General features: G+C 43.1%; 2 protein-coding genes across 4 annotated transcripts in view; both read right to left on the bottom strand.

Moving 5' to 3' along the window:
* Positions 1-2,589: 2,589 nt before the first annotated feature.
* Positions 2,590-46,614, bottom strand: ift52 (intraflagellar transport 52 homolog (Chlamydomonas)). 3 transcript variants are annotated; one of them, XM_060910755.1, is made up of 14 exons: positions 46,576-46,614; positions 41,587-41,742; positions 41,348-41,435; positions 31,479-31,608; positions 31,311-31,386; positions 31,151-31,222; positions 23,681-23,807; positions 23,483-23,569; positions 23,330-23,398; positions 11,657-11,811; positions 11,478-11,565; positions 11,244-11,352; positions 3,445-3,590; positions 2,590-3,342 (listed from the first exon to the last, which is right to left on the bottom strand). In XM_060910755.1, exons 2-14 carry the CDS (start codon positions 41,703-41,705, stop codon positions 3,298-3,300), a joined length of 1,311 nt encoding a protein of 436 aa, XP_060766738.1. In that variant the 5' UTR covers positions 41,706-41,742; positions 46,576-46,614; the 3' UTR covers positions 2,590-3,297. The 3 variants fall into 3 exon arrangements, with proteins under 3 accessions (XP_060766738.1, XP_060766735.1, XP_060766736.1); XM_060910752.1 differs by having other exon boundaries at positions 46,296-46,609; XM_060910753.1 differs by having other exon boundaries at positions 23,483-23,566; positions 46,296-46,609.
* Positions 46,615-57,414: 10,800 nt separating this feature from the next.
* The window catches only part of srsf6b (serine and arginine rich splicing factor 6b), an 8,020-nt gene continuing 4,486 nt past the window's right edge, over positions 57,415-60,948 (bottom strand). The window contains exons 2-6 of the mRNA XM_060910504.1: positions 60,310-60,467; positions 58,820-58,941; positions 58,509-58,711; positions 58,346-58,423; positions 57,415-57,993 (exon numbers count right to left, since the gene is read on the bottom strand). Of these exons, the coding sequence (XP_060766487.1) occupies positions 57,591-57,993; positions 58,346-58,423; positions 58,509-58,711; positions 58,820-58,941; positions 60,310-60,467 (964 nt within the window). The 3' untranslated portion in view covers positions 57,415-57,590. The remainder of the gene's footprint in view (positions 57,994-58,345; positions 58,424-58,508; positions 58,712-58,819; positions 58,942-60,309; positions 60,468-60,948) is intronic.

Raw genomic sequence — 60,948 nt, 5'->3', positions numbered from 1 at the left:
ACAACCTCGCACCCTTTATGGGAAGTCTCGCTCATCAAACCGAACATGGACAGCCCCAAGTTGTGCTTGGATTCCAGTAAGATGGAGCTCATATGGAGTCCAAATTATCAAGCTACACCTCCAACTCTGGCAGAGATTTCCTCGCTGATCTGGTCAGGAACGCCGCCAGATGGTCTGAGGTTTTGCAGGGAGTTCACCTTTCAGGATTCAAACCTGCGCCATGCTGTGTTGGAACTGACTGATGAACAACAGAAGAATTTGTCGCGAAACTTGGGTGTGTAATTCAGGTGTACACGGACACTTGCTCTTGGTAAGACTTTAAAATCCTATCCTGAAATTATATTAAAAGTTCTATCGGTTGTGCTTGAGTTCCTAACAGTTTTTGTGTGTATTTTGCAGGATCCTGACTCCATGTTGACTCAAGTGAAGAAGTATTGTAAAGATGTGTATGTTTTTAGTAAATGAAATAAAGTGATTTATTTATATTAATGACTGCGTGCTCATTCCAAGGAACTGTAGAAAACATTTTATTCAAAATAACATAAATGCTTCAATATAGCAGGGTCAAAAAATAAACATACAGGCTGCTCAAAGCGCCGCGAACCAGATGGTGATTTCACAGTAGGTCTAGGAAAATAGTGTCGTTGAAATGTGTTGTGGTGTTTTAATTTAATTTACCACGCTGTCAGAAATAAGGGTACAATAGGAGTCCATTTCTGTCTCCTGAGGTACAACTGACAACACTAATGTACCCCTTAGGGCTCGTTATTGAGCCTTGAGGTAATTATGTGGCCAAAAATGTACATGTCCCCTAGCGCTATTTAAAGGGTACAAATAAGTATTTTAGAGGGTATGGATCCAATGACGAGCCATTGTAACCCTAAAGGTACAATAATGTACTTTTTCTAAGAGTGTGCAGGGTATTTCTCTAGTGACGCTTTCTGTAAGATGTTTAGTTTATCAAAGAAGAGTGAAAGCAATTATTTTAAGTTTTCCACCAGAGGATAGTCTTCAGGAAAGATTGCCAAGTTGGATGCGTGTGAGCTTTTGTTTACGTGATATTTTCTTATAAATGTACAACCCCGATTCCAAAAAAAGTTGGGACAAAGTACAAATTGTAAATAAAAAACGGAATGCAATAATTTACAAATCTCAAAAACTGATATTGCATTCACAATAGAACATAGACAACATATCAAATGTCGAAAGTGAGACATTTTGAAATTTCATGACAGCAACACATCTCAAAAAAGTTGGGACAGGGGCAATAAGAGGCTGGAAAAGTTAAAGGTACAAAAAAGGAACAGCTGGAGGACCAAATTGTAACTCATTAGGTCAATTGGCAATAGGTCATTAACATGACTGGGTATAAAAAGAGCATCTTGGAGTGGCAGCGGCGCTCAGAAGTAAAGATGGGAAGAGGATCACCAATCCCCCTAATTCTGCGCCGACAAATAGTGGAGCAATATCGGAAAGGAGTTCAACAGTGTAAAATTGCAAAGAGTTTGAACATATCATCTACAGTGCATAATATCATCAAAAGATTCAGAGAATCTGGAAGAATCTCTGTGCGTAAGGGTCAAGGCCGGAAAACCATACCGGGTGCCCGTGATCTTCGGGCCCTTAGACGGCACTGCATCACATACAGGCATGCTTCTGTATTGGAAATCACAAAATGGGCTCAGGAATATTTCCAGAGAACATTATCTGTGAACACAATTCACCGTGCCATCCGCCGTTGCCAGCTAAAACTCTATAGTTCAAAGAAGAAGCCGTATCTAAACATGATCCAGAAGCGCAGACGTCTTCTCTGGGCCAAAGCTAATTTAAAATGGACTGTGGCAAAGTGGAAAACTGTTCTGTGGTCAGACGAATCAAAATTTGAAGTTCTTTATGGAAATCAGGGACGCTGTGTCATTCGGACTAAAGAGGAGAAGGACGACCCAAGTTGTTATCAGCGCTCAGTTCAGAAGCCTGCATCTCTGATGGTATGGGGTTGCATTAGTGCATGTGGCATGGGCAGCTTACACATCTGGAAAGACACCATCGATGCTGAAAGGTATATCCAGGTTCTAGAGCAACATATGCTCCCATCCAGACGACGTCTCTTTCAGGGAAGACCTTGCATTTTCCAACATGACAATGCCAAACCACATACTGCATCAATTACAGCATCATGGCTGCGTAGAAGAAGGGTCCGGGTACTGAACTGGCCAGCCTGCAGTCCAGATCTTTCACCCATAGAAAACATTTGGCGCATCATAAAACGCAAGATACGACAAAAAAGACCTAAGACAGTTGAGCAACTAGAATCCTACATTAGACAAGAATGGGTTAACATTCCTATCCCTAAACTTGAGCAACTTGTCTCCTCAGTCCCCAGACGTTTACAGACTGTTGTAAAGAGAAAAGGGGATGTCTCACAGTGGGAAACATGGCCTTGTCCCAACTTTTTTGAGATGTGTTGTTGTCATGAAATTTAAAATCACCTAATTTTTCTCTTTAAATGATACATTTTCTCAGTTTAAACATTTGATATGTCATCTATGTTCTATTCTGAATAAAATATGGAATTTTGAAACTTCCACATCATTGCATTCCGTTTTTATTTACAATTTGTACTTTGTCCCAACTTTTTTGGAATCGGGGTTGTATTAGTGTCGAGAAAGAAGGAGCGGAGCAGAGACGAGAGGCTGCTGATGAAGTGATAAATTTGCTTCGTTAACTATAAATGGACAAAGCACGTGACATGAAGTGTTATAAAATAAAAAGAAAACTGTAATAGTCAAACTGCTGTGGTGTAAGAGGAATAAAACACTTCCGGACGTGCTGTGAAAGGAAAATGATGGTGTGGTGCGATGAAGCAGACAGTGAGCGAGTTACAAGCGATAACTGCCTTCAAGGTGACTTACTTTTCAATAAATTAACAAAAATGAACTTTTCACGAGTGATGCACTTGTGCCTGGCCTTATTGTCATCGGAGCACTTGTTAGCTGTGATATATCAGTATTATTGCCACATCGCTGGTTACGATGCGTGGTGGACTATCTACACTTTTTAAAGTTCTCTTTCTCTTGTCAACATCTCATTACTGAAAGCAATTCCAGTAGTCATGGTTTAAAAAAAAACAATCCTTTTTGCTTTGTAAAATGCTAATTGGAAATCCTTTTCAAAAAGTAGTATTTAGTCCCTGTGAATGTTAATTAGTTCTGAAATTATTTTTAACGTAGTAATTGTTCCCCGATCAGCCTGTTTCACATTGTGTGTGGAAATCTGATGATGCCCGAACTTCCTGCTTCAGGACGGAGAAAACCTCGTCTGTGCTGTATCAACATCATGCTCCTGGAGAAAGAAAACGCAGACACTGATACGTCAGATTAATTTATTTTAAAAAAAAAAAACCGTTATCAGTAAACCAAAACATTTTGCGAGTATTGAACGCACCTGATTGAGCTTTTTAAACTCCACAACCTGAAAGAAGATGTGTTCGAGGATGTGCTTGGCGTCTTGTTTTTCTTTATCCAGCTTTCCCGTGACCCCCAAGATGTCTCCGCATTTCCGCACGTAAAACTCAAGATCGTCGTCGGTGCCTGGACGAATCACACAAAGACATTTAAAGGACTTTTCATTCTCATCTCTATACCGGGAATCAGGAATAAACAGGGATGAGAGTGGGTGGTCACCAAAAAAGCAGAAAACAAGATGGCGCCCGAAGCCGGGGGCCTGGGAGGGATTACCCCCCAGGAAAAATTTTGAAAAATAAGGCCTTACAAACCACTTTTCCTGCAATCTGAGCTGTAGTAGATAAAAAATCTGTTGTCTTTTTTATATATTTACATGAAAATATGTTTCAAATCAATAGGAGTATTGTCTCATCTCATCTCATTATCTCTAGCTGCTTTATCCTTCTACAGGGTCGCAGGCAAGCTGGACCCTATCCCAGCTGACTACGGGCGAAAGGCGGGGTACACCCTGGACAAGTCGCCAGGTCATCACAGGGCTGACACATAGACACAGACAACCATTCACACTCACATTCACACCTACGCTCAATTTAGAGTCACCAGTTAACCTAACCTGCATGTCTTTGGACTGTGGGGGAAACCGGAGCACCCGGAGGAAACCCACGCGGACACGGGGAGAACATGCAAACTCCACACAGAAAGGCCCTCGCCGGCCACGGGGCTCGAACCCAGACCTTCTTGCTGTGAGGCGACAGCGCTAACCACTACACCACCGTGCCGCCCCAGGAGTATTGTTTGAATTCAAAATAAAATCACATTCTACATTCAAGGGTATGGTTATAATTTATGATCAACAAAAATGACAAACTAAATTCACATTAAATGTAAGCTTTATTAATTATCAAAATGTTCATATATTAAATAAAATTTCTTAGGGAGGAAAGGTCAGTCGCCCTATGTCCTCATTAGTTGCATATGATTTCAAAAAGTCTTTTGAAATATTTAAGTTTTCAAAACTGTCAGCATTAATTCAGATTTACTGACCATCATATACATGTTCAGTGTATTAAATCAAACGGATGCTAAGTTTATGGGATAATGTCTGTGTACGCTTTATACAATTATTTATAGTTCACAGTCACTTCTCATTTTCATTTAATCATTTCGACTTCTTCTTCAGCTTTTTGGCCAAAGACGAAAGCTTGTCAGTCCTCTCTCTGTTTTTATACCAGCATCGATTTCACGCACCTTCGCTTCGTCTCGCTTGTCAATTGTATTCGGCATTTTGAGTAAAAAAGCCGATACGAAAGAGAAACGTATTTTTGAAGCGCAGCGACGATGAACATGTGCAAGTTTCGATAAAATAGAACGATGCGGGTACTTTTGTAAGAACTGTTATGATTGGCTTTTGTTCTCTTTCACACTTTTGTAAGAACTGTTATGATTGGCTATCACGCTCTCGCCAGTGATGTTCTGGCCAATTACATTGTAGATAACACGTATTCTACCGCGAGACTTAGGTGGGGTTTACATTAGACCGTATCAGCGGATCATCAGATTAACGTTTTTAAAATGATTCGCGTGCACACAGCAACGCCAATACACGATTTGCGTGCACACAGCAACGCCAATACACGGATACGCTAATCACATGACTAATTAGACGGCACGTCACATGATCCCAGTGCATATCGGGCATGCGCAAGTCACTCACCACTTGCAAGTGGAAGGATGGCAAGCGAACACCTTCTCCAGCAGATAAACACACCTGGCTGTGATGTTCATGTTCTCACTGAGTTTAAGCGCCTGAAGGAGGTAAATAAGTTGAAATGTGTAAATAAACCTCAGTGCGGCTCAGCGCTTCCTCCTGCGCTCCAAATCACTCCGCCCTGAACAGCGAGTGCCCTCCGGAGGGTGCGCACTCCGGCCCTGCGCAGCTCACAGAGCACGCGAGTGAAGCGCACGAGCAATGATTCGGGACTGAGCCGCTGTGTGTGTGATCCCAACGCCAGCGAATCAGGAAGGTGGATGTCACAGTGACATTGTCCAATGACGACGTCAGCTAGAGCTCAGCACTGCGTTTCCTTGTTCCTCAATGTTTAAACAGCACCGGATCAGATACGAACTGGGTTGAATACGTGGGCCCTGGCGGATTCAAGTTGTTCCGCCTGTGGAGTCGTTTCCCGGCGTTTTAATGTGAACGGACAGTGCATCCGCGACGAAAACGAGATGGATACGGTCTAATGTAAACACCACCTGAGTATCACAAAGGAACATACCCCAACCCCCCTCAATGAAAAAAAAATCTCAACGGATTTGGCATAATATCGATTTTTGCTCAGAAAAAGCGGAAATCCGCCGAAAAGCGGAAAACTCTCATCCCTGCATAAAGGACGCATACGGGCGGTTGCTGCTTGAGAAACATGAGCTGTTCTCTCTCTCAAAAAAAAAAAGAAGTGAAGAATAAAACACTTGGGAGCGTTATGTTACGGTAAAATAATCAACGATGGGCTGGGGGAGAGGGAGAGTTGATTATTTTCTCATGACAGCATGCTCTGAAGTGTTTTATTCCTCTTACACGACAGCAGTTTACCAATTATTACAATTTTTGCATTTATTAATAATGCACATTTATCCATTTCTAGTTTCACTGTTGTAGAACATCCATGAAACAAGTTTATAAGACCAAAAAAAAAAGGTTCTCATGTTACCGAGAAACCAAAAATCGTAAACTTCTCTGTCCTGAGGAATTGCGAATGTCGCAAAACTTCAACTTAAAGGTCATACGCAAGGGTCGGAGGTGGAACGTAGAATATCAGCTTTTATTTTCTAGATGAACGACCCAAACAGCGAATTCAATCTTCCTGGTGTCTAATTTGCACCCTAAAATTGAATAAAACGGTTAAAATATACTGGTTGGCGCAAGTTCCGAAGGTTTGTTTGCATCTCACTTAAGTGCACTTTCACCGCCAGGGGCCCGTCGCCGTGATGTCATTTAAGCCAAACAGACCGAGAGCAGGAACTCTCCAAACTGAATATCGAGAGGTGAAACTGTATATGTATGAACCTGAATGTGGCTCACTGGTTTGACCGTGCGGCCTCGGAATCCGACAGCGACTCGGCCGACTCTGATCATGGTGACCTCAACAAGACTCGCGCCCGAACGATTTATCCTGGTAGTTATGATAAATTCCTACTTTTGTCGTAATACTAAATAAGAGCCCTTTAGAAGAATAATTAAACCGCCCTCCCTAGTGGATATAGGGAACGATTACTGGACAGTGCGCCGGTCGGCCACATTAGCCTGCCATCCGCGGCATTATACTATTTATAGCCGACTCTAAGCGAGGAAATATCCCTTTGTCTCATTTCCACAATGATTGTACAGGATCCCTCAGGATTCTTGACTTGTCAATTGCAAGCAAAGGTAAAAATGTTTCCCTCCAATCTTCTCCTTTTTGCTTGAGCGCTGCTGCTCCGTTTCTCCTTTGACTGCTTGAGTTTGTGCTCGAATTTTGTCAGAACAGCGTCAGGTTTGAGCCTTCTCTGTCCGACATTGACACGTAAACTCTCCAACACATGGGGATTCTTTAAAAAGTGATCGGAGCACAGAGTGGCGTATTTACCCGGCTGCCAACCCTCTCGCTTCACGCGCACAAGCCACTCTCTCCGCCTCTTCTCGTCTCTCGGAAAAAGGTGAAAACTTCTTCCTGAACCGGTCCCGTTGTTACAGTTCACTGCACAACAATAGGGGTGTTCACACGGCATCGATGCTGCACCGATGTATTTTGTTGCGATATATCTTACACCGGTGTAAATTTTGTGGAGCGTTCACACGTCACAACCCTGCTTACTAGAGAGAAGCGTGTTAGCACCGGTGCAGCCCCACTTGCGTTCACACGGCAGTTTTTGTGACCGTGCTATGATAGTAATAATGCAGAAATGAAATATGCGCATGCGTGAAAATGTACTTCCTTTTCCCGGTTGTCATGGCATCACCAAGCACCGGGAAAACAACGTGGATGAAGACACCAGTGTTGCCAGATACTGCTGACGTTTTCCAGCCCAAAATATGTTCAAATCCGCCAAAATGCACTTAAAACCGCCCAATCTGGCAACACTGGAAGACACGCAGTTCTGTTGCTGTTGTTGATATTCGCCATTTTGGAAGCGCAAAATACCAGGATGCAAATTATGCAATGCCCGTATGTAATCAACTCTCGTCACGTGTAGCGAGTCTACCCCGTAGCGTTCAGACGTCCCATTTTATATCGGTGCTGCCCCGCAAACTAGCATTTACTCCGGAGTAAATTTCTTAAACCACCTCTCGAGCAGGGTTAGATTTGCACCGGTTTAAGCAGCTTTCAGGGGCTACACCCACCGGTATAACTTTGTACCGTGTGAACGCTCTACCGGGGCGGCCCCGGTGCTACACCGGAGTAAAAGTTGCCGTGTGAACACCCCTAATAAGGCATGGTTTTTCTTTGGAAATTCCCAAACGCGGGCGGCACGGTGGTGTAGTGGTTAGCGCTGTCGCCTCACAGCAAGAAGGTCCTGGGTTCGAGCCCCGGGGCCGGCGAGGGCCTTTCTGTGTGGAGTTTGCATGTTCTCCCCGTGTCCGCGTGGGTTTCCTCCGGGTGCTCCGGTTTCCCCCACAGTCCAAAGACATGCAGGTTAGGTTAACTGGTGACTCTAAATTGAGCGTAGGTGTGAATGTGAGTGTGAATGGTTGTCTGTGTCTATGTGTCAGCCCTGTGATGACCTGGCGACTTGTCCAGGGTGTACCCCGCCTTTCACCCATAGTCAGCTGGGATAGGCTCCAGCTTGCCTGCGACCCTGTAGAAGGATAAAGCGGCTAGAGATAATGAGATGAGATGAGATGGGAATTCTCAAACGCACATCTGCACTCAAGCCAAATGGCAATGCAAATAAATGGAAGTGGACTCAACTCAAGCGGTTTGTTTGTCTTGAATGACGCCACGCGCCGAGTGGTCATGAAAATCTCATCTCATCTCATTATCTCTAGCCGCTTTATCCTTCTACAGGGTTGCAGGCAAGCTGGAGCCTATCCCAGCTGACTACGGGCGAAAGGCGGGGTACACCCTGGACAAGTCGCCAGGTCATCACAGGGCTGACACATAGACACAGACAACCATTCACACTCACATTCACACCTACGGTCAATTTAGAGTCACCAGTTAACCTAACCTGCATGTCTTTGGACTGTGGGGGAAACCGGAGCACCCGGAGGAAACCCACGCGGACACGGGGAGAACATGCAAACTCCGCACAGAAAGGCCCTCGCCGGCCACGGGGCTCGAACCCGGACCTTCTTGCTGTGAGGCGACAGCGCTAACCACTACACCACCGTGCCGCCCGGGGCTAATGATTTTTGGCTTTTTTTTTTTTTTACCCCAAAACCATTAATTTTATCAGCAAAAAAGTTGCAATGTATTTGGAAATAAATTCCCCTTCTTGGTGGACTCCCAGGTGAAAATGATTAATATGGTACAAGAGACTTGTTTTTAATCAATTCACATTTGATGATTTCAAAAAAAATCAATGCACCTTTTAATATAAACGAGCTCTACAGTATTATATTTCTGCATTTTTGCTATTCATGTCTTTGAATACTCTAATCCTTTAAAATGAAGTGCAAACCAGAAAAAAGTTCTATCATATAATTCTCTTAAGCTTTCTTCTGATGTTATCATGGTAGCAGGAGGTCTTGCATATTAAGCAGGCAACATTCAACATCACTCATCACTTCCCTTTCAACTGTTGTGTGTACGAACTCGGTTTTATCTGGACAGGATGTTGTGTAATGTAATACAGATACCATACGGTCAATTTGAAGATCAAGATGGTGATTTTGAATTAAAGAACAGGCGTGTACAATGGGCATTACATATTGTACATTTTTTTTAAATCAAAAACTATAAGTTCATCTCGGCCTAAAAAATTTGGGCAGACATGATTCTCCCCAACATGCTACATTAGATAAGCTAACCCCATTTATAAAAGATACACACTTATATATGACATGTAATTGATATATATATTTTGGGGCGCGCGCTCTCTCTCTGCCGTGCCGATCCTGTAGGCTGCACTGACTCAATACAACTGAAAACTCCGGTCCTCGAGAAAAGAGATAAAAGCCCGCCCACACTGAAAGCTGATTGGCTTATTTTGCTGAGTAACCCAATCAAGATGCTCTTTGTCTGGCATGCGCGACATGAACAGGCACACAGGCAGCGTTGCCAGATTGGGTGGTTTTAAGTGCATTTTGGCGGGTTTTGAACATATTTTGGGATGGAAAACGTCAGCAGTATTTGGCAACACTGCACACAGTCTCCCTCGCGCGCGCACATTCTAAGATGCGTGATGCAGACCTTAATGTTGCGCGCGCACGCTCTTGCTCGCTTCTATCAATATGCAGGAGACTCCCGGAACTTCCGGGACACTTGGGATGTCTGCGTTATAAGGTGACCACAGATCGTTAATCATAAACCCCCCCCCCCCCCAAAAATAAATTCTCAACAGATTTACATCAATCTCAAAAATGATCATTTTGGTCTGAAAAAGTCGGAAATCCGCCAATCGGCGGAAAATTCTCATCCCTGTAACTTATTTTAATTATTATTTATTAACAATACTTCTCGGGACCAGAAAAAAATTACAGAGGGTTTTTTAACATATAAAGTTTCAAATGTGTATAAATTGAAAACCGTTGCCTATGAGCTTTAAAGCTTCACCTCTGACTGTGACAAAGGCCGAATCCCATTTCACCCCTTGGACCAACCCCTTGGCCCTTCCCCTCCATTTTGCGCGTTCACGTGAAGGGGTAGGGGTATCCCAATCCCAGTTAACGCGGAGGGGTAGGGGAAGGGGGAGGGCTTCTGTACCCCTCCAAACGGAGATTTTCCTGGAGCTGACTCCGAACGAAGGGGTTTGAGTGATTTCCCACAATGCCATGCGGATTTCAGCGAGATTTCATGCGGATTTCAGAAAGATGGCGGTTCCCGCGGCGAAAGATTGTCATAAATGTATTTTCTCCATTATTTACGTGTTTTAAGTTGTTATCCAGAGGAAACACGCCGCTTGATTCGCTTTCGAGCTGAGAATGAGCAGCGATTTCTGAAATCCAAGCTGCTGCTAAAAAGCTTTGGGAGTGAGTATTGTTTTCGGTTGCTTTACTGCGTACGTTTTGTTCTGTTATTCTCGCTTTTATTGTTTACATGAGTGTTCTGACACCTCATTCTGTCGGATGTGGTGCACGAAGTGCCAAAGATATCCCATTCAGTGGTGTTAGTTAACAAATCACACCCTGCCAGCAGAGATTTCTGCCTCTGGCTCTGACTGTAGCGGCTGGTCGCAGCCAATGACGCGTCGCGTTTTGCTAACGTAAACGCTGACGGAGGTACGCGATGACATATGCGATCGTTGAAGGGCTATCCCAATACGTAAGGGTTGAATTTCAAGCCCTATCCCTTGTAGCTCAGTTTCAAGGGGAAGGGCCAAGGGGAAGGGGGAGGGGAAGGGGTAGAAATTAGAATTGGGATTGGGCCAAAGTTTATTACTGTGATGTTCCAGTTTTGGAAAATTAAATAACAGCTTCATAAGACTTACTCATTTTTGCGTCCTTGTAACACTTTTAAAGTGTACTTCTGAATTTGTTTACAATCGTAAACCCAGAACAAAGTCCAAGTTTAAAAAAATATATATTTACTCACTTTGTAATGCTCGTGTTCATACCAAATATCACACCTGGGGACTTACATTTGTTCGACAGCTGAGCAAGTCGCACTTTCTCAGAAGAAAACGTCTCGTCGAGGTCAAAAAGGTTGAGCATCGGTGGGGGCAGGTCCCTAAAGGCCGGCTGGAAAACCTGCATTGAGGTGGGGGTGGAAAAAAAAAAAAAGAACTCACACTGAGGTTTCTGTACTATGAGCTACAAACAGAAGACATTTGTACACGTGTAAAACATGACCGTTATCTCGGAAAACTGCTTACGGCAGGCTGCAGAGGCGGCAGCGGTGTTTCGAACTGAGGCGTGATCAGCTGCAGCGGCTCGTGTTTGACATTCAGCTGCTTGTAGGCTCTGAGAAGGGAAAAATTCAGAATTCATGTCAACGCCACGGTTAACACTCCGTCTTTACTGAATGCTAAACGGAGCCAGATGAGTGCGCGACCTGATAACGCTCGGGAGGGAGTCTGTGGACAGCTTAAACAGAGACATGTCGAAAAGGGAAGTGAAGTCGCGTGGATTCTCGTCGCCTTCCTGTAGACACACTCGGAGTCTCTCAGACAGGTATCCCGTGTCTGGTAACATGGTGTAGTCTGTGATCTACATTCAGAAAAGAGCTTTGATGCACCACTTTCCGGTACTGATCTGTGAATAAGACTTTATTCTTGTTTCGCTATTCAAAACTTGTGATCCAATCACAAGTACACGAAGTACAGGTGTGTCCTGGAGACGCGCTTTCGAGACGTGGCCAAACAACGTTTATAGTGCGAGTGCACAAAAATACTGTGACGAAAATAAATAATGACTTCAATGGAAAAGCAATCCAAAGTAATAGAATATTAATGCATTTTAAAGTGCATATTCTAGACCATCTCATCTCATCTCATTATCTGTAGCCGCTTTATCCTGTTCTACAGGGTCGCAGGCAAGCTGGAGCCTATCCCAGCTGACTACGGGCGAAAGGCGGGGTACACCCTGGACAAGTCGCCAGGTCATCACAGGGCTGACACATAGACACAGACAACCATTCACACCTACGGTCAATTTAGAGTCACCAGTTAACCTAACCTGCATGTCTTTGGACTGTGGGGGAAACCGGAGCACCCGGAGGAAACCCACACGGACACGGGGAGAACATGCAAACTCCGCACAGAAAGGCCCTCGCCGGCCACGGGGCTCGAACCCGGACCTTCTTGCTGTGAGGCGACAGCGCTAACCACTACACCACCGTGCCGCCTATTCTAGACCAATTTAGGTTTTTTTTATATGAAAGTCTGTCCCTTTACACACTCATCCAGAAGGGTAATTTTGCACAAGGCCATCTGTCTACAGCAGAAAAAAATAAAATAACAAAATGCGTCTGGAAAAATCCCAACGGAGTCTGGAGCCAGATTCGTGACGTCACCTGCGGAAGCGCCAGTAGGCTGCGAGAGCTTTGCACGGTTTCAGTGCACAGCCTGTGTAGACCAAGCGCTCCCATTTCTCTCTCATTGTCCGGTCTTTTGGGAAACGATGAGTACTAATCCCATCATGACTGGTGTTGCTACACCCTCCGACGATACAGCTGTTAACCATTTTAATAATTACGCGATAACGGTGAAGAAATTTGCAGAAAACCACCAGGTCGTTTTCTCATAAACACACCAGCGCTGACGTAGGATTCAGAAGGAGGCGTCCCGCACATACGTGACGTCACGAAAATCAGTGTTTCCCAGGAAATCCAAATGCCGAGTTTTTTCAGAGGCGGACCAATTCGCCTCAAATGGCTCGATTTCAACTGAATTTTTCTGGTATTGCGCAAGGTAAAAAAAATTTCAGAGAATGCATAATGTGACAGATATTTGACCAAAGTTTAATATAAAATAGGAGAATTACATTGATCTTGCTCCTGAATTTACCCGTGATATGCACTTTAAGGTTAATGCTCCAGTACTATTTCAATGTTCAGTGCCTCACAGTTAACAAGAGTGCTAGACTCTGCATTCGGACTGCACAAATTACAGAGAGCTAAATTTATGTCTTTAATCAGAAAAAAAAACAGAGTCCATATCATGATCAGGAAGTTCTGCTTTCCAAAAACTGCTTTTTCTCTTACAAATTTTATCTAATCGTAACAAAATTTAGACCCCGTCCACACGTAGCCGGGTATCTGCTAAATCGAAGATATTTTTCTACGTTTTGGCCTGTCATCCACATGAAAACACATCAAAAACGAATATTTAAAAAAACTCCGGGCAAAGTGAAGATTTTTGAAAACTCCGTGTATGCCTTTTCGTGTAGACAGAGATAACCGGAGTTTTGCGTTTTAGAACGTCACAATCTGCGCCAAAAAAATGACAACAAATCTGCCCTGACGTCAAACGTGCGACCTTTGTTTACTGCAGAAGCCAGATTAAGCATGGACTTAAGCTAGCCGCACACCACGGCGATCCACGTGGTACCGAACCGACCCATTTCAGAGCCGACTCCCGACAGGGCACGCACATATCCCCCGACTGTTGACGAGTGCAGTCGCGATTGAAGCGACACGTGACAATAGCTTTGTGATTGGCTATTGGATATAGTTACTGTTAAATCCAACACTTGAAGATGCTACAGGCTGAATTACAAATGACACAACACGGAATATGTAGCGCACTATCTAGGCTGCATGAGCTATTATTCCCAACCTTAAATAGTGCACTTATATAGGGGAGTTAAAGCGATTTGGAATTCAGCCACACAACTTGAGCAGAGTGGCTTTCCAGCCCACTGTCTATGGATAAAGCTTCAGTCTATGGAATTACAGTATATACCTGCATTAGGTGCTACCAACACGTATTTCTCGCGCTAGAAATTGTGTTTAATGATGTCACGTGTTATATGCGAAAGATATGATTGGCTATTGCTAGCGACTCTCGCCGATCAGTCTGGCTCCCGATTAGTTTTTCGAATCGGCTGTGAGATGAGTCGGTACCATCGAAAACTAGTCTTTACGCCTGACTCGCGACTTCAGTTGGCTCGGTACGCTGAAAATCGGCGTAGTGTGCGGCTAGCTAAAGAGTAATGGATCGGAGTAGTGCCTTGAAAGCGTTAATTATTGTGCAGGTGCTATTTACTTGTTTAATTTTAGAAGCCCAACTACTGCTCCAAGAGCACAGGCGATGTGATTAGGGGGTAGGATTTGGGGAAATAATGCCATCTACAGGTTTGGAATGCTTATGAATGTGATTGAAAACGCAGATGTTCGGTTATGTGTGGAAGGGATTTTTTTCGAAGACGAGGTGGTGTGGATAAAACATTTTTATAAACGGAGGGGGGGAAAATGTTTGGTTTTAAAAATACCCGGCTACGTGTGTACATGGCCTTAGATCCCAGAATCGTGAGATCAATCAGGACAAAACCTCCGTTTCATCTATACCCTTCAAACGAATTTGTTTATTTAGAAACATGACCTAAAATGTACAAACAAGTTCATTATTTTTTACTTTTTACAACTGAAAACAGGAACTGAAGCAATATCTTAGCAACAGCTTCATGTTTTGACTTCATGAGAACAAGCACTTATTTGGTCTTCATCAATCATGACATCAATCTGCTTGGCCCCCTTAATCGCTGCTTGTAGGTACTGTATAGATGACTTGCAACCATCCATCCATCTTCTACCGCTTATCCGGATCCGGGTCGCGGGGGTAGCAGCCTAAGCAGAGCAGCCCAGACTTCCTTCTCCTCGGCCACCTCCACCATCTCTTCCGGCGGAATACCGAAGCGTTCCCAGGCCAGCCGAGAGATGTAATCTCTCCAGCGTATCCTGGGTCTGCCCCGGGGTCTCCTCCCGGTGTGCCATGCCCAGAAAACCTCCCTTGAAAAGTGTCCAGGGGGCATCCTAACAAGGTGCCCAAACCACCTCAACTGACTCCTTTCAATGTGGAGGAGCAGCGGTTCTACTCCGAGTCTCTCCCGAATGACCACGCTTCTCACCCTGTCTCTAAAAGAGAGCCCAGCCACCCTGCGGAGAAAACTCATTTCTACCGCTTGTATCCGCGATCTCATTCTTTCGGTCACTACCCATAGCTCGTGACCATAGGTGAGAGTGGGAACGTAGATGGACCAGTAAATTGAGAGCTTTGCCTTTTGGCTCAGCTCTCTCTTTACCACAACAGACCGGTTTAGCGTCCGTGACTTGCAACCACGTGATCAAAACCTGCTACGTCATGAGCGTCCGCCGTGATGGTGGATATACAAAGCAACTGGGATGGCAGCTGCTGAAAGCGTCTGTAAACAATGCTGAATTTTCTCAGTATTACCACGATTTGAACGGTCGAGCGAAGATTCGATACAAAGAGAAGATAGGTGTGTGGTTTTGACCCATATTATTAAAAAAAAAGTCAGACTTTTCTGAAGATAAGACGACCATCGAGTACGAATACAGGCCATTTCGTCCACTGCCTTTTTCATACGCACTATCAGTTATTTTATATTTCAGGTATTTGTTCGAAAAAAGGAGGAATTCTCAATGGAATTTGACTGGAGCAAAACACATTTTTGTAAAGCAAATGAGCGCCATAGTGCGTGCGCTTCGACAATAAAGAGCGTACTGGGGGGGGTTTAACCATGTCCGCCCGTGCCACTGGCTGACCCTGGGACGAGTTCACTCCCTTGTCATTGCAGGCTGCTCGCTTGCATGTCTATGTTTCTGACTGGATCTTATTAAATCTTCAAGCGCAGAGCAGCACTCTCGCAGGGGCTTTGCTCATGAATCTCAGGCCAAGGCGCGGTCCTACCGACCTTTCAAAGGGGCAGGCTTAGAGGGAGGTGCCTGTAAAATTTGGCTTCGCTGTGACCTCCCCTGGCTGAGTTATTCATTTTTAAAGCCGGCTGGATCGTGTTAAATCTTTACACGCGGAGCAGCGCTCTCGCGGGGCTTTCGTTCGTGAACACCAGAATACCTGAAATATAAAATAATTGATAGTGCATCTGAAAAAGGCTTTGGACGAAATGTTTTAACTATTGGACGGAATGGTCATTGGACGAAGTGTCCTGATCCGCTCGTCTCTTCTCCATAGTACCCCTCAGAGTTTCCTCGCCTTCTTTCCGAATCACGGACGGAATTCTAAAAAATCGGAATGTGCCACGGTCACGAGTCCCGTTGTGACCACAACCATATTCAGCACAAAGATATGGCAGAGCTAAAAGAACGCTTAAAGCAGTGGAAAAACAAAGAGAGTTGCGCACGCGTGACTGTGTTTTGTATGGAATGTCGCTTAACCCCGCATTTGTATCTCCACCAACATGGCCGACATCCGGGTTTCTATTTTGCTTTGACGTCACTTGGAAGTCAAGGATATGGCCACTTGTTTTTGTTTATTTACACATTTATTTACACAGTCTTTAGCTCTTCCCCGCACCATTATTTTTGTTTAATCTTGTATGACAGGATTCATGCACAGGATAAACATGGATTAATTCGCTAAGTGGTAAGTAAAGCTGTATTTGGATGGGATTAATGTCTTCGGATGTCAGCAGTTACATAAAGGCACGGTGAACAAGGAATCGTTTTTCCTACGAACCCAGATGTTTTGCATCCACCCTGTTTTATTTGCATTAGTGATACATATACAGTACTGTGCAAAAGTCTTAGGCACCCTGGGTTGGGTTTTTTTCATAGAAACTTTGTTATAGATTTCTATTTTATGACTTCTACATTATCGAGTCAGTACGAAAACATTTTAGAGTTCAAACGTTCGGGGGGGGGTTTTCCAGCACAAAAATAAAGGTTACAGAAAAAAAGAAAAAGTTTGTATCTGAACAGTATATTCCATAACTACGGCAGAGCAATAGGGCCAGGGTTTTATATTTTATTTGGAAACTTCTGAGAAAAAAACTCAGAATTTTTGAGATTAAAGTCGAAATTTTCGAGAAAAAAAGTCGAAATTTTCAAGAAAAAAGTCGAAATTTTCGAGAAAAAATAAAGTCAGAAATCTGTATAAGGCGGGCTTCCATACGGAAGTGACACTCACTCGCGGCCGGTAGACATGAATGGCTGAGACCAGAGCCATGGAATTCGGAGTTGTGACAACCGGGGTACAGGAAGTCGGTTGGTGATGTGATTCACGTAGATTCAAATACTTCTCGGCAGCGGCTTTCTGTTTGCTAGAGACTAACACAGAACCACTACATAACAAGCAAAACCCAATCCTGAAATAACATTTGATTAAGTCGTCCATTTCAGCAGCACTAAACACAGTAGTAGCAGACTGTGGCAGCGGGGGCGTGGTCAAGCGCCGGTCTGTGACAGGAGGGCGGAGTCAGGGAAGGCAAGTGGCAGAATCACTACAGCTGATGTCAATTAACCTGTGTTTGTGAGTGTCTTCCCAGTGACCGCGCCCTACTTAAAGAGGGAAAGCAGAGAGCAGAGGAGCTCATCCCCGAACCAGACGCCGGTTGTGTGTGTGTGTCTGTGTTAGTCACTGGATGTTTCACTGAAAAGTGTGGCAATAAAAGCCGTGTTTGCGAACCTGATCTCTGTCCTGCCGTCCTCTGTGCTCCACCGCTTTTATTGCCACACTTTTCAGTGAAACATCCAGTGACTAACAGACACACACACACAACCGGCGTCTGGTTCGGGGATGAGCTCCTCTGCTCTCCCTCTTTAAGTAGGGCGCGGTCACTGGGAAGACACACACAAACACAGGTTAACTGACATCAGCTGTAGTGATTCTGCCACTTGCCTTCCCTGACTCCGCCCTCCTGTCACAGACCGGCGCTTGACCACGCCCCCGCTGCCACACAGACTAAGTCTCCGTCAGCTCTGAATGACCTGGTGCTTCCTGGTAGCCTAAATTTGTGACTTTTTTCTCGAAAATTTCGAGTTTATTTTCTCAAAACTTTTGACTTTTTTCTCAAAAATTTTGACTTTTTTTCTCGAAATTTTTGACTTTTTTCTTGAAATTTTTGACTTTTTTCTCAAAAGTTTTGAGATTGTTTCTCGAAATTTTTGACTTTTTTCTTGAAATTTTTGACTTTTTTTCTCAAAAGTTTTGAGATTGTTTCTCGAAATTTTTGACTTTTTTCTCGAAATTTCTGACTTTAATCTCAAAAATTCTGAGTTTCTTTCTCAGAAATTAAAAAAAACCATATGTATTTCTTAGTGGCACTATCGCTCTTCCGTACATAACAGAGCACTTTTCAGATTAAAAAAGAAATCATAATGAAGGCTGCTGGAAAATTTTTGGTGCAAAATGAAGAAGCGAGTGTGACAGTCAAAGTGTCCAGAAGAACTGTGGCTGGTTCTGGAAGATGCTCAGTAAAACCTACAGCTCATTTCCGCATAAAACTGCACTCACTGGACCTCAGACTAATATATATATATATATATATATATATATATATATATATATATATATATATATATATATATATATAATTTTTTTTTTTTTTTTTTTTAAGCAAAGGGTCGTCTCACACCAAATATTGACTTTGCTTACGGCATTTTTTCACTCCGGGTACACATTTCTGTTCCAAAATGGTCATTTTTTGAAAGTTTAGTTTTCAGATTTTTAGTCAGTGCATTTTGTTTCCATATATCTTAACATTACAGTGTGAAAATTTCATGAGGTATCCTCATCTGATTCAGAAGATATGGCCTGTTGATCAAGACCACCGTTTCAGTGAATTGGTGGGGGCTACGGAGACGACACCAGTGCATATTTTTTTCCACAGAATAAAAAAAGAAAGATTTAAAGGTATAGCTAGATATATTTTATTGGAAATATTATGAAATACAATTTGTATGGCAGTGAGCACAGAATCAAATATCTTTTCTAACGAAGAAATGCCTAACGAAGAATTGGGGGCTACGGAGACTACATGGGCTACGGAGACTACATTTCTCAATTAAACCACTACTCAGTGCAATTACTTCAAGTCTGTAATGACTAAAGGCATTTTTCTACCTTTACTTCTCATGGTAATTATAAAAACATTCTGGGAAATTCTTTAACCCTGATTAAACCCCGAGTTTAGAGAGGGCTGCATTACTTTTTCCATTATCCCAGTGAACATTTTCAACGAACGCTGAAAGGTGTCGGTGCCTTACAGTCAACAAAATTTTTCTGTGCGTTATTCCGACATATATAGAGGTTGAAACTATCAAAATGGATACCATTAAAAGAATCGGTGATTGAATTTTTGGGTTCCTTTTTGAGAACACTGACCAAAAAACGTCATTTGGCATAACGACGGACACATTATCAAAGAACTGCAAAATTTTTGCCAGGTGATAAATGACTCCTTTATATGCATATATTAAATTAAGCAGAGATACTGCATTATCATTTCATATCAATCTTATAGCACAAAATGCACTAGAAATGTGGGACTTTGTATGATGTTATATACAGTTAGGTCCATATATGTTTGGACACTGACACAAATTTTGTTTTTTTTACCTGTTTACTGAAACATATTCAAGTTATAGTTATATAATGGACATGGACATAAAGTCCAGACTTTCAGCTTTCATTTGAGGGTATCCACATTAAAATTGGATGAAGGGTTTAGGAGTTTCAGCTTCTTAACATGTGCCACCCTGTTTTTAAAGGGACCAAAAGTAATTGGACAATTGACTCAAAGGCTATTTCATGGGCAGGTGTGGGAAATTCCTTCGTTATGTCATTCTCAATTAAGCAGATAAAAGGCCTGGAGTTGATTTGAGGTGTGGTGCTTGCATTTGGAAGATTTTGCTGTGAAGAAAACATGCGGTCAAAGGAGCTCTCCATGCAGGTGAAACAAGCCATCCTTAAGCTGTGAAAACAGAAAAAACCCATCCGAGAAATTGCTACAATATTAGAAGTGGCAAAATCTACAGTTTGGTACATCCTGAGAAAGAAAGAAAGCGCTGGTGAACTCATCAATCCAAAAAGACCTGGACACCCACAGAAGACAACAGTGGTGGATGATCGCAGAATAATTTCCATGGTGAAGAGAAACCCCTTCACAACAGCCAACCAAGTGAACAACACTCTCCAGGAGGTAGGCGTATCAATATCCAAATCTACCATAAAGAGAAGACTGCATGAAAGTAAATACAGAGGGTTCACTGCACGGTGCAAGACACTCATAAGCCTCAAGAATAAAAAGGCTAGATTGGACTTTGCTAAAAAACATCTAAAAAAGCCAGCACAGTTCTGGAAGAACATTCTTTGGACAGATGAAACCAAGATCAACCTCTACCAGAATGATGGAAAGAAAAAAGTATGGCAAAGGCGTGGTACAGCTCATGATCCAAAGCATACCACATCATCTGTAAAACACGGCGGAGGCAGTGTGATGGCTTGGGCATGCATGGCTGCCAGCGGCACTGGGTCACTAGTGTTTATTGATGATGTGACACAGGACAGAAGCAGCCGGATGAGTTCTGAGGTATTCAGAGACATACTGTGTGCTCAAATCCAGCCAAATGCAGCCAAACTGATTGGTCGGCGTTTCATAATACAGATGGGCAGTGACCCAATACATAAAGCCAAAGCAACCCAGGAGTTTATTCAAGCAAAGAAGTGGAATATTCTTGAATGGCCAAGTCAGGCACCTGATCTCAACCCAATTGAGCATGCATTTCACTTGTTAAAGACTAAACTTCAGACAGAAAGGCCCACAAACAAACAGCAACCGAAAACCGCTGCAGTAAAGGCCTGGCAGAGCATTAAAAAGGAGGAAACGCAGCGTCTGGTGATGTCCATGAGTTCAAGACTTCAGGCAGTCATTGCCAACAAAGGGTTTTCAACCAAGTATTAGAAATGAACATTTTATTTACAATTATTTAATTTGTCCAATTACTTTTGAGCCCCTGAAATGAAGGGATTGTGTTTAAAAATGCTTTAGTTCCTCACATTTTTATGCAATCATTTTGTTCAACCCACTGAATTAAAGCTGAAAGTCTGAACTTCAACTGCATCTGAATCGTTTTGTTCAAAATTCACTGTGGTAATGTACAGAACCAAAATTAGAAAAATGTTGTCTCTGTCCAAATATTTATGGACCTAACTGTAGTTCAATGTACAGTGGAACAGTAGAACATGCCAAAACAGCCCTAAAATGGACCAAAAAGGCATAAAAAATGAAAGAATCAACATGGAAACAAAATTTAAAAAGTGTTCTCTGTGGTGATCCGATGACACTAATGTTTAATATAAGTTTAATACAAGAAACTTGACGTATTTTGTTAAATACACCTGCAGAACATCTTATTTCTCCAAATGTGTACCCTGAGTGAAAAAATGCCGTTAATTTATTATGGCTGACTGATTACTGTTTATACTACTTTTAATGTTGAAACATTTCGGCTACGTTCACACTGCAGGCTGAAGTGACTCAAATCCGATCTTTTCGCCCATATGTGACCTGTATCCGATCTTTTATTGACAATATGAACGACACAGATCCGATTTTTTCAAATCCGACCCAGGCCGTTTGGATATGTGGTCCTAATTCCGATTCCTATCCGCTCTTTTCATATGCGACTTCAGTCTGAACCGCCAGGTCGCATTCATCCGACTTACACGTCATCAACAAGCCACAAACGTCACTATTCTGCGCTGAAGTAGGTGGCGGGTCTCTCAAAAAAAGTTACAACAACATGGCGCATAATCACGGGCGCAGATAGAGGGTGGGACTCGTCCCACCCAGATTTAAATTCACCTCGCTCGGTCCCCCCACTTACAGGGAGGAAAAAACGTCTATGCTGTCTTTCTTTGCATAAGGCAAACCTCACGGAAAAATCAAAAGACTAATTACCATTCGGTTTATTGAGGTGCACAGCAGTGTATACATAGTTGCAACAACTCACATAAAACAAAGACTGATATTCGGTTGGTTGAGCTGCGCAGACTGCACAGGTTGCGAGCTCGAGCTTGGTTGCTATGGTAACCCAAAACAAGTTTGACAGGCATATCGGGGTTGGTTTGCTGGCAGCTTTGTCCCCCCCAGTTTTTTGTCCCCCCCAGTTCAAAAAACGTATCTGCGCCCCTGCGCATGACATCAATGCGAGGGACGCTTCGGGCTGTGAAGGTTCTGAATCTTCTCAATGGAAGGACGCAGAGGTTAGGGAGCTGATTTCCATTTGGGGGGATGCAGCTATTCAAGCTAGATTGGATGAGTCCTACCGCAACCGGGCGGTTTTACTTCCGTAAACACTGGCCATGCTCACTGCGTGTGACGTCGTCGTATCCTGCAATGCGCATGCGGAACACTTTTAGGTCGCTTTTCGTTCATACTGAGGATCACATACAAGTCGCATATATTTGTTAATGTGAACGACCTCACAAAAAAATCGGATTTCACAAAAAAATCGGAATTGAGCATTAAGCCTTGCAGTGTGAACGTAGCGTTCATTTCATTATTTTTAAGCCATTTCTTTACATATGCCTCAGACTTTTTGCACAGTACTGTATACATATATTAGAGAAAATATTGGCTCGGGTATAATTAATTAACTTATTTATTTGCTTGTTTGTTTGTAATAGCAATTATAATCTCTCTAAGCAGATGAACTGACATCTAAATTTTCAATGACTGCATTTTAAAATGTGAAAAAAAAAATTGAACATAAAAGGAATTATTAGGCGGCACGGTGGTGTAGTGGTTAGCGCTGTCGCCTCACAGCAAGCAGGTCCGGGTTCGAGCGCCGTGGCCGGCGAGGGCCTTTCTGTGCGGAGTTTGCATGTTCTCCCCGTGTCCGCGTGGGTTTCCTCCGGGTGCTCCGGTTTCCCCCACAGTCCAAAGACATGCAGGTTAGGTTAACTGGTGACTCTAAATTGAGCGTAGGTGTGAATGTGAGTGTGAATGGTTGTCTGTGTCTATGTGTCAGCCCTGTGATGACCTGGCGACTTGTCCAGGGTGTACCCCGCCTTTCGCCCGTAGTCAGCTGGGATAGGCTCCAGCTTGCCTGCGACCCTGTAGAACAGGATAAAGCGGCTAGAGATAATGAGATGAGATGAGGAATTATTAAAAATGCAAATGTAAGCAAGCAGGATTAATGGTGCTGTTATGAAATCTGCTCACAAGTGGTCAATAGAAATGCATCTGATGAAATAAAACGAGGAATAAACAGACGATCTGTGTGAATCCGGATCTCTCTCACCTCAGGATCTTCGGCATCTATTTGATTCAGGTGAATGTTGTCGGACGTCAGCCACTGGAACACGACATCCTGTACCATGGAGAAAATGGACATAAAACAGTGTAATATAAGGAATAATCACACAACAAACCATAAAGACGGCTGAAATCTCACCATTATTTTACTGTTCTCTTCCTTGTCCAGGTATTGATCGCTGAACATGTGGCATGAACCCAGCACCGCCAGCTTGCCTGCGTTCTTCTTTGACACAAACACACGGATACATGAACTGTTTTACGGATCAATTCACCAAATGCAATTATTGAAGCTCATGTTGCACAAGAAGAGAGGAGACGCTATGTTTTCAGTTACCTGGACCTTAGAGAAGGCCAGAACGGGTCTGTTGAGAGGGAAACACACGGAACCGGTGGACAGGACCGCCACTGCAGGCTTCATAACGCTCAGCGTAGCTCCATACGGGTACACGAACGTGAGCGCCCTGAGTGTAGCACAAACGACCATTAGTAAGTATTTGCAATGGAAAACAATGGATATACAGTGGTGCTTGAAAGTTTGTGAACCCTTTAGAATTTTCTAGATTTCTGCATAAATATGACCTAAAACGTCATCAGATTTTCACACAAGTCCTAAAAGTAGATAAAGAGAACCCAGTTAAACAAATGAGACAAAAATATTACACTTGGTCATTTATTTATTGAGGAAAATGATCCAATATTACATATCTGTGAGTGGCAAAAGTATGTGAACCTTTGCTTTCAGTATCTGGTGTGACCCCCTTGTGCAGCAATAACTGCAACTAAATGTTTGCGGTAACTGTTGATCAGTCCTGCACACCGGCTTGGAGGAATTTTAGCCCGTTCCTCCGTACAGAACAGCTTCAACTCTGGGATGTTGGTGGGTTTCCTCACATGAACTGCTCGCTTCAGGTCCTTCCACAACATTTCGATTGGATTAAGGTCAGGACTTTGACTTGGCCATTCCAAAACATTAAGTTTATTCTTCTTTAACCATTCTTTGGTAGAACGACTTGTGTGCTTAGGGTCGTTGTCTTGCTGCATGACCCACCTTCTCTTGAGATTCAGTTCATGGACAGATGTCCTGACATTTTCCTTTAGAATTCGCTGGTATAATTCAGAATTCATTGTTCCATCAATGATGGCAAGCCGTCCTGGCCCAGATGCAGCAAAACAGGCCCAAACCATGATACTACCACCACCATGTTTCACAGATGGGATAAGGTTCTTCCGCTGGAATGCAGTATTTTCCTTTCTCCAAACATAACGCTTCTCATTTAAACCAAAAAGTTCTATTTTGGTCTCATCCGTCCACAAAACATTTTTCCAATAGCCTTCTGGCTTGTACATGTGATCTTTAGCAAACTGCAGATGAGCAGCAATGTTCTTTTTGGAGAGCAGTGGCTTTCTCCTTGCAACCCTGCCATGCACACCATTGTTGCTCAGTGTTCTCCTGACAGTGGACTCATGAACATTAACATTAGCCAATGTGAGAGAGGCCTTCAGTTGCTTAGAAGTTACCCTGGGGTCCTTTGTGACCTCGCTGACTATTACACGCCTTGCTCTTGGAGTGATCTTTGTTGGTCGACCACTCCTGGGGAGGGTAACAATGGTCTTGAATTTCCTCCATTTTGTACACAATCTGTCTGACTGTGGATTGGTGGAGTCCAAACTCTTTAGAGATGGTTTTGTAACCTTTTCCAGCCTGATGAGCATCAACAACGCTTTTTCTGAGGTCCTCAGAAATCTCCTTTGTTCGTGCCATGATACACTTCCACAAACATGTGTTGTGAAGATCAGACTTTGATAGATCCCTGTTCTTTAAATAAAACAGGGTGCCCACTCACACCTGATTGTCATCCCATTGATTGAAAACACCTGACTCTAATTTCACCTTCAAATTAACTGCTAATCCTAGAGGTTCACATACTTTTGCCACTCACAGATATGTAATATTGGATCATTTTCCTCAATAAATAAATGACCAAGTATAACATTTTTGTCTCATTTGTTTAACTGGGTTCTCTTTATCTACTTTTAGGACTTGTGTGAAAATCTGATGATGTTTTAGGTCATATTTATGCAGAAATATAGAAAATTCTAAAGGGTTCACAAACTTTCAAGCACCACTGTACATAAATACCATGCATGCCAGTTTACTACTAAATTTTACACAACAATTAACAAAATCCTGAACACCTTAACTGAATAAGAATATGATCTTCAAAAATCCACTTTCAAATGTAGAACAACTGCATATAATTTATGATATGGCATTTATTTTATTGTATTTTAACTTCAACCATGTTAGTTCTTAAATGTGATGTAAATAAAGTAAAAAAAAAGTAAATAATTGATTGATTAAAGGTACGGTAAGTATTTTTTCCTTCAAAATTTAGTTCTGGAGGTGGATTCAACAACTGAATTACTTTTTTAAACCCCTGAGCCCACCACCATTCCCACCCATGTTCCCAAAACTCCACCCCCAGGGTTGATGAGGGTCTGTACAATAAATTGTCTCAAAAAAAAAAAGTGACAAGAGGCCCCTCCAGACACAAACATGCATCCCAGACCAGAAGTCAGTTTTCTAATGCCGCTTTTCCACTACCAACGCGGCTGAGTTGGGCTGAGCCGTGCCGTGCTGAGTTGGGCTGAGTCGAGCTGAGCGGGGCTGTTGGAGTTGCATTTCGACTACAACCGCGCTGAACCGTGCTGGCTGGAAGTGGGTGGACACATTGGGTGGAGTTAGCGAAAGTGGGTGGACGTCACGTGATGTCGTTAAGCGGCGCAAACAGTGACATCAGTGAGCTTTTAAGCGGTAGTCTCACGACCCGAATAGTAAACAATAAACATGGAGGACATGGTGTCGTTAGTGTTGCTGGTCTTGGTGCTGTGGCTTGTTGTCACCGACAACGCCAACAGATACTGGCAAGAGCGTATAGATGAGGCGAGGCGCATAACGCTTCAGAAATTCTCGTAATTCGTAATTATTCTTCTTCCGGGTTTACGGTGTTTACAGATCCCAGCGTGCTCGCGGGGCGTGTGTGGGCATGTGAGGACACTCCTCCTCACCAATCAGTGCACAGGGGAGTGTCTGCTCACGCCCCCAGCCTCACTCGGCTCGCTTTGGCTCGCTTCAGCCCCACTCCAAAACCGTGCGAGTTTTGGGTGCTGAGTAGGGCTGAAGCGAGCTGAGACGTGCTGCTCTAAGTTAGTCGAAACTCGAGCCGTGTCGGGCTGAAGTGAGCTGAAAAAGGGTAGTGGGAAAGGGCCATAAGTGTTTTTTCTCAGCCGTTTAATCCCATTGTGCCGAAGCCGATGCGTAAATCATTATTTTTAATCATATTCTATATACAGTTGTGCTCATAAGTTTACATACCCTGGCAGAATTTTTGCTTTCTTGGCCTTTTTTCAGAGAATATGAATGATAACACAAAAACTTTTTTCCCCACTCATGGTTAGTGGTTGGGTGAAGCCATTTATTGATAAACAACTGTGTTTTCTATTTTTAAATCATAATGACAACAAAAAACATCCAAATGACCCTGATCAAAAGTTTACATAACCCAGTACTTAATACCGTGTATTCCCCCCTCTAACATCAATGACAGCCTGAAGTCTTTTGTGGTAGTTGTGGATGAGGCTCTTTATTTTCTCAGATGGTAAAGCTGCCCATTCTTCTTGGCAAAAAGCCTCCAGTTCCTGTAAATTCCTGGGCTGTCTTGCATGAACTGCGCGCTTGAGATCTCCCCAGAGTGGCTCGATGATATTGAGGTCAGGAGACTGAGATGGCCACTCCAGAACCTTCACTTTGTTCTGCTGTAGCCAATGACAGGTCGACTTGGCCTTGTGTTTTGGATCGTTGTCATGTTGGAACGTCCAAGTACGTCCCATGCGCAGCTTCCGGGCTGATGAGTGCAAATTTGCCTGCAGTATTTCCTGATAACGTGCTGCATTCATCTTTCCTTCAACTGTGACCAAGTTTCCTGTGCCTTTGTAGCTCACACATCCCCAAAACATCAACGATCCACCTCCGTGCTTTACAGTAGGAATGGTGTTCCTTTCATCATAGGCCTTGTTGACACCTCTCCAAATGTAACGTTTATGGTTGTGGCCAAAAAGTTCAATTTTGGTCTCATCACTCCAAATTACCTTGTTCCAGAAGTTTTGAGGCTTGTCTCTGTGCTGTTTGGCATAAATTTTTGTTGGTCTACCTGACCGTGGTTTGGTTTTAACAGAGCCCCTGATTTTCCATTTGTTACTCACAGTTTGAACACTGCTGACTGGCATCATCAATTCCTTGGATATCTTTTTGTATCCCTTTCCTGTTTTATACAGTTCAACTACCTTTTCCCGTAGATCCGTTGACAATTTTTTGCTTTCCCCATGACTCAGAATCCAGAAACGTCAGTGGCTGGATGAAAGATGCAAGAGTCTGTCTGGATCCCAGAAACTCACTCAGCTTTTATGCACACACACTGATTACAAGCAAACAGATCACAGGTGAGGACGTTACCTTTAGTAGCCATTCAAACCCATTTGTGTCAACTTCTGTGCATGTTATCAGGCCAAAATCACCAGGGTATGTAAACTTTTGATCAGGGTCATTTGGGTAGTTTCTGTTGTCATTATGATTTAAAAAAAGAAAACACAGTCGTTTGACAATAAATGGTTTCACCCAACCACTAAGCATGAGTGGGAAAGATGTTTTTGTGTTATCATTCATATTCTCTGAAAAATGGTCAAAGAATCATAGATTCTGCCAGGGTACGTAAACTTATGAGCACAATTGTATTTTCCAGGTTATTTGTACAAGTATCATTTAAAAAAACAAAACGCATATTGCACCTTTAAAATGTGGTGTTATTAAATCATTTCTGACCCGCATTAACAGGGGCTTTTTGTGCTTCAGTATTAAATGGGGTTTCATAGGTTCTGCGTATAATAAAGCCAGTTAAATTGAAGGCATGTTTGAGATGTTACGTGATTTAAAGGTCCCATGGCATGGTGGTTTGTTGATGCTTTAAACGGGCTCGTGGAGGTTTCCGGATGTTATATCCGCAGCCTTTCTCGAAATGAACCCTCGGCACGTAAATATAGCCTCCTGGGAGAAAGCCCCATTTCAGCGCTTTTCCCAGTGCGTCGTTTTGCTAATGAGAAGCAGGAGGCGGGGAAGGGTAGAGGGTGGGGGCGGGCCATGGGGGGAGGGGGAGGGGCTTGACCAAGCTGCGCACACACATACTCGCTGCTATCAGCGCCTGTAGCCACGCTGCTAAGACAAAACCCCGTTCTCCCTCGGACTCCTTTCGTAAACTCAACGTGACACAGAGAACAGAGAGTGAGAGTGTTCGGAGTGGTAGTTTACGAACGTATAATACCCTAGGCTTGAACACGCACTCCATAACCAAAGAGGATAGAAGCAGCAACTACAACAACATAGCGCTTATCCAACAGAAGACATGCATTGCGGAGCAATAGTCAAACATAAGCTCATAAGTTACAGTCAATTTCCAGACTAAACTCAGTTTAACAGAGCATGCTGCATGCTTTTTAGTTTTGTAGCGCAGATTACCTGGCTAACTGCAGGAAGCGGTTAGCTGCACAGCTAATGTAGCCATTGCTAGGCTAACGCACCGATTTTAAAACACGGCAAAACGACCAGTTATACACTTACTTGTTCGGTGTTTGTTGCTGATGCGGCAGGGATGCTTGGTACGGACCCAGGCTTCAGTGACAGTTGATGTGCAAAACCTGCCCTGTACTGTCCCAAGTTGTGGAAACATTCATCAGGAAAATGCTTCCAACAAACATACACCGTCTTAGGTAGACTCGACGGCGTATTATTGGAGTAAATAAAATTAAGCCACTACGTCTTCAGGGGCTCTCCCGTCGGCAGTAAAAACAGACTCTTTTCTGTGTTGTCACATCCATGTACAGCGCAATTTCCATGTTTTGCTCGCTTAGGTGATGCCATGTTGTTGTGTCCTCTATTGCTGCTTTTCCACTACCAACGCGGCTGAGTTGGGCTGAGTCGAGCTGAGCGGGGCTGTTGGAGTTGTATTTCGACTACAACCGCGCTGAACCGTGCTGGCTGGAAGTGGGTGGACACATTGGGTGGAGTTAGCGAAAGTGGGTGGACGTCACGTGATGTCGTTAGGCGGCGCAAACAGTGACATCAGTGACCTTTTAAGCGGTAGTCTCACAACCCGGAGAGTAAACAATAAACATGGAGGACATGGAGTCGTTAGTGTTGCTGGTCTTGGTGCTGTGGCTTGTTGTCACCGACAACGGCAACAGATACTGGCAAGAGCGTATAGATGAGGCGAGGCGCATAAGGCTTCATAATTCTCGTAATTATTCTTCTTCCGGGTTTACGGTGTTTACAGATCCCAGCGTGCTCGCGGGGCGTGTATGGGCATGTGAGGACACTCCTCCTCACCAATCAGTGCACAGGGGAGTGTCTGCTCACGCCCCCAGCCCCACTCGGCTCGGTTTGGCTCGCTTCAGCCCTACTCCAAAACCGTGCGAGTTTTGGGTGCTAAGCAGGGCTGAAGCGAGCTGAGTCGTGCTGTTCTTAGATAGTCGAAACGTGAGCCGTGTCGGGCTGAAGCGAGCTGAAAAAGGGTAGTGGAAAAGGGCCATATGGTCTCCTCACTACAACTGGGCGGGGCAATCCATACAGTGGGTGGGAATCCAGAGGGGGGGCGTGGGGATCATCTCCCTTGCTGACGTAGTAAAGGGAAGAGCTTATCAACGCGCCGTTTTGACGCGCCATTCTCAAATGTTGGGCATAGTTTGGTTTACACATTATGAAATTTCTAGCCACTGGGGTGACTTAAGAAGGTCAGAGGAACTCATTTTAACGTTAAAAAACCTCAGAAAGTGAAAATTTCATGCCATGGGACCTTTAAAAAAAAAAGCGCTAATGTTTATAGAAGTATAAAATGGCATGAAAATTTAATCTTCCAAGAATAAATATTGTACTTCAGTATATTATGCAAAGGTTTGCGTAAAATCCTGTTATTTTACAGAATTATTCAGAACTGAACTGTAATGTATTGATTGAATAAACAGTATTTCATGATCTGTGACTACTGAAGATGAGCAAACTGATACTAGATGCACTGACCAGCCGATTATAGAATAGAATAAGGTAATTCCAGCTGTAATTCCAAATCGTCCGTTTTGTTTACCATGGATCTGGCGTTGGAGAGAGAGAGGCTTAGCAGTGGAGGTTTGAGTAGCTGTTTTCTGAGCTTAGTCAACAGGCCGGCTCTGCAGCCTCGCTTTTGCTTCCGCTCCCGGCGCCGCCTCCCTCGCTTTGCTTCCGATAACAATCCACGGAGACCCCGCTGGTCTCGCTATCTCGTCCGGAATGTTTTTTTTTTTTCTCGTCCGGAATGTTGTGCATGCGATGGAAATCGCTACAAACCGTCATTTTCTGCTGGAAACCAATGTCCAGTAAGTCCATACGGTTGTAGTGGATATTGAAGTCCGGTACAGACGAACAACACGCAAAAATACACACAAAAAACATAAAAAACGTGCACAGGTAGGGAGAGCTTGTAGCCGCAGCCGTTGTAGTAGAATTGTATATAGTAGGATTTTCCAGAAGAAAAGGTAGAAGTAAAAGTAGAAGCAGAAGTAGAAGGCGGAATATGGCGTTTGACCGACAAGATGGCGTCTGTCACAATCTGGATCGGCTGTGACGTCACATGCAAGTGCTCCATACACACTGTGGCACAGCGTGAGTGAGTGAGTGAGTGAGTGAGTGAGTGAGTGAGTGAGTGAGTGAGTGAGGACTTACTGCGTATCGTTACCCGGGTTTTCATCATCAATGATTCCTGTTACCACTTTCCCGGCTGCACGGCTGATCTCCCTGTGAGACACGATGAATTCATTAGCATGTATTTGGCCTCCTAACTCTGTAATCAGCGAGTTGTTTTAACTCATGAAAAATAAATGACCTGTTAAGAACCCCATTGGACACGAGCGCTTCTTTAGGATGGAAGTATTTATAGTAAACATTTCTCACGACGGCATCTGGAAAAGTGAAACAACAGGAATCATCTGGACATCTCGACGGACGTCGGTTAACTACGCTGTTAATTTGCATATGTAGTCCTGACGCTCACCGCTGTTCACCATGATACCAAACTCCTCCAGGAGGAAGTTGATATTAGTGTCGTATTTCACTTCTCCTCCTTCTCCGAGCATTGCAAGAACATTCCCACCACCATCCAGATACTGCTTCAGGACTTGCAACTGAAAATCACACATTAAAGGAGCAGTCTGTAACATTTACAGCCCTCTACTGTTGATGAAACAAACGATTTAAAACATGGGAAAACGAGCTAAGTGAACTGCACGAGTTGCCTTTCAGGGAAACGAGGCAGAGCAGTGTTTCTAGCTGAAGTGAAGCTATTTTCAATTTCTGGGCCGGAAAAATGGAAACAGCATGATGAAACAAAGAAACTAGCAAAATCTACTGCATAAAAATTTTGGACATGGCAGTTTTTCAAGGCAGCTTTAAAATAATATGACTGTTACAGGTTAAGACATATTTTAAGAAATTACAAACCGCACCTTTAAAACAACGTACAGACTGCAAAGTCATCTGAAATTTTCAGGGGTTTTTTTTATTATGCATTGCATTTTCTTATGTCTTGCAAGAACAATATGGGGTGGACAAAATGTGATCCACATGTCCTGAGGGCTTTTTTTTTTCTCCATTTTGGAACCGTTTTCCTCCTTCTTGAGGTAAACAGGACGGCCCTACAGAAATAGCCGAACGCGAGGAGCTTTAACTAAGGGTGTATTCAGACCAGGATAGTTCGATAGTTCACTTGCTTTGGTCCGAACCAAATGTTTTTTTTATTTTTTCATTTTGGTGCGGTTCGCTTTCACACTGTACATTTTAGTAAGCGGACCAAAATCTGTCAACAAAGCCACGCGCCCTGAGGTCGTTCAGCTATTGGTCAGAGACGACACGCGCACAAAGCGTTAAGTTCAAAAGTAGTCATGGAGGCTTTCCGTGCTGTTATTCTTTTTAATGTCATCAAAGCTATACTGTATGTTTTTTCCAGTTTTTACTGTTTTCACAATTGTGCGATTACTATGCTGTTGCACAAGTAATTTATCAACGACGACGACAAAGGGCAAGGCGGCTACGGAGGATAGTGCTGATGAGCGCACATCATGTTGTGACAGTTCTGGCTCTTCATGCAATAGATGAATTTCTTTTTTGCGTCGCTAGTACCGCCACTTTTTGAAAGAATGTCCCTGATTTTAATGTAGGTCTGACGGAGTTTCTTCACTTTTAGCCGACATTGTTCTGGGGAGCGCGTGAACCCCTTCTCCTTCATTTTCTCACTGAATACAGCAAACACGTCGGCATTTTTGTGTGTTCTCTCCAAAAGCTCAGATATGTGGACATCTGCCCATATATCCACAAGGGTACGTGTTTCTTCCTCGGCCCACGTTTGCCCCCTACTCATTTTTTGTACTCGCCTACCACTGGTGACTGAACGACCCTTGACAACCGAAACAGTGTTTGCACTTTGCGGTGGAGTGTCAAGACTCTGTTTCCCATAATGCTCGACAAACGACGGAAGCTCCCGAGGTACAAAAAAGCAAAACTGTCGGATTAGGTCCGGTCTGTTTTCACACCTCCAAAAGATCCGCACCAGGGTTCCTTTGGTCCGGACCGAGTCCGACCTTGCAGCTCGGTCTCGGTCCGCTTGTTTGGTCCGGACCAGAGTTCGGTGGTTTGTATTCAGACCAACCCAAAAGGTCCGGACCAAGGGAAATTTGGTTCGTTTGGTCATTTGGTCCGGACCAAACAACGTAGGTGTGAATCCGCCCTTATTAGCATAATTATGGAACTGGGTCACACCAAGATGGCGGCGCGCAGAAAACACTGTGACTCTGCATCGACCTCGGAGAGTTCTGAGTCGCAGGGATGTAATTTGTGGTTGAGATTCACGAATAGATCCGTGAAACAAAAGACGAGCACATCATTTCTTTCTCTGTAAGATCAAAACATTCGGTGTATAACTCCATACTCGCTACCGTGGAGTCGAGCGCATGCATTCTAAGGCTAAGATAGCTATGCGCTAGCTAGAATGATTTAGTTTTCTGTCCAGAAAAATGTCATCTAAGCTTGCTCTATCTTGCAGTTGCACTCACTAGGAAGGCTTTCCTTTTCTTTTCCGCTGGCGGGAGAGCCGAGTCCACCATGTTTTCCCACGCGGACTTGTTTTGGTTAAAAGTAGGTCAAACACGCCCCACGGTGGTCACGTGATTTTGTTGCTCACTTGCTTCAGCAATCTCCAGAATTGTAAAGGCCAATTTATGCTGACAACCCAGTCCTCGCAGACAGCGTCGCAGACAGTGTCTGCGTAGCCCCCCCACCTTCGCAGACGCTCTGCGCGCACCTCCCAAAAATTGTGACCACTGCAGAAGCCTCGCAGACAGCGTCGCAGACAAGAGGGCTCTGATTGGTCCACTCTACATCTGCTGTACACGCACTTCCGCTTCCCTACTTTCCCGGTTTGGTTTGTTTTCACGACCGGCATTTTTAAAAACACGAGCGAAGATGGAGCAGCATGAAGAGCGGTTGATTGAGGAAGTACGGACATCTATACGACTCCAGTTCTAGTCATTATAAGTAACCGGAGAATAAACACTCCACTAACCACACCCACCAACTACTCCTAGCGACTTCGCGCCCCCTTGCGTTGTGCCGGTGAATAACATCGCGCACGCCTATTACTCCCCGCTCAACGATAAATTACAACTGTCTGCGAAAAGCTGTCTGCGAAAGCCTTGTCGCAAGAGCATGCAGAGGCCTTAACATGCGGGATGCTTTTTATCTCAGCGAAATATTTACATACACGGTGTGTGTGCATGTGTGTGTGTGCAGCAGCGAAACATCTCGAAACTCCAACAGCAATAGAAATAGAACATTTTACCCAGAATTCAACTCTGCAGTCAGAATCTTTAAAGTGCATATCACGGGTAAATTCAGGCGCAAGATCAATGTAATTCTCCTATTTTATATTAAACTTTGGTCAAATATCTGTCACATTTTGCATTTTGTGCAATTTTTTTTACCTTGCGCAATCCCAGAAAAATTCAGTTGAAATCGAGCCATTTGAGGCGAATTGGTCCGCCTCTGAAAAAACTTGGCATTTGGATTTCCCGGCAAACACTGATTGTCGTGACGTCACGTATGTGCGGGACGCCTCCTTCTGAATCCTACGTCAGCGCTGGTTTGTTTATGAGAAAACGACCTGGTGGTTTTCTGCAAATTTCTTCAACGTTATTGCGTACTGTAATTATTAAAATGGTTAACAGATGTATTGTAGGAGGGTGTAGCAACACCAGTCATGATGGGATTAGTACTCATCGTTTTCCAAAAGACCGGACAATAAGAGAGTAATGGGAGCGCTTCGTGCGAGGCACCCGGAAAAAGCCGAGGACCAAAGCAGAGCCGAGAAAAAGACCAAGAAAATCGGCGATTCGCAAGTTGACCGTTGCCAGGGTAAGAAATAAGAGACTATACTCTAAATTAGGTGTTCCTGTGTTTGTGTGGTACACGGATAATGTTATTTATTGACGCACACAAAAGTAAACAACACAAAAGCGCTGGGTGATAATACATTTACTTCACATGTATCAACGGATATACGGCGTGTCAGGGCTTGAGATCTGTCAAACACATTAAATGTAAATACAACCCTGCTTAGCCGAGTCCGTGTGTGTAGCTGATGAAATCTTTCTCCTACAGTAGCCAGTACTCTTCTAAATGAAGAAATATATAAATACATAATAGTAATTAGAAAAAATATGATTTATGTAACAATAGACAGATGAGGGGCGGCACGGTGGTGTAGTGGTTAGCGCTGTCGCCTCACAGCAAGAAGGTCCGGGTTTGAGCCCCGTGGCCGGCGAGGGCCTTTCTGTGTGGAGTTTGCATGTTCTCCCCGTGTCCGCATGGGTTTCCTCCGGGTGCTCCGGTTTCCCCCACAGTCCAAAGACATGCAGGTTAGGTTAACTGGTGACTCTAAATTGAGCGTAGGTGTGAATGTGAGTGTGAATGGTTGTCTGTGTCTATGTGTCAGCCCTGTGATGACCTGGCGACTTGTCCAGGGTGTACCCCGCCTTTCGCCCGTAGTCAGCTGGGATAGGCTCCAGCTTGCCTGCGACCCTGTAGAAGGATAAAGCGGCTAGAGATAATGAGATGAGATGAGTAGACAGATGAGCATTGATACATGAATCCACGGGTTTAGAAGCTCAGGCGACAATTCCATATTTCAATGCAAAATCGCTCGCTGCTAAACTTGGTCTACACAGGCTGTGCACTGAAACCGTGCAAGCTCTCGCAGCCTGCTGGCGGATCTGCACGTGACGTCACGAATCTGGTTCCAGACTCCGTTGGGATTTTTCCAGACGCGTTTTGTTATTTTATTTTTTTCTGCTGTAGACAGATGGCCTTGTGCAAAATTACCCTTCTGGATGAGTGTGTAAAGGGACATACTTTCATATAAAAAAAACATGAAATTGGTCCAGGATATGCACTTTAAAATTGAGAGCCTATGATTTTTTTTTAATTATTTTGTTCCAGTGGTGGAACTCACAACTCACCTTTATTATATTTATTTATTAATGAGTTCTAGCTGTTTGCCAGCTCACTTGAATCTCATCTCATCTCATCTCATCTCATTATCTCTAGCCGCTTTATCCTTCTACAGGGTCGCAGGCGAGCTAGAGCCTATCCCAGCTGACTACGGGCGAAAGGCGGGGTACACCCTGGACAAGTCGCCAGGTCATCACAGGGCTGACACATAGACACAGACAACCATTCACACTCACATTCACACCTACGCTCAATTTAGAGTCACCAGTTAACCTAACCTGCATGTCTTTGGACTGTGGGGGAAACCGGAGCACCCGGAGGAAACCCACGCGGACACGGGGAGAACATGCAAACTCCACACAGAAAGGCCCTCGCCGGCCACGGGGCTCGAACCTGGACCTTCTTGCTGTGAGGCGACAGCGCTAACCACTACACCACCGTGCCGCCTCTCACTTGAATCAAATGGGTATTATGAATCCCAATAATGCAAAAACAAACAATATAAAAATAACATCAGCTTGGATCTAATGTGTTCGGTCAGTGGAAAGCTTTATGGCTTTAACAATTAGACTACGTTCAGACTGCACCTGAAACGACCCATATCCGATTTTTTTGCCCATATGCGACCTGTATCCGATTTGTTATTGACAATCTGAACGACACAGATCCGATTTTTTTCACATGCGACCCAGGCCGCTTGGATATGTGGTCCTAATTCCGATGCATATCCGTTATTTTCACATGCGACTGCAGTCTGACCGGACAGGTCGCATTCATGCGACCTACACGTCATCAACAAGAGACAAACGTCACTATTCTGCGTTGGCTAATCCCGCCTCTTTGGTGGAAAACAATAACATTTGTACAGTTTTCAGAATTTAAATAGACTTTTATAGAATTGATCAAGCTAATGGTGGATTTGGTCGGGACCTGGATGTTGATCTGTTAGCCTGATTAAATAAAACAGTTTCTATAACTGATTTATAACTTAAACCATCCTGTATTACAAGATTATAAGATTGTTCTGGAAATTTCCAGTAATTTGACACCTTCGGTCTCATTAGTCTTGCGCCCACATTAATCAGATTATTGTGTGAGTTCCGCCGCCGCCACAAAAACCACATCGCCAGGTCTCGCCTCATCTCCATGCTTTACTTGCAAACTTGAAGAGTACGCTTTTTTTTGTTTATGTATTACGTAGATGTGCTTATTACGTGTCAATTTGCGCATGCGGGACACTTTTGGGTCGTTTTCCGTTCATATTGGAGATCGCATACAAGTCTCATATAATTGGCAATGTGAACGGCCTAACAAAAAAATCGGATTTCACAACAAATCAGATATGGGTCGTTTCAGGTTGCAGTCTGAACGTAGTGTTAGACAAAATATTTAATATTAAATAATGAATTTATTTTCCAGTGATTTGTCTGACCTTCGTGTAGGGCTGCTCGATATTGGAAAAAATCAATATCACGATTTTTTCAGTAAATATCGATATCGCGATTTTTAAAACGATATTTATACACCTTTTTTTAAAGCCCCGATCATCAACACCCGAGGCACCGGGCCACATTTTTATAGTACAGGCCTCATAGGCTACCTGTCAACCCTTCCCGTTGTACCCTGAAACGCCTTTTACTTAAACTATTTACTGTGCAAGCGCGTACTTTGCATAGGTCCTATCGCCTGCACAAGGCTCACGTTCTCCTCACTCAACATTTCCGATCACAGAGGATGGAGCCAGCGCTGGTATTACCACTGATTACTGCGTAACGTCCACACTGGCTCCTAGCCAGCCAAGGATAAAATCTCTCTCTCACACACACACACACACACACACACACTACAACGTAAGCTTGTGTGTTGTTAAGACACCAACATTAAACACGCACACACACGGACTGGCCATTGGGAGTAGCGGGAGTTTTCCCGGTGGTTCAGCGTGGGCCGGCGGAGAAAAAAAAAAAAAAAACAGTTGCGCGCTGGCCTTTAATATGATAAGCAATGTTAACAGTTTCTTTAAGAAACTGTTAACATTGCTTATCATATTAAAGGCCAGCACGCAACTGTTTTTTTTTTTTTCTCCGCCGGCCCACGCTGAACCACCGGGAAAACTCCCGCTACTCCCAATGGCCAGTCCGTGTGTGAACACGCACAATATAGAGACAAGTCCTTAAGAATTAACATACATGAAAATAGCTCAGCGGCATGTAAACATTCCCTGAAAGTGTAGGTGGCACTGCGGCTAGATGCTACGTGAAATGGCACAAGGCAAACACCATGCTTCGCTCAGTCAACAGACAAAATCCACGAACCCAGTAGTCCTCCTACTACTGTGGGTTAGTGTTCTGTGGCCAAAAACACCCTATGCACAGTCATTCCAAAACATCCCCACTAGTTGCAGGTTATGTCTCAAATACAGATATGCGTTGTGGATTAAGCGATCTATTTTCAAGCATCAGGCTTCTCTTCCTTCATCTTCCAAATGTGGACTCCGCTATCTTTTTGGCATGTCAGCATTGAAATACCATTTGCAGAGATATTTCACTCGAAAAGTAAAAGCAACACATGATTAGGGCTACATGATTAGCAGGGGGACACCGTTTTAAGCGCACGGAATTTTAAAAGCAATGTAATTACATCTGAGTCCGTCTACATCGCGCAATAAACCCGTCCTTAGCAGAACCTACTTCAAAGCATGATGCTAGCTGCAGATGCACAAGTCAAAATCAAATGAACCCAAGTAAACATGCCGCGGCGGGCAACATTAATAACCAAATTGCCTTACCTTAAAACGCTGCCTTGACCACAGGACGACTCGCAATTATTCCACTTAAATCCACACGGTTTAACACATCTAACACAGCTAGCAAGCTGGATATGTGTGAATATTGTTGTGCTTGTTTTCTTCCATAGATGCCATTTTTACATTACCCAGTCCCACATCCAAAAATATGACATAAATATATGTTAATTGTATTATTATAACTATTAGCAAGCAAATCAAACAACATATTAACAAATCAATATATCAAATCACCCGACACGTATGAAAACAGAAGAACTGATTTTTTACTGTTGCGGAGATATCGCGGGAGTAGAATGGATGATGTATACAAGGCTACGGTGTGCCTTAGGGGACAGAAGGGTTCGTTTTACCTTACAAATGACAAAAAATCGTTTCATATCGATATTATGAATTTTGATATCGTTTGACACCAATATCGATATCGTGATAAAAATACGATATATTGCACAGCTCTACCTTCGTGTCTATTATATGTCTTTGTAAAACAATACCGCAAGTCTCATCTCATCATCTCTAGCCGCTTTATCCTGTTCTACAGGGTTGCAGGCAAGCTGGAGCCTATCCCAGCTGACTACGGGCGAAAGGCGGGGTTCACCCTGGACAAGTCGCCAGGTCATCACAGGGCTGACACATAGACACAGACAACCATTCACACTCACATTCACACCTACGGTCAATTTAGAGTCACCAGTTAACCTAACCTGCATGTCTTTGGACTGTGGGGGAAACCGGAGCACCCGGAGGAAACCCACGCGGACACGGGGAGAACATGCAAACTCCGCATCCTCGCCGGCCACGGGGCTCGAAACCGGACCTTCTTGCTGTGAGGCGACAGCGCTAACCACTACACCACCGTGCCGCCCCAATACCGCAAGTATTTTGCGCTTTTTTTTCTCTAATTTATTACTGTGTCCTTTTGAGAAAATGCGTTCACTGTATAAGTAGCACATTTTATTGGCTTATGATGTGATCAGAAAATGTATGGGCCACCACAGTCCCAGGTTCGATCCTGAGTGCTGTGTGTGTGCATGGACTTCCTCTGGGTTTTCAATTCAAGTTTCCTCCCACCTCCCAAAAAACATGCCAGTCGGTGTGAATGAGTGTATGCATGGTGCCCAGCAACAGACTGTCATCCAATCTGAGGTCAAGTCCCACCTCACACCTAGTGAGAGATCCAATGACCCACTGTATAAGTGCTTACTGAAAGGCAGTGAGTGAGTGAGTGACATACCTGTCAACCCTCCCGTTTTTCCCGGGAAATCCCTTATTTTGACTTATTTCCCGCTGTCTTCCCGTTTTTTTATTTTCCCGAAAATATCCCGTATTTTGACATTATATAAAAGTCCCGTATTTTCACAATATAAAAAAGTCGGTAGGTCCAGAATTCATGACGCGCCTCTGACAGGAGTTTACAGCAGGAAGTCGGGCCATGAATTCACGTCCCCGCCCTCTCAGGCATCAGTAATTACATAACTACGTCTGGAGGCGAGGCTGAACAAATGATTAGGTCCAGTGTTGCCAGATTGGGCGGTTTCCCGCCCAAGTTGGGCGGTTTCAAGTGCATTTTGGCGGGTTTTGAACATATTTTGGGCTGGAAAACGTCAGCAGTATCTGGCAACACTGATTAGGTCTGAGGTGAAGATGGCGATGCTAATAGCTAAGAAAAACATTAGCCTCTCTTTCTTTGATGATTTCAACAAGTGCGTGGCTGGAATGTTCCCAGACTCTTCCATCGCAAAGAAATTTTCCATGGGGAAAACGAAAGCCTCCCAAATAATCAAAGGTCAGCTACACATGTTTACATTAAGTATGTCCTGGCTAAGACCTCATAAATAGCCTAGTGTAAACTAATTGGTGTATTAACTGTTTTATCCACTTATTGTCTGTTTTATTTTCTATCTGAAACTTACCCATTTTAAATCACTCTTGGTTTAATATTTATATTACTCTTTATCTATCTATCTATCTATCTATCTATCTATCTATCTATCTATCTATCTATCTATCTATCTATCGTTCCGAGGCCATGACTATGGTAAAACCATAATAAATTGCAATGGAATTGAATTTATTGACTGGTTATATAATGACCTTTCTTATTTTAACATAAGATACGTATTTTAGCCCTTAATTTGGGAAATAACTGGTACCACTGAAAGCAAATAAAAATAAATGTATAGTTTATTCACAAATGCACTCTATAAACCATAAGCATATTGAGTTTGGGTCTTGGCTATCACCAACATGCACCAGAGTACAGGAAATCACAAATACTAGACAGAAAATTGCCCCCCATTCAACTACACACCCACTTTTGGTGAAGGGTATGACTTTCCGAAATTTTCCCTTATTCTGAGTTAAAAATCTGGGAAATATCCCTTTTTTTCAAACCTCAAAGTTGACAGGTATAGTGAGTGAATGAGTGAGTGAGTGAGTGAGTGAGTGAGTGAGTGAGTGAGTGAGTGAGTGAGTGAGTGAGTGAGTGAGTGAGTGAGTGAGCGAGCGAGCGAGCATGAATGCAGGTAGAACAATCTCTCAGGTGATGTTCATTTCACCTCTGCTTCGGTGAACTTCTCTCGAGGGCCTGCAGTGATCCACAGCTTCACACCATGCAGTTTCTCCGCTGTGATCTCCTCTTTGATGCTAATGAGACAATACAGAAAGAAAGACTGGTTTTCAGTCGTTAATGAGAGTTTACACAGAAACAGTGTACGAATATGAATGACTGGGAGATATAAAATCATGTCTGAATGTTTGCCACGGGACTGCGTGGCTTTGCGAAGTGTACTAGTACCCCTGAATCTTCCATTGCGCCCTCAGTCTCTTCTGAAGACTCTTGTAGCCGGTGTTGGCAGTAAACAGCTCTCTTTTGGATGAATTAAAAACGACAATATTCCGCTGTTCTTTATCCATCTTGTGGTTGAGGGTTGTTTCGAATAAAGACTGAATTCTGGGCAGAAGATGAGCAAAATTACTTCGTAGATATAGTACAGATATTAATCTTGCAATATTTGATAAACATCTAAGGTTTAAACAAAACTATCTCAAAACTGTTATAACTATGAATAGCAGATTTAATCAGACTTATCAAGTCATTATAATAACCATCTTAAAAGGAAGAAGCGTTGCAAAAGGAAGAAGCGCTCAGAAGTGGGGACAGGAACAGGTTTAGCAAGGCGGTGAGAGAAACTAAGACTATACTCTGAGAAACTCCAACACCAGTTCTCAGCCAACGACTGTTGCCCCTTTTCCACCAAAGCAGTTCCAGGGCTGGTTCGGGGCCAGTGCTTAGTTTGGAACCGGGTTTTCTGTTTCCACTGACAAAGAACTGGCTCTGGGGCCAGAAAAACCGGTTCCAGGCTAGCACCAACTCTCTGCTGGGCCAGAGGAAAGAATCGCTTACGTCAGCGGGGGGGCGGAGTTGTTAAGACCGACAACAATAACAAGACCGCGAAAGGTCGCCATTTTTAAGCGACGAGAAGCAGCAGCTGTACAAACGCGAAGTCATCCATTATTATTATTGTTGTTGTTGTTGTTGCTGCTGCTTCTTCTGCGTTGTCTTTGCTTCGATATTCGCGCCAAGGTTTATGCAAACGTAGCGACGTAACTGACGTATACAGCGACGTAATGATGTATACAACGACGTAACTGACGTATACAGCGACGTAATGACGTGTTTTCTCTTAGCACCGTGAGCGATGGAAAAGCAAGCTGGTTCTCAGCTGGCTCGCGAACGAGTTGTGAACCAGCACCAGCACTGGCTCCGAACCAGCCCTGGAACTGATTTGGTGGAAAAGGGGTATCAGACCACAAACTACAAACCTTCAGCCCTCCACTCTGTTAACGACTTGTGCCCGGCAACCCTACTGAATGAGTTCTACTGTTGCTTTGAAAGACAATGGGACTGTCCTGATAACATCCCCCATGACTCCACTCTCCAGTTCTGGCCCACCTCCCCCATCTCCCCTGCTGCTGGGGCCTCTCTTCAACCACAGACCCTGGAGGCCAACCAGCCCACCACCACAGCCTCAGCTCTCTCCATTCTGCAGAGGGTAGTCAACAAGCTCTTTAAGAAGCTGAACCCCCTCAAAGCAGCAGGTCCCAACTCTGTCCCACCATTTACCCTGAAACACTGTGCTGATCAGCTGTCTCCAGTGTTAAAAGACATCTTCCAACATCTCACTGGAGACACGCCATGTCCCAGCCCGCTTCAAGGCCTCCACCATTATCCCAGTCAACAAAAAGCCAAAGATCACAGGATTAATTGACTACTGACTTCCGTGGTTATGAAATCCTTTGAGCGCATTGTGCTTCACCACCTTAAAGCCATCACTGATCCACTCCTGGACCCCATGCAGTCTGCCTACAGAGCCAACAGATCTGCAGTCAACATGGTTCTTCAATTCATCCTCCAGGAACTTATGCTCAGATCCTGTTTGTGGATTTCAGTTCCACCTTTGACACCATCATCCCAGCTCTTCTGCAGGCCAAGCTCTCCCAGCTCAGCATGCCTGACTCCACCTGCAGGTGGGTCACTGACTTCCTGTCTGACGTGAAGCTGAGGAAACACGTCTCTGACTTCCAAACCATCAGCACCGGATCCCCCCCAAGACTTGCATCCTACACCAACAGCTACACCTCCAGTCATCAGTCTGTCAAGCTCCTAAAGTCCTCATTTCTGATGAGGAGGAGTCTGCTTACAGGTGGGAGATTAACCATTTGGTGTCCTGGTGCAGGCTGAACAACTTAGAGCTCAATGCTCTAAAGACAGTAGAGATGATTGAAGACTTCAGGAGGAGCTCTGCCACCCCCACCCCCCGTTTGACTCGCCAGTAACCTCTGTGATTACAGTATTTCCGCTTCCTGGGCACTACAATCACTCAGGACCTCAAGTGGCAGATGAATATGTGACCCCTCACCGAATCCAGGGACACATGTCGGCCGAAACGAATCCGAGATAATCGCAAAAGAAGCATTTTTTTCGAAATTTGTGATTTTTGTTTTTTTCCATCATGTGCAAGTTGAGATCTTGAAGAATGCAATCAGTATTTCAGATAATAGATTGTTTTGTTGGAAAAGCATACATTTTTTGTTGCAAATTGTCTCGTTTTTGTCAGGACTGTAGCCTGCTGGGGGGTGTGGGTAAATTACCATATGGGCCATTCACATGATGATTTAAGTCTTTTGTTGTTGTTTTTTTCGCGAATCAGCTGTATGATACGAGCTGAGCGCATGGCTACTTAACTGCATACAGGCGTGTGATTTCACTATGGAATGAGGAAGCTAAACAGAGCGCAGAGGAGCTGAAACACCGCGAAGCAAACAGACACTCGGTATTTACATCGGAGATAACCATTTCTAGCAAAAAAAAACCCGCAACCTCGTTTTCCAGATTGAATGGAATACTTGAATGATCGGATGATACACGGACCGTTCTAGGATTACATTCCATCGGAGGCATTGGTGTGTGCAAGGCGCCGTTTCTCTTTCTGATGGGGTAAGTTTATTAATCTAAGGCTGTGTGCTTATTTTTGCATGTAACGGAGAGTGTTGTGGTTTGGTTAAGCCTAGGTCACAACCGGACGTACGATTTTTTGGCCGTGTGATTTTTGGCGTTTCCCAAATCGCCGCGTTTTTTTTTTTTTGTTCATGGAGAAAGACGCGCGTTGGCCGTAAGTTTGTCTTGCAACCTGAAAAAAACGTAAGCGCCTGTAGAGTTTGTTTGACATGACAAAGAACCTCTGCGGCCGGTTTGCGGCTCGAAAGTCAGCATGTCACACGCATGCTCTCGTGCGTTTCATGCACGCTCTCTGTGTGTTTCTTGCGTTTTTTGCATGTAGACCGGCCGTAGAAGCACGGTACCGTACGGCCGGTTGTGACCGAGGCTTTACATGAAACTAGCGTTGTGTTAGTTGTGTCATCATCGTGCTATCTTTCTTTCTTACGGTGTGAGTAATTTTTCAACCACAAAACGTTAAAGTATACTTTAGGACTTATTTTTGTACTTCATAATTGTGTTGGGTCATGAGCTTTGGGTAATGACCGAAAGAACAAGATCGCGGATACAAGCGGCCGAAATGAGTTTCCTTCGCAGGGTGGCTGGGTGCTCCCTTAGAGATAGGGTGAGAAGCACAGTCACTCGGGAGGAGCTCGGAGTAGAGCCGCTGCTCCTCCACATCGAGAGGAATCAGCTGAGGTGGCTCGGGCATCTTTTTCGGATGCCTCCTGGACGCCTCCCTGGGGAGGTGTTCCAGGCATGTCCCCCGGGGAGGAGGCCCCGGGGAAGACCCAGGACACGCTGGAGGGACTATGTCTCTCAGCTGGCCTGGGAACGCCTCGGTGTTCTTCCTGAGGAGCTGGCCGAGGTGTCTGGGGAAAGGGAAGTTTGGGCTTCCATGCTTAGACTGCTGCCTCCGCGACCCGGTCCCGGATAAGCGGAAGACGAGACGAGACGATAATTGTTTTGGGCATACTTTGCATGGAAGGAAAATTGACGTGGTGATCTTTGTTTACATGAAAGTAGCATCGTGCTAGCTCGTAGGGGGTAGGGCTTTCCTTAATGTCATGCAAATGAGCAGCATTATGTGCCCACCCTGCACCCAGAGTAGCTGAGATGGAAAACTTTGATGGCAATTTTCTCCCTTTTCTGTTTTAAGAAGTATACACTTTCAAAAGGCCACACATTCTTCAAATATTGTCAGATCTCCACATGGAAGGCATCATTGGAAAGCTTAGAAACTGTACTTTCTGAATCTGTCAATAACTCAAAATGCCCCCGGGCCGACATGTGTCCCTGGATTCTGTGATCTGCCACATATCTGCTCTCTCACCAAGAAAGCACAGCAGAAGATGTTCTTTCTGTGGCAGTTGAAGAACTTCGATCTGCCAAAGACAATGATGGTGCACTTTTACACCACCATTATCGAGTCCATCGTCACCTCCTTCATCACTGTCTGGTACGTTGCTGCCACTGCCAGGGACAAGGACAGACTGCAGCACATCAGTCGCTCCGCTGAGAGGACAATCGGCTGCAATCTTCCGTCTCTTCAGGACCTGTACGAGTCCAGGCCCCTGAGGAGAGCAGAATGGATCGTGGTCGACCCCTCTCACCCCGGACACAAACCTTTTGAGACACTTCCCTTTGGGAGGAGGTTGCGGTCCATCAGAACCAAAAACCTCACGCCATAAGACCAGCTTTTTCTCCACTGCAGCTGCTTCATCAATAAGATCAGAGACCCCACTGACTCTAAACTCACACTGTTACATGAGTGCACTTCATTTCTGAACTGTGATTTTTAGAACTTCATAGTCATGTCATACAGCTTCATTCTGTGAACTTTTATTGCACATTTTTGGGACATACTGTACTGACTTCAAAACAATCCATGCACATACTGTACTCCATAAATATGTCCACTTTTCAAATCTGCATATTTTAGATTCTTCTTTTTTTATTCTATTCATATAACCACTTTTGTCTTTTTGTAAATTCTTTTATCTTACCTGTTCAAGCACCAAAGCAAATTCCTTGTATGTGAAAACAGACTTGGCATTAAACTCGATTCTCATTCTGATTCGGAGTTAGTTATCGCTAGTTAGCTTCGCCACCGTATCAGCGCGCTACTTCGCCCCATAATAACCACTGAAAACAATAAAATAGTTCTCGAAGCATTAATATAAACCCATAATATAAATATAATCCTTGGATTACATATTTACACGACTGCAAAATTTAATTTTGCAGACAAACTCGCAAATGTAGCTTTTTTACTGATCACTTTACCTCAGGATTTAGCATGGCTCAGAACTGTGAGCTTGGCCGTGATGCATTATGGGTAAACAACGGTAACCATGGGGACGTGCTCTAGAGTACGGAAGTGTATTGCTGCCACACCATAAAAATAAAATAATAAAATAAATTTCTATCACGTAATAACGTGAAAAGTTTGTTATAACAATATATTTTCACGCTATAACGTGATAACTTTAAACTCATGTTTGAATCTATGGTTTGAGGTGTGTGGAGAATAAACTGGGTAATACAGGGAATAAACCACAATATGGGGAATAAACTGGGTAATAAGCTGGGTAATACAGGGAATAAACCATAATATGGGGAATAAACTGGGTAATAAGCTGGGTAATACAGGGAATAAACCATAATATGGGGAATAAACTGGGTAATAAGCTGGGTAATACAGGGAATAAACCATAATATGGGGAATAAACTGGGTAATAAGCTGGGTAATATAGGGAATAAACCATAATATGGGGAATAAACTGGGTAATAAGCTGGGTAATATAGGGAATAAACCATAATATGAGGAATAAACTGGGTAATAAGCTGGGTAATATAGGGAATAAACCGTAATATGGGGAATAAACTGGGTAATAAGCTGGGTAATATAGGGAATAAACCATAATATGGGGAATAAACTGGGTAATAAGCTGGGTAATATAGGGAATAAACCGTAATATGGGGAATAAACTGGGTAATAAGCTGGGTAATATAGGGAATAAACCGTAATATGAGGAATAAACTGGGTAATAAGCTGGGTAATATAGGGAATAAACCGTAATATGAGGAATAAACTGGGTAATAAGCTGGGTAATATAGGGAATAAACCGTAATATGGGGAATAAACTGGGTAATAAGCTGGGTAATATAGGGAATAAACCATAATATGGGGAATAAACTGGGTAATAAGCTGGGTAATATAGGGAATAAACCATAATATGGGGAATAAACTGGGTAATAAGCTGGGTAATATAGGGAATAAACCGTAATATGAGGAATAAACTGGGTAATAAGCTGGGTAATATAGGGAATAAACCGTAATATGGGGAATAAACTGGGTAATAAGCTGGGTAATACAGGGAATAAACCACAATATGGGGAATAAACTGGGTAATAAGCTGGGTAATACAGGGAATAAACCATAATATGGAGAATAAACTGGGTAATAAGCTGGGTAATACAGGGAATAAACCATAATATGGGGAATAAACTGGGTAATAAGCTGGGTAATACAGGGAATAAACCATAATATGGGGAATAAACTGGGTAATAAGCTGGGTAATATAGGGAATAAACCACAATATGGGGAATAAACTGGGTAATAAGCTGGGTAATATAGGGAATAAACCGTAATATGGGGAATAAACTGGGTAATAAGCTGGGTAATACAGGGAATAAACCACAATATGGGGAATAAACTGGGTAATAAGCTGGGTAATATAGGGAATAAACCATAATATGGGGAATAAACTGGGTAATAAGCTGGGTAATATAGGGAATAAACCATAATATGGGGAATAAACTGGGTAATAAGCTGGGTAATATAGGGAATAAACCATAATATGGGGAATAAACTGGGTAATAAGCTGGGTAATACAGGGAATAAACCACAATATGGGGAATAAACTGGGTAATAAGCTGGGTAATATAGGGAATAAACCGTAATATGTGGAATAAACTGGGTAATAAGCTGGGTAATATAGGGAATAAACCGTAATATGGGGAATAAACTGGGTAATAAGCTGGGTAATATAGGGAATAAACCACAATATGGGGAATAAACTGGGTAATAAGCTGGGTAATACAGGGAATAAACCATAATATGTGGAATAAACTGGGTAATAAGCTGGGTAATATAGGGAATAAACCGTAATATGGGGAATAAACTGGGTAATAAGCTGGGTAATATAGGGAATAAACGGGGGCGTCGTGGCTCAGGTGGTTAAGGCGCCATACCATGAATGCGGGCGACCCGGGTTCGATTCCGGCCTGAGGTCATTTCCCGATCCCTTCCCGTCTCTCTCTCCCGCTCATTTCCTGTCTCTACACTGTCCTATCCAATAAAGGTGCAAAAAGCCCAAAAAAAATATCTTTAAAAAAAAAATATATATAGGGAATAAACCACAATATGGGGAATAAACTGGGTAATAAGCTGGGTAATATAGGGAATAAACCACAATATGGGGAATAAACTGGGTAATAAGCTGGGTAATATAGGGAATAAACCGTAATATGTGGAATAAACTGGGTAATAAGCTGGGTAATATAGGGAATAAACCGTAATATGGGGAATAAACTGGGTAATAAGCTGGGTAATATAGGGAATAAACCACAATATGGGGAATAAACTGGGTAATAAGCTGGGTAATACAGGTAATAAACCACAATATGGGGAATAAACTGGGTAATAAGCTGGGTAATACAGGGAATAAACCACAATATGAGGAATAAACTGGGTAATAAGCTGGGTAATACAGGGAATAAACCATAATATCAGGAATAAACTGGGTAATAAGCTGGGTAATATAGGGAATAAACCACAAGATGGGGAATAAACTGGGCAATAAGCTGGGTAATATAGGGAATAAACCACAATATGGGGAATAAACTGGGTAATAAGCTGGGTAATATAGGGAATAAACCACAATATGGGGAATAAACTGGGTAATAAGCTGGGTAATACAGGGAATAAACCACAATATGGGGAATAAACTGGGTAATAAGCTGGGTAATACAGGGAATAAACCACAATATGGGGAATAAACTGGGTAATACGCTGGGTAATATAGGGAATAAACCGTAATATGGGGAATAAACTGGGTAATAAGCTGGGTAATATAGGGAATAAACCGTAATATGTGGAATAAACTGGGTAATAAGCTGGGTAATATAGGGAATAAACCGTAATATGGGGAATAAACTGGGTAATAAGCTGGGTAATATAGGGAATAAACCACAATATGGGGAATAAACTGGGTAATAAGCTGGGTAATATAGGGAATAAACCACAATATGGGGAATAAACTGGGTAATAAGCTGGGTAATATAGGGAATAAACCACAATATGGGGAATAAACTGGGTAATAAGCTGGGGAATACAGGGAATAAACCATAATATGAGGAATAAACTGGGTAATAAGCTGGGTAATATAGGGAATAAACCACAATATGGTGAATAAACTGGGCAATAAGCTGGGTAATACAGGGAATAAACCACAATATGGGGAATAAACTGGGTAATAAGCTGGGTAATATAGGGAATAAACCACAATATAGGGAATAAACTGGGTAATAAGCTGGGTAATATAGGGAATAAACCACAATATAGGGAATAAACTGGGTAATAAGCTGGATAATATAGGGAATAAACCGTAATATGGGGAATAAACTGGGTAATAAGCTGGGTAATACAGGGAATAAACCACAATATGGGGAATAAACTGGGTAATAAGCTGGGTAATATAGGGAATAAACCACAATATGGGGAATAAACTGGGTAATAAGCTGGGTAATACAGGGAATAAACCACAATATGGGGAATAAACTGGGTAATAAGCTGGGTAATACAGGGAATAAACCGTAATATGGGGAATAAACTGGGTAATAAGCTGGGTAATATAGGGAATAAACCGTAATATGTGGAATAAACTGGGTAATAAGCTGGGTAATATAGGGAATAAACCGTAATATGGGGAATAAACCGGGTAATAAGCTGGGTAATATAGGGAATAAACCACAATATGGGGAATAAACTGGGTAATAAGCTGGGTAATACAGGGAATAAACCGTAATATGTGGAATAAACTGGGTAATAAGCTGGGTAATATAGGGAATAAACCACAATATGGGGAATAAACTGGGTAATAAGCTGGGTAATACAGGGAATAAACCACAATATGAGGAATAAACTGGGTAATAAGCTGGGTAATACAGGGAATAATCCACAATATGGGGAATAAACTGGGTAATAAGCTGGGTAATATAGGGAATAAACCACAATATGGGGAATAAACTGGGTAATAAGCTGGGTAATATAGGGAATAAACCGTAATATGGGGAATAAACTGGGTAATAAGCTGGGTAATATAGGGAATAAACCACAATATGGGGAATAAACTGGGTAATAAGCTGGGTAATACAGGGAATAAACCACAATATGGGGAATAAACTGGGTAATAAGCTGGGTAATATAGGGAATAAACCGTAATATGGGGAATAAACTGGGTAATAAGCTGGGTAATACAGGGAATAAACCGTAATATGTGGAATAAACTGGGTAATAAGCTGGGTAATATAGGGAATAAACCGTAATATGGGGAATAAACTGGGTAATAAGCTGGGTAATATAGGGAATAAACCACAATATGGGGAATAAACTGGGTAATAAGCTGGGTAATACAGGGAATAAACCACAATATAGGGAATAAACTGGGTAATAAGCTGGGTAATACAGGGAATAAACCACAATATGAGGAATAAACTGGGTAATAAGCTGGGTAATATAGGGAATAAACCACAATATGGGGAATAAACTGGGTAATAAGCTGGGTAATACAGGGAATAAACCACAATATGAGGAATAAACTGGGTAATAAGCTGGGTAATACAGGGAATAAACCATAATATCAGGAATAAACTGGGTTATAAGCTGGGTAATACAGGGAATAAACCACAATATGGGGAATAAACTGGGTAATAAGCTGGGTAATATAGGGAATAAACCACAATATGGGGAATAAACTGGGTAATAAGCTGGGTAATACAGGGAATAAACCATAATATCAGGAATAAACTGGGTAATAAGCTGGGTAATATAGGGAATAAACCACAATATGGGGAATAAACTGGGTAATAAGCTGGGTAATATAGGGAATAAACCACAATATGGGGAATAAACTGGGTAATAAGCTGGGTAATATAGGGAATAAACCGTAATATGGGGAATAAACTGGGTAATAAGCTGAGTAATACAGGGAATAAACCGTAATATGGGGAATAAACCACAATATGGGGAATAAACCGGGTAATAAGCTGGGTAATATAGGGAATAAACCACAATATGGGGAATAAACTGGGTAATAAGCTGAGTAATACAGGGAATAAACCGTAATATGGGGAATAAACCACAATATGGGGAATAAACCGGGTAATAAGCCGGGTAATACAGGGAATAAACCACAATATGGGGAATAAACCGGGTAATAAGCTGAGTAATACAGGGAATAAACCACAATATGGGGAATAAACCACAATATGGGGAATAAACCGGGTAATAAACTGGGTAATACAGGGAATAAACCACAATATGGGGAATAAACTGGGTAATAAGCTGGGTAATATAGGGAATAAACCGTAATATGGGGAATAAACTGGGTAATAAGCTGGGTAATACAGGGAATAAACCACAATATGGGGAATAAACTGGGTAATAAGCTGGGTAATATAGGGAATAAACCGTAATATGGGGAATAAACTGGGTAATAAGCTGAGTAATACAGGGAATAAACCGTAATATGGGGAATAAACCACAATATGGGGAATAAACCGGGTAATAAGCTGGGTAATATAGGGAATAAACCACAATATGGGGAATAAACTGGGTAATAAGCTGAGTAATACAGGGAATAAACCGTAATATGGGGAATAAACCACAATATGGGGAATAAACCGGGTAATAAGCCGGGTAATACAGGGAATAAACCACAATATGGGGAATAAACCGGGTAATAAGCTGAGTAATACAGGGAATAAACCACAATATGGGGAATAAACCACAATATGGGGAATAAACCGGGTAATAAACTGGGTAATACAGGGAATAAACCACAATATGGGGAATAAACTGGGTAATAAACCAGGGAATATGAGGAATAAACTGGGTAATGTGGGGAACAAACTGGGTAATATGGAGGAATAAATGGTAATGTTGGGAATAAACTAGGTAATATGGGGAATAATTACCATGTTCCCATTTATTCTCCACACACCTCATTCAAACATGAGTTTAAAGTTATCACATTATAGCATGAACCTTCTTACGTAATGTGAAAATGTTAATATATTGTTATGCAACCCCGATTCCAAAAAAGTTGGGACAAAGTACAAATTGTAAATAAAAACGGAATGCAATGATGTGGAAGATTCAAAATTCCATATTTTATTCAGAATAGAACATAGATGACATATCAAATGTTTAAACTGAGAAAATGTATCATTTAAAGAGAAAAATTTGGTGATTTTAAATTTCATGACAACAACACATCTCAAAAAAGTTGGGACAAGGCCATGTTTCCCACTGTGAGACATCCCCTTTTCTCTTTACAACAGTCTGTAAACGTCTGGGGACTGAGGAGACAAGTTGCTCAAGTTTAGGGATAGGAATGTTAACCCAGGCGGCACGGTGGTGTAGTGGTTAGCGCTGTCGCCTCACAGCAAGAAGGTCTGGGTTCGAGCCCTGTGGCCGGCAAGGGCCTTTCTGTGCGGAGTTTGCATGTTCCCCCCGGGTGCTCCGGTTTCCCCCACAGTCCAAAGACATGCAGGTTAGGTTAACTGGTGACTCTAAATTGAGCGTAGGTGTGAATGTGAGTGTGAATGGTTGTCTGTGTCTGTGTGTCAGTCCTGTGATGACCTGGCGACTTGTCCAGGGTGTACCCCGCCTTTCGCCCGTAGTCAGCTGGGATAGGCTCCAGCTTGCCTGTGACCCTGTAGAACAGGATAAAGCGGCTAGAGATAATGAGATGTTAACCCATTCTTGTCTAATGTAGGATTCTAGTTGCTCAACTGTCTTAGGTCTTTTTGTCGTATCTTCCATTTTATGATGCGCCAAATGTTTTCTATGGGTGAAAGATCTGGACTGCAGGCTGGCCAGTTCAGTACCCGGACCCTTCTTCTACGCAGCCATGATGCTGTAATTCAGGGGTCACCAAACTTTTTTCTTTGGGGGCCACATTGTCGTTCCTGACTGTGATGGGGGGCCAGGGTCGGGTCAGCTATATCACATAGAATTGTATGACCCAGACAAATATGACCACCAGCAGGCCTCATTGTGTAGTAGAGATTACTAGCCTGGCACGGCCATCCCCACTACTATATCCCCATTACTATATCCACACTACTATATCAACACTACTATATCAACACTTGATTCCTGGCACATATTTGTTTATCTTTACTAGTGGTTTGCAAAAGTAGTAATAGAGTCTTCACACTTTGTTTTAATTTGAAATACCACAGATTTTCCATTTATTTGTTTTCTAATAAAAATAACATCAAAGCTGTCAAGGTAAGAAACATCTGCCTATTTGAGGTGATTGACACTGGCAAAGGTGAGTGGAATATTATAAATTGTAGGTAGCCCTGTTGATATTATTAATAATATAAATAATAATTGTATGCAGCACTTAATAAAGGTCAAATAAATAGGCCTATAAAATAAATACATTTTAAAAAACAGTGAAATTATAATAATATGAACAATAGATCAATAGATCACAGCAGTTGTGCTGTGTCCTGCACGTCATTGCTCTCATCCATGGCCAAAGCAAAAAACTCGAATTCTGACGCTCTCTCATTCAGCTGGTCATACACGTTGTCCCCCAAATCTTCAGTTCGCCTGGTCATAGTAGGTGCGGAGAGACTCACCGCATTGAGCGCATCCTTCTTGTCGGGACGCACCTCCTCGGCCACAGCAAGCATGCATACTTTAACAAAGTCCCCATCAGTAAACGGCTTTCCATGGGTAGCTAGTAGGTGAGCTGCCTTATAGCGAGCTCGGACAGCAGCCTGGTTGATCTGGGTTTGGCGAAGGAATACATTCTGTTGTGCAGCCAGTCCGCATTTCATCCTTCGAATCCTGTCTTCTCTTGTTTGCCCTCGCAAACTAACATACTCTTTGTGGCAGGTTTCGTAGTGACGACGCAGATTATATTCTTTGAAAACCGGCACACTTTCTTTACATACAAGACAAACTGCACGGTCCTTACACTGAACGAAAAAATAATCAGTGGTCCACTACTCTTTAAAAACTCTGCACTCTCTGTCAGCTTTTCGCTTACCGCTAGCCATTTTGCTGTCCTGAACACTGACAGTTCTCTGCGCGTGCGCTGCCTGTCACTGCTTGATTGCGAGCATATGACGAAAATTCGGAAAATATGAATAGTTCATTTTATAACTAAATATCAATTTTAATTGATAAAATCAACAAAATACAAGATGCAGACATGTTATTATTTGCCAAAAAGCAATTTAAAAAAATAGGCCATGACCACTTTTGGGGATTGCCTCATAGGGCCGGTTCAAGTGATGGGGGGCAGAGGGGCTGGGGGGCCGGTCAAAGGGGGTGGCGGGCCGGATCTGGCCGGCGGGCCGTAGTTTGGTGACCCCTGCTGTAATTGATGCAGTATGTGGTTTGGCATTGTCATGTTGGAAAATGCAAGGTCTTCCCTGAAAGAGACGTCGTCTGGATGGGAGCATATGTTGCTCTAGAACCTGGATATACCTTTCAGCATTGATGGTGTCTTTCCAGATGTGTAAGCTGCCCATGCCACACGCACTAATGCAACCCCATACCATCAGAGATGCAGGCTTCTGAACTGAGCGCTGATAACAACTTGGGTCGTCCTTCTCCTCTTTAGTCCGAATGACACGGTGTCGCTGATTTCCATAAAGAACTTCAAATTTTGATTCGTCTGACCACAGAACAGTTTTCCACTTTGCCACAGTCCATTTTAAATGAGCCTTGGCCCAGAGAAGACGTCTGCGCTTCTGGATCATGTTTAGATGCGGCTTCTTCTTTGAACTATCGAGTTTTAGCTGGCAACGGCGGATGGCATGGTGAATTGTGTTCACAGATAATGTTCTCTGGAAATATTCCTGAGCCCATTTTGTGATTTCCAATACAGAAGCATGCCCATATGTGATGCAGTGCCGTCTAAGGGCCCGAAGATCACGGGCACCCAGTATGGTTTTCCGGCCTTGACCCTTACGCACAGATTCTTCCAGATTCTCTGAATCTTTTGATGATATTATGCACTGTAGATGATATGTTCAAACTCTTTGCAATTTTACACTGTCGAACTCCTTTCTGATATTGCTCCACTATTTGTCGGCGCAGAATTAGGGGGATTGGTGATCCTCTTTCCATCTTTACTTCTGAGAGCCGCTGCCACTCCAAGATGCTCTTTTTATACCCAGTCATGTTAATGACCTATTGCCAATTGACCTAATGAGTTGCAATTTGGTCCTCCAGCTGTTCCTTTTTTGTACCTTTAACTTTTCCAACCTCTTATTGCCCCTGTCCCAACTTTTTTGAGATGTGTTGCTGTCATGAAATTTCAAATTGTCTCACTTTCGACATTTGATATGTTGTCTATGTTCTATTGTGAATACAATATCAGTTTTTGAGATTTGTAAATTATTGCATTCCGTTTTTATTTACAATTTGTACTTTGTCCCAACTTTTTTGGAATCGGAGTTGTATAACACACCACGCTATTACATTATACGGATTTTTTTTTCCTGGTGTGGCAGTAACACTTCAGTACTGTAGCAACAGCAGCAGCACTGAATTATCAGCCTCAAAAACATGAAGGCATATAAACTAGCACATGTATTCAGTGAAAATAAGGACTTAAGGCTGCAGTTATGTAGCCTAGTTTTATTTATTAAAAAAAAAAAGCTCAGTGTTTAAATAATTGACAGATTAAAAAAATATACATTGGCACCGCTACGACTAATATACCATATGTATATAGACGTACACAGACTGCTGCTCGTGCAGTTGGCTACTGTGGGATTGGAGCAGGACAGAGCACACCCAAGTTGTAGCTTCTCAACTCCGTGTTTTTAAGGTTGTGACAAAATACACACTCCACTGCAACAAAGTGAATAACACCACAGGATGAGAGAGAATATGGTAGCCTACAAGTAGAGATTTTCATCTGGTGCACATCATCTTTACAAGACAGAATGGAACAGTCATTCTAAATATTGCAGTGCTCCTCAAACAACTGAGGTTATTCCTTGACATGAAGTCAGACATGCCATAACTTCTGAAAACCTGTTTATGAAGCATAATGGCAAGTCACTTTCTAAGGACACCAAAAGATCACTTGAAACTTCCATAACATCCAGCAAACTTTCCCTTTATATTTCTTCCCTGGAGTAATGCAAAGTGTCTTCTTAAGTAATATATTTGTCTTATATTACACCTAATGTCTAGTTCTATCAGCTAAGAATTTATGAAATGATGCATCGTCATCCATTTTTACATTTTTCAATTTAAAGTGATTAAGTCAGGTTCTTCGTCAGTTCACATTTCATAAATGTCTACATTCACACAATGCTGAAGAGTGAAAAATCACATTTTGCAAACAAGAAAAGTCAACCAAGTTTATTTAACTAAAATATCGCAGAATACCCAAGACACCAGTTTAAAAATGAAAACAGTGTGGGACTCCTACTATTGGGGGAGAGAGAAGAAAAAAAGAAAAAAGAAGCTAAAAGCATCAATAACAGGGGGAAAAAAAGAAAAGAGAAACTTTAGTTTCTGTACAGCAATGTTGCGTAGCAAGATCACAAAACCACTAAGACTAAACCATTTCACAATACTCAAAAACCACATGTAGGCAGGCAAGTAATCTGTTGGAGTCTCATCCAAATCAAAATATTTATTACACTTTAGCTAAGAAGCAACACAAGCCTTTGTTTATTCCTTATCACTTGGATGAAAGTAAAGTTTCGCCAGTCAGTATGACGGCTGATGGAATAGCAATGCATTTGAAAAAAGAAAAGCTAATAGCTTGGGGGGGGGGGGGGGGGGGGGGGGGGGGGGGGGGGGCGCGCGCTACTCAAGATTAATTTACAAATCTGGTACCCACTTGATATTTACAATTAGCCCTTTAGCTCTCATGCAACGTCAAACATGTACGATCTGATCTAAATACGATGCACCTTTGTATCAAGTGCCGACTTTCTGAGCTACCATACAAAACGGCATACACTCAGTCCTGCGAGGCGGATCTGGAGCGCGAACGTGAACGGGATTTGGACCGAGAAGGAGAGCGAGACTGTGACCGCTTTGAGGGCGATTTGGAACGGTGCCGATCCTCATGCGGAGAAGGAGAACGCGAGACGGATTTTTTGTCTCCGTTCTCCATGGGTGAAGCTGACCGGCTGCGTGATTTCTTGCTCACTGACTTCTCCTTGGAGTGGCTGCGAGAACCACGCTCAGACCGGGGCTTTGAAAGGCTCTTGGAGCGCGACTTGCGGCTCCCAGAGCGGCTGTGAGACTTGCGGGAGTGAGAACGGGAACGGGACTTCTTAGAGCGGGATTTAGCTGGAGACTTGGAGCGGGACTTTCTCTTGGACCTGGAATGAGAGCGGCGCTTGCTGTGGGATCGGGAGCTGTTGACAGACAAAGGAGTTCAGTTAGTTTTGCAATGACATTACCACCGAGAGAGAACCGTTTACATCCTTATCCGTATTTTAAATTTCATTAATACAGCTTAATTTTAGCCCTTAAGGAACTATTCCTTGAAGAATATTCCTGACGAGACAATATTTTGAAAGATCCCCAAACTAAAGAAATGATTAATTCGTAACCAATTCAGCATTATGCAGTCTGATTCCTGTTACTCAAACGAATTGGCATACAAACTACCCCCCACCACTCATTTAACTGTTCTAGTATCAGGCCACAAACAAGATTCCTGAGTCCACCCCAGAACCAAAAAAAAAAAAAAAAAAAAGCCCTTACCGAGAGTGAGACCTTGAGCGGCTTCGCGAGCTCCTGCTCCTACGGCTCCTGCTACGAGAGCGGCGTCTGCTGCGGGACCTGATAACCAAAGCGTTCATCATGATCAGGGAGGTTTATTTAAAAGACAATTCAAAATCCACTACTCTCAGACGTCTGAACCGACCTGGACCGGCTGCCCGAGTACGAGCGGCGCCGTTTGGGTTTATCCTCCACCAGACGGATCTTCCTCCCATTAATGTCAGTGCCATCTAGTTTGTCCAGGGCTCTCTTCATATCGGAGTAGGAGCGGAACTCGATCACGCCTTCGTTAGTCCGTTCCTTGTGGGCATCAGCGTAGGTCACCTCACCGGCTTGGCGCATGAAATCCTGAGCAATCGAATGGGAGGAAGTATAAATATGATCAGCTTTATTTAAATAGCAAAAACTCCATCCACAGAGAGCAAATAGTGACTCACGTTTGTGCACATTGCTTACCTTGAGGTCTTGCCAGCTGCAGCGACTGGACAAGTTCTCCACAATGAGTCGGTACTCGGTGCGGACAGGAGGTCCGTATTTGTCTCTGCCAGAGCGGCTCCTGCTGCTGTAACCACTACTACCTTTAGACACAAAGCGAAGGAGAACAGTCAGAAAAGGAGAAATACCATGACAAGTGACCAATTTAGGGCAAAGCGCTCACTAAACTCAAATTTAAGAAGTCTGAGCTTCAGCTTTCTGCTTTTTTCGTTTCGTTGAAGGATCAAATACACCTTGATGTGGTTTACCTCAGCACCAGATATTCTGAAAGGATTGTTTAAAAAGAAAAAAAAAGGAAAGATGTTGGCAGAGGTTAAAAGGTCAAATTACTTTAACAGCAACAGCCTGGATATTACTGATGCGGAACCCATGAGGTGACCTGCACAACCCGAGGGTATGCAGAACAAACAAGATTTTGGATAGCATGACTAGTATATACTAAAAGGATAATCAAGCAACGTTAAGACCCCAGTTTATATTTTAACTGTGACTCTGTCAAGTGCATGGGTATCCTCCTGGGTTCCAAATAAGCCTTTTGTTTTTCTAAATCTTGATGTTACCCTCTCCAAAAGGTGGGGGGGAAAAAAAAAACTAAAAACACTAAGGACTAGGACAAGCATTACCTTTCATATTGACCACACAGAGCAACGGAAGCCCACTGCCTTTTTTCCCCCCTGCTTAAGACTAGATGACTGCTACTATTTCTTTTTTTTAACCCATAAAAACCTCCAATATTTCGTCATACATAAAAACCAATGGGTTTCCTCACCATCACCCTGGTCTATTGGCAAAAGGCTGCTGTCATCATGGCTTCCGGTTAGGTCAGCCAAGGGTCAAAGGGCAAAGGTCACACACACATTGTAAGGTGAAAGCCAAGGCCAAACGGGACAGGCAGTCATCTTAGCCTCAATGGACTCGGACACAGCCCGCACTGGACTCTTTCAAATTGAAACATCAAGGACTTGTTAATGTTGATTTCAAACGCACACACACAGCATGATTACACATCACAACCTTTGTTTACATGTCAGCGAGGCATTTTATTTTATGCAGATGCAAAGAAAAAAAAAATTTAAGACCACGCCTGTCATCCGACATGTAAACATTGTTGCAATGCCAAATCTAACTTAAAACTAGCCATTTTTTTTTTTTGCGAAAGACTTGCAAGAAGTCATATCCTTTCCTAGGTAAACCCAGCTACACAATTAACAAAATTACATTTAAACTGAATAGGCCAATTGTTAGAAATTAAATCCATCCCGCCGTCGTCTCTGGCCTGGTTTTGCTGTGTGCACCAGTAAGAAAACTTCAGCAGCGCAATTCCTCTCCAAGATTCCCCAAACAGCTGGACAACTACCGAGACTGATGGAAGCGAGGGGCTGCATTTCGATGTCTGTCCCACAACACCTGGGAATAAACAGCATTCATTATCTTTATGAGACTGGACTTACTGCGGCCAGAACCCCAACCCCCACCGTAGCCATCCCGGTCCCGACGGGGCCCCCTGGCATGCTCAACCACCACGCGTTCGCCGCACAGCTCCTTGCCGTTCAGCTCGTACACAGCATCATCCGCATCACGGGTATCCTCAAACTCCACAAACCCGTACCTGCAACGCAAAAAGAATCAAAACATTAGTGGTTAAAGGTTACCTCAGCATTTTGTTATACATGGTTCCACATGAATACCTTAAAGATTTGCACTCGCCCAAAATAGAAAGCAGAGTTTCACACTTGTTCTGGGGTTTAATCCCTCTCAAACACTGTAGATTTTTTACCAAAGAGCTACTGCTGTATACACCTGTTCAGAATGACTTCCCGGTACCTTGCATCACCCAGAAAACTGGTTCCTCTCATGGTTTATCCGTTCATTCCCACTTTGTCAAAAATGATTAAATACTTTTTGACACACTGCAATAATGCATATCATGCATAAAATACTTTTTTTTAAAATCACAAATCCTGTAACTGATTTCACTGCGTCACAGTACAGCTAGGGCAGCGCGAGTCAAGTCCATAGTTCACACAAAGCTGTGCAAGATAAAACACTTAATTTCACTGCTTACGCAATAATATTGCACTTCTCAATAA

This window comes from Neoarius graeffei, chromosome 26 (genome assembly GCF_027579695.1).
Source record: "Neoarius graeffei isolate fNeoGra1 chromosome 26, fNeoGra1.pri, whole genome shotgun sequence".
Classification (NCBI taxonomy): domain Eukaryota; kingdom Metazoa; phylum Chordata; class Actinopteri; order Siluriformes; family Ariidae; genus Neoarius; species Neoarius graeffei.
The sequence above is the reverse complement of the archived record's forward strand: the minus strand, read 5'-3'. Positions and strand labels throughout refer to the sequence as shown.

What these genes read in the sequence shown, in the direction of transcription:
- ift52 (XM_060910752.1), bottom strand. Translation starts at nt 46,345, where the DNA reads ATGCCAAGTCTGTTTTCACATACAAGGAATTTGCTTTGGTGCTTGAAC. An exon ending in AGAAGTTCACCGAAGCAGAG is followed by an intron (nt 31,609 to 41,347) that starts GTGAAATGAACA and finishes TGTGATTTTCAG; the next exon opens with TTGCAAGTCCTGAAGCAGTA. An exon ending in TCCCTCCCGAGCGTTATCAG is followed by an intron (nt 11,566 to 11,656) that starts GTCGCGCACTCA and finishes TTCCCTTCTCAG; the next exon opens with AGCCTACAAGCAGCTGAATG.